At 44.3% G+C, this 72,089-nt stretch overlaps 1 protein-coding gene across 1 annotated transcript; it reads left to right on the top strand.

The window, feature by feature from the left end:
• Positions 1–19,925: 19,925 nt before the first annotated feature.
• Positions 19,926–70,054, top strand: LOC138246592 (phospholipase A2 inhibitor and Ly6/PLAUR domain-containing protein-like). Its single transcript, XM_069201289.1, has 5 exons — positions 19,926–20,051; positions 40,728–40,847; positions 42,222–42,374; positions 55,978–56,127; positions 61,509–70,054. Exons 1-5 carry the CDS (start codon positions 20,000–20,002, stop codon positions 61,661–61,663), a joined length of 630 nt encoding a protein of 209 aa, XP_069057390.1. The 5' UTR covers positions 19,926–19,999; the 3' UTR covers positions 61,664–70,054.
• The last annotated feature ends 2,035 nt before the right edge of the window (positions 70,055–72,089 follow it).

Genomic DNA, 72,089 nt, shown 5'->3' with positions numbered 1-72,089 from the left:
ACAATTAGACGGTTGGCAGCGTTTGTGTTACTGCTAGCTAAGCGGAGAGTGTCCATGCGATGGATGACGCGCCCATTATCAACAGTGCGGGAATGGTTACCAGACATAACATATCGTAACAAGCAAGATGAGGTATATAGTGAGCTCCTTCCCAGCGGCAGCCGTCCCCGAGACATATGGGGCGTACCAGGCATATTTGGAGAGGATACGGGTGCCAGGGGCGGAGGAGGCTGATGCGAGTGAGCAGGAGTGGGACAAGGGAACTCCACGGACTTACCTAGAGGAAGTCAGAAAAGAGATCTACGAGGCTCTACGGAGGACGAGATAGGGTTGCCTATTTGTATGATCGGTAAGCTCTGTGCTTATGGAAGTGTCGTCATTAAACTAGTTTGGACCCTGTGGGACGTAGCTGAGATGTGACAAACTGGGGTATGTAGACCCTCCCATGTCAAAATGTTTTGCTCTGGAAGTTATTATTTGAATGTATATTGGTGGTACAGCCGGGTGCAATGTATATGCTTTAGAACCGATTGATATATTGCCGCATTTATATTACTGACGAATACTATAAGATTGTAAGTTTATTTGAGAACTAAATAAAGCTTTAAAAAATATTATTACCATTATTGGCGTCTCATCACTCTTATGTCATGTCTCCATCAAACTATCCTCCATTCTCACTCGGACTCATCCCAAATCCCTTCGACCACTTTCATCTCCTAAATATCTCTGCCTAAGCTCTTCCCTCCACCTCCACATCTAACTCACCAAACCTCACTCTACCTCTGTGACCTCCCACACAAACCTACTAAATTCTCCTGCATTCATCTCACCCTGCTACTATGCTCTCCCTAACCCTTCCACATCCTCTTTCTCCTCCGCTCCCCTTTTATTCATCTCAAGCCTTTGGATTGAGTAAATGAAGGATAAACTCCCAATTAACACTTCTGGATTTCTTTCCTCCTCCACCCCTCCATTACTCCAGTCAATCTAACTAACAAACTCTCATATCCGCAACTCAAATGAACTCATAATAATACTAAAACTGTACTCCTTATTAAATTATACTAATCCATCACTAATTCTTGTTGGGTACCGGAGTAGCGTGCTACTCATTGAAAAGCGCTTCGACGCCTCGTCAGGGGTAGTAAGCGCTATATAAATACGATTACAATACAATACAATGTATATGCTTTAGAACCGAATAATATATTGCCGCATTTATATTATTGACGAATACTATAAGATTGTAAGTTGATTTGAGAACTAAATAAAGCTTCTAAAAATAATATTACCATTATTGGCGTTTAGGAGTAGAATTGATTTTGGTTTTAGGGTAAAGGTTGCATATTGAAAACAATATTTTAACATAAATTGAATTATATAAATAATTTAAACATACATCAGTGGGTTAGAGCATGTACGATAGGAATAACACAAGGTTTAGTGTTACTGTTATTTAAAGTAAATGTAATACAAGTAGGGTTAGGATAAGAGTACATTATTATCTAAAATACAGTCAGATGATTTTATGTAGGTTAAATAATGAAACATTTGACCAGTTGCTTAGAGTTTGAAAGATGTCAGACCAATGGAGCATTAACCAGCTTCTCATTGAAGATCTGCATTTACCAGGATCTAAATAAACACCTTCCTATCATTTAGGGTTAGTGTTATGGTATGGGTCCCATAATCATGTCACAACTCCATTCTCCTCAGTAGATGCTTTCAGATTTCCTACATATTCTGCTGTGTGTGAGAAAGGGCTCTTTTGTCATGGTTAGCGCCCAATTTTTTTCCTGGTATTTAATGAGGTCTTAAAGTTGTGAGTGCCCAGGGCCTCTGCCAACCAGGTTCCCTGGGCCAGATCTCTTTCTCACAAACGTTGTGATGCATTGGCACAATTGGCAACACCTTTAGCTGTCACTATAAGTCCCTAGTAAATGGTACTTAGGTACCCAGGGCATGTGGTACTAAGGGTAAGCCCTGGAGGGAAGCAGCACTGATTGTGCCACCCTCAAGGGCCATGCATCCAGATGCACTCAGCACTGCCATTGCAGGATGAGTGTCCTGGTGCAATCCTAAAATGCAAACTTGACATGCACACAGCCTGTGTGCCTTGTCCACTATACACTGCATGCAATATAGGTAAGTCACCCCTCTGGCAAGCCTTCCAGCCCGACGACTCGATGCACTATACTGTATGTGAGGGCATAGGTGCATGAGCAACATGCACCTAGTCAGCCCTTGCCAAACCTGGGACATAGTAAGTAAACAGAGCAGCCATTTTAAATGCTTGCGCTGAACACTGGTCAGTACGAGCTTCACAGCTACATGATTGCTACTCTGAACTCTGAGTTGTTTGGCATCATCCAACTCAGAATGATAAATCCAAACTGGTACCAGTATTGAATTTATAGCAAAACTTACCCAGGGATCACCTTAGAGGTGACCCCTGCAAAGCTAACTAACACTGGCATAGTTGCTGGCCAGTCACAACCACCCTGCCACCACCAGAAAAGATTCTGGAACCCTGGGATGAGAGCTCCTGCTCTCTGGGTCCCAGAACAAAGCCCTTCCTAGGTGGAGGGGTAACACCTTCTCCTCAGCAATGTGCACTGCCCTGTTAGCAAGCTTCAAAGGGCTTACTGCCTTTGAAACATGACCACCAGGCCTGCTGCTAGCAGCAGATGGGCGCCCCAATTGCCCCACTTTTGAAAAACAGTGGGAAAGCACACAAAGGACAGGAGGAGCGGTTGCCACCAGCTTGCCCCAGCCCTAAGGTGTTACATGCAAGGTGAGACCTCCATTTCAGATTCCTCCATCTTGCATGGTAGGAAAATAACCAATAAAGGATAAGGAAGTGACCTCTTCCTAAGAGAAGTGGTCACTTAGTGGGTGTAGCCACCCTAAGGTAGATGACCCTTTGTTCACTACTAGGTACTCCCTTAAATGCCCACTAAATACAGTATTTAGTGGGCACCCCTAGATCAGAGATGTGGATTCCAATGACACAGGAAGAACAGTAACAAAGGAGACCCAAGGCTCAAGAACTGAAGTTCTGCTGCACCAAGAGAAAGCCACCAAACCCTACCTGCCGCACCCGGGAATCGACAATTGCCACTGAGGTGTTGCTTGGACATTGGATGGACTCTACAAACCCCCAGAGGACATCTACACATCTGAATTGCTAAAGATCTCCCTCCAGATTGATGGCATTACTCTTTTGCAACAAAGACCCAAAAGCCAGTGAAATACAGTTCACAGACTTGCTGCTGACCAAGGAACTGGATGCCGCAGCCAAACTAAATTTCACCCCACAGACCCAGAGAGCCTAACCTGTAAGTTTGCCAAGTTTGGTGGCACTGCGACCTCCCGTGGCTGAACCGTGCATGCACCAGTGGTACTGAAGCCCCAAAATCAGACACCCAGAAGGACAGTCCACTCTGGACTCCAAAAGGACCAAGAGAAAGTCCCAGTGGAGGGACTTCAGAAACCACCAGGACCCCCCACCAGAGTGGCCCTGCTGACCTGCAAGCGATCCTCAATGTGAACTATCTCATGCTCCCAAGGGCACCTTTGTGCACAGCTCTTGACTCACCGATCCATTCAGTCTCCATCCGGCTGCCCTGTGCCCTGCACCAAAGATCCAGCTGTGTTCTGAGGGTCCCCCACCCCTTGTGACTTCGACACTCCAAGGTGACACCGGGTTCACCTTGAAAGCTACCTGTACAGTGCTTTTCCAAGCAGTCCCCCGCAGTGGTCCTGTGCCAGCTCCAAATACTTTAATGCAGCTGCTCCTGTGGAAACTGGGAGCTGTTGGAACTTCTCCAGCTGGTCCATAGCGCCTACTGACGACCTCAACCTACAACCAAGAGGAGACCTTGGTAAACACATTGCCTGATTTTATATGCCTTTTTAAAGCATTTCACCATTGATTTCTATGGTGTGTAATTATGCAAAGAACTGAGACATTTTTTAAAGTTTGAAAATTCATAACTCAAAAAGTACTTACCCAATTTTGATGATCGTTGCCTTAAAAAGTTTCAAACAAATAGAAGTATGTTTGTAAATTGGTCTTCAGTTATTCTTTTGAGTGTGTCTTAGGTTATTGATACTGTGAGCACAAGAAATCCTTAGCACTTTTCCACGATTAGCCTAACTGCTCGACCAAACTACCACAAAAAGTAGAGCATTTGGTGGTCTAGTTTTTACCTCCGTAAACTAGCATGTAGTTGTCCAGATCTTCACAGTGTACAACTGTTAGACCTGACATCATTGGCGTGGTTTTCCCTATCTTTTTGCCTTTACTCCCTGTATTTTGTACTGTGTGCTGGACTTCATTGTTTGCTGGTTTTGGTACACTGGGCACTTTACCACTGCTGACCACTGCTAAAGTGCAAGTGATCTATGCGTATACTATATTTGCAATTGGCACATTTAATTTACTAGTAAGATCCTAGTAAAGTGCACTAGAGGTGCCCAGGGCCTGTAAATCCAATGCTACTAGTGGGCCTGCAACACTGATTGTGCCACCCACATGACTAGCCCTATAAACATGGCTCAGACCTGTCACTGCAGTGTCTGTGTGTGCAGTTTTAAACTGCCAGTTCGACCTGGCAAGTGCATCCACTTGCCAGTCCCAAACCTTCCCTTTTTGTACATGTAAGGCACGCCCCATGGGCAGGGTGCAGTGTATTTAAAAGGTAGGACATGTACTGGTGTGTTTTACATGTCTTGATAGTGAAATACTGCCAAATTGGGTTTTCACTATTGCAAGGCCAATCTCTCCCATAGGTTAACATGGGGACTGCCTTTAAATATCTTTTAAGTGCAGTTTCCCATTGGAAGCAGATAGAGATCCGGAGTTTGGAGTCTCTGAACACACAATTTAAAAATACATATTTTGATAGAGTTGTTTTTTAGATTGTCGGTTTGAAAATGCCACTTTTAGAAAGTCAGCATTTTCTTGCTTAACCATTCTGTGCCTCTGCCTGCCTGTGGAATCCACGTATGGGTCAGACCCACAGTTGGGCTAATATGAATTCCCTCTAGACAGTGACACAAAGGGAACTGAGGAGTGCCTTACATATTCTGATGATTCTCCTGGGCTAGAGTGGGGAGGGAGGAGCTGAATCTTACACCTGAAAGGGCTGTGCCTGTCCTCACACAATGTAGTATCCAACCCCATGGTGTGTGTCTGGGGCCAGGCCAGGGCAAGGCAGGATCTTGTCATCAACAGAGACCTTCCTTTGAAATGTGCCTACCTCAAAGGCAGAAATGGGAATAAGTAATGCACCTAAAACCCCAGACTTTTAGATTACTTCTGGACCAAGAGGAACCTCTGCCAAGGGGAGGAGGAGAACTGCCCCTTTGCCTGTGAGTGTGCTTTGCTGGGTTGGCCGGCAGTTGCTGCTTCTGCCTTAGAGAGGGCAAAGACTGGACTTTGCTGTGTATCCTGCTTGAGAAGGATCTCCAAGAGCTTGAACTGAATTTGCCTCCTGTTTTGAAGTCTCAGGGCCATCAAAGACTCCATCTGCCAGCACCTGGACTCTCTTGCTGAGGCTCCTACCCTGCCAAGGGGTGCCCAATCCAATCCGTGGGCCCTTGAAAGATGAAGCTGGTGGAACCAAGGCTGATATCCACTCACCAGAGCAGAGAGAGAAACAACTCATCGCCTACCTTCCAGGAGAATAATCGACTGATGGCCTCACTTGCGAGACAGCAATCAATACATTGCTTACTTTTCCGATGCACGCTCGCCCGTGCGGCTTTATTTTTGACGTATACCAGATACTTTGTGTTAAAACAAAGGATCTATTGATTTCTATTTATTAAGACTCTTTTTGATTAAAAAATTCATAAATTTGCTTGTGTATGTTGAATTTTTGTCATTTTGGTTGTGTTTGATTTAGATACATAATGGCTATTTTTTTTAACTGGTGTTGTGTACCTTTTGTAGTGTTTTCACTGTATTAATGTGTGTTGTTGGTGCAAGTACTTTATACATTGCCTCTGAGATAAGCCTGACTGCTTAAACCAAGCTACTAAGGGGGTGAGCAGGGGTTATCTGAGCTGTGTATCTCCCTGACCCTGACTAAAGTGAGGGTCCTTGCTTGGACAGAGTGCAGACTGACTGCCAACCAGAGACCCCATTTCTAACAACAACATTTTGCACACTAGGAAGCCAGCCTCCTACAATATGCCATGCTCATGTTCTTAATCCTATTGAATTAGATCCTGAGTTTTTTTTTTAATTATTTCCAGATTCATAGCTCAGTTTGAATGCTAGTTTTATATAACCACTAACCTCCATGCTCCGTATCTTTATGGCTAAAAATACAAGACATCTGAATTAATTGAAATTACTTTATTTAACAAATCCGTAGTTATTTTGCATCGCCAAGAGATGTTTTAGTCAAGTGTATTATTTTTAATTTAATTTACCTAAAATATGATATTAGGAATTCCTTATAGACTAGCGTTGGAGGGAGGTTTAAGAAGATTGTTTGAAATTGCATTAGGTTTCTTGAGGGACACGAGTGTGTAAATAAGAATTTGAAATGTGACCGTGATGCTGTGAGGTGTCAGGTTTTATAGATCACCTGTAAGTCCTGGAGAGGAAAATTGCAGTATTTGAGTAGAAAGTCAAGTGGGGAAAACACCAGGTGGCAAACTCAAAGTTCCTAGATTGAAAAAGGGATGGAAGAATGGAGAGTTTTTCCACTGGGAGGATTCAAGACCCAAGCAGGGTGGTTAGATTTGTTCATTAGAGCAGGAAAAGCACAAAGTTAAAAATACATTAGTAATGTCAAAAACCAAGAGCAATTGCATGCAACACTATAACGCGCCTCCCACAGTGTGCCACAAAATTAGGTCTGGTGCACAAATTCCCTATTCTCGTCATCGAATGGTAGTACTGAAGGGCAGATAACTATAAGAAAAGAAGTGTGAGGGTGTACCCAAAACTTACCGGAGCTGTAATAATCATTGTCTGAATGGAAATATATGGAATTTTGGATGAAAAGGTATATGAACAACAGGTGTTTAAGTTTTGACTGCTAAGATGGAGTTTTTGATTCACATTATGTGTGTTTTATTTTTATTTTGTTTGCTGAAGGTGTATGATTTGTGGGGTAGGAGGTTGATGGTATTTTTTGTACTGTTTTAAAAAAAGGTATATGTGTTTGTATTGTACAAGAACTATATATTTTTTTATATACACTGCAGCCCGAAAGTGTTGGCTTTATGAACGAAACGCATTGGCTAAGGCTGTATACACTTGTTTTTGACTATGGAATAAAGAATGTCAGAAGGAAGAAATATGAATTTGGACATTTTGGTCCTTTTTTAGGTGCGTCAGCACACTTATTTTCATGCTCTAGTAGTGTTTTGTAGTAGTGAGTGAGGTGATACGTGACAGTGACTTGTCAGTGGCATGACCTTGGTTACTTTCCCAGAGGGCCCCACATTGATGTTGGGGGTAGTGTTTGCTTCCTGAGGACAGTTGGTCTGTGTGAGAGTGCTCACATCCTCCTTCCTGTCTCTCCACCTGTTGGCCTGCAGGTGATAATAATGTGGTGTGTGCACAAGAGGAGACATGTTCCTTTTACAATCAACTTGCACAATACGCACCCTCCCTCCGGCAGAGAAGCTTTTATTGACATATAACTGGCATGTTTACCTATGATCGCCATCAAAGTTTAGTTCTGTGTTTTGTGTTCCCACCTGCCAGTACCTCAGTAATAATGCCCACTCGATGGAACATGGCTGCCATATATCAAAAACCTATTTGTACTTCCGCAAGCCCCATCAAATTGAACACAAAACTAACCTTGGATGGTGATCATATGTAAACGTGCCAGCTATACGTCAATAAAAGCTTCTGCGAGGTGCGATATAGTGTTGCATGCCATTGCTTTTGGTTTTTGACATTACTAATGCATTTTTAACTTTATGCTTTTCCTGCTCTAATGAACAAATCTAACCACTCTGCTTGGGTTCTGAATTCTAGCACTGGAAAAACCCTCTATTCTCCCATCACTTTCTCATTCTAGGAACTCGGAGTGTGCAGCACACATGCACAGTTGGAAAAATATGGAGAACGTTGCTCCATTGTTATGCCTGTCTGAAGGAGGCATCTTTTTGTAGCTCAGATGCTTGTCTATAAATATTAGTAGATGGGTGTTTGCGTCAAAACCCATGGGTAGGTACATGGGAATCCAGAGTAGTGCAAAGTAGCACAGAAAGATAGTTTGTGTTACTTTAGGCAACATTCCAAGGCAAATTATGATTTGCTTAGTAATTACCACCACAGCACATCATGCTGGATTTGCGCCACTTTTGTGAGGCGGCTCTGACTGGACCAAGCACCCCTTGCCCCTGGGGACTGGCTGACAATGCATCCCACAGGAGATACAACTTTCTGCACACGTGCTTCACCATGGTCTAAAGCCCTGCTTCTCCTGTTGCCAAAAGGCCTGAAAGGCTCCTTTTAAGAATTAGGGGTCCGATTCACAAAGGAAAACTTAGACCAAAAGTCTAAGGTTACGACTTTTGGAATTCACAACAGTAAGTTATGAGTAATACCTTCATATCTGCACTTGGGACAGAATCTCTGCACTCAGGGTAGAATCAGAATGTCTACACTCGGGGCAGAACCTCTGCCCTTAATGTAGAGATTCCACTGAACACCTGGAGTCAAATCTCCACACTCGGGACAGATCTGACCCAAGTATGGAGATTCGACCCCTAAGTGCAGAGATTCCTCCTGTAGTGCGTACGTAAAGATGCTACCTTTGTGAATGCCAAAAAGTATTAAAGTTAGTCTTTTGGTCTATACTTAGATCAAAAGTTTAACTTTACCTTTGTGAATCAAGCACATTATGTTTCTCTAAATTGCAGTAGGTTGTCAGCTTATGTACTATCACCTGACAGTATGCTTTTCATAAAGAAATCAAGTCTCTCACAATAATTCTATAACTAAAACATTGAAATCCTACATCCCTAAATGCATTTTGTTCAAAATGAATAATTATGACTGTTTATTGGTATTCATAACGTAAAGACACATCTGAGGAGCAAGGGATTGCTATACATTAAGACTTTCCATATGTTTGAATTGAAAAAGAATGCTTTACAGGTTTATTGCATCATATTTCATATCTTTTCACTTTTTAGGCACAAAGGGATAAGGTAACATTCTGCTAAGTGCAAGAGCTTGGATTTGAATCCAGCTCCCCATGTAATAATGTCAGTAGCTTAGCCAATGGGCACATCTCCTACCCTCTCTCCTAGGACTCATAGCTCATCGCAATATTGCATGGAAACCACCCCCAAACTGGCTTCAGTGACCTTCTGCTTGCCCCTCTTTTTCCCCTTAGAATAGCTGCAAAGTGCAACAAAATTCTTACAAATTGAATACAACACTTAACATGTGTGTGGGGCTTCCTTGTAATAATACAGCCTTGGAAGAGATCTGTGTTTAGTCACAGGTTTGAAACCAATGATGTTGACTAATCTTTTATGCTTCTGAGGTAAATAAAATTAGAACATCGACTTGGCTAACATCTTATCTAACTCTAGCACTAAAAGTTTCTTTGGAATGAACTTGCACTCAGCAATTACACCTAGGCCTATAATCACAGATTGGGTGCACTGCAGCCTTGCAGATTGGGTCAATGCACACTATTGAAAACTCTGACATTCACCTGCTATGGGGGTAGCAAATAAGAAAAAGTTGAATCTGCTCTTCAAAGCCTCCAGTCTGCATTTTACTGTGAATGCAGCATCTCAGCCTGTCTTAGGGACAAAGGTCCCTTGTAGATGAGTTGTTGGAAAAGACCATCTTTTGTGTATTATTGCCCCAGATGGGTTGCCTTAGTTGGCTAAACACCTTTTGTTGGCATGGGACTCACCATTTCTCCTTTTAACCAGTGGTAAACTGCTTATGATCTTTCTATGAGCATTGTAACATCTGTAACATCTGCAGAAAACTAATTGGCTAATTCATTTAGTTATAAGTCTCTACTATATCATACTTCATGTACCTAAGGCCTGTCATTCAAATGCCACAACTGGCTCTCTCATTGAAAAACACTGGTTCAAATTATAACAAATTACAATGCCTAACTTCAGTTTGGGAGCAGCTAGAAACATGATGAAAAGCAATAATAATTTAAAATCTAACTTAATGGTAAAGTCAGATTTTTTAATTACTGTTTTGGAAATAACACTTCTAGAAAGTTGTAATATTTCTGCCTAAGCCAAATGCACTTTATTTTCTGTGTCCAGAATCACATGACCCCTGGTGGCTTCCCTGGAGAGCTATCTTATGTTTGTTGCTCCCACCTAGTGGACAAAGGCCTTAAATGTGGAAAGGGGTATTCCTCTTCTGAGCAGGATGGCCTAGTGGCTGTAATAATCCCCTGCCCGAGCTTCAAAGTGTAGCGGTTGACAGCTGACAGCTCCCACAACCAAAAGCAAACATAACTGCACTTTGAGCAAGCAGAAACTGTCAAACAGCTGAGTTTTCATCTGCAAATATGAATGCAGGGAAACAGATTAAAACATTGCTCCCACAAGCAGGAAGCTGCTATTTCAAGCAGCTCCCTACTTGTAGGAGCAATGCCGGTTCCCCAGGATGTGGGGAGTCAGTGAGGACTGCAAGGGCCTTCAGGTTCTCCCCGTGATAGTGTAACTCCCTCTCAGAAAGGGATGGAAGAGAGAGAGAGAGAGATTGTTTTTGAATCTTGTGGCCTACTAAGAGGGCCATTGCAATTATGCAGCAGGGGAGGGCCAAATTATGCAGCATCGTTAAGTAAAATATGCTGCAAGATAAGGCACAATATGCAGCATTATGCGCCATATTTTGTGAAAGTACTATGTCATAATTTTTTTAAGCTTGTTAACACTGTATAGGCATTAGTTGCACCTCATTAGTACCAGTTAAACACCTAACCAAAGCAATAAGCTACAGAAAGGTGACTAGTCAACCTTTTCAATGGGCCTTCCACTGCGCAACAACACATGTTGCAGCGATTTTAGCAATTTTTGAACCATTTCAGCTAAGAGCAATTTTTTGGGTTAAAATCTGTAGATCTCCTAATTCCTGTGGCCCTGCCAACTGGCAAAGCTACTGGACTCTCACTCAGTGGCAGAAGGATCAAGTCCTGGTATTTCATGCAATGTGCCTGTTTATTTACTAGTGTTTTGAATGTTAAACATTATTAGTAATGTACTAGTGAAGTTTTTTTCAGAAAATCATTGGTTTGAATGTCAAAGTTATGTCTGGATGCTACACATTACGGAGGCATCTATTGTTGGTTAAGGTCTCTGACCCCCACACTTAAGGCTGAGGGTTCCAGGCTTAAGAGCTGATTTAAGAGCCCCTAGTTCCTCCTTGCTCCACATTTATGTCATTTTTTTAATGATAATGTGGCCCAGCAAGGCCAAAATCACAGCACCAAATTTACAAAGTGGCGCAATGCATGCAGTGCACCACTTTGTAACCCTTTAAGCTACTATATTATGCCTGCACTAGGCATAACATATGCAAAGGAGCATTTCCCCGTTAGGGGGGGGGTGGAACAAATGGTGCAAAGAAATCAGAGATTTCTTTGCGTCATTTTTTCAGATTTGCGCCACAGTTGTGGGAGGAGGCGTTAAAAGGAGGCACACCATTGATAACAATCGGCCTCAATGGGCTTTGCATGATTAGCATCAACATTTTTTACGCTAATCCTGCAAAGCTCAGAGTTAGCGTCAAACATTCTGATGCTAGTTCCCTAAGTACCACCATGATGCGGTGTATATACGGCGCACACATGTTGGCATTAAGGGGGACACTAAGGGTCTCAAGAAAAGTGGCGATGCACTAAGCGCAGCGCCACTTTTCATAAATCTGCACCATAGTGTGTCTCTAGTCTTTTGCCTAATTTCATTTCTTTTCAACTTAAAATGTTTAAGGTATATACTGAAAGGTGATCTCACTCTTTTTATTTTTCAATTTGTACTAAAACATATAATTCTAACTATATAATTTATTAACATTTACAAAAACTCTCTGGGTGGTTACAGGAAGTTAGCCGCAAGGCCTGGCCACAGGCCAGTTCTTGTAGCTAACCCCTGCCACTTACAGCCAAAGGTTGTGGGCAGTGTGAGGTTGGTTGGTTACAGAGGTGGGATGTAGGACCTGGCTGCAGGCCAGGCCCTTTCGCCAATGCCTGCCACGTACGGCCAAAAGCTGTACACAGCACAGGTTTAGGTGGTTACTGTGGCTTGGCTGCAGGGCTTGGCCACTGGCCAGGCCCTGTGGTCAACCCCTGCCGCGCACAGTTACTTTGTTATAGGGTTTGGCTGCATAGCAAAGTAATGGGCCCGTTCAATCGCGAAACCTGGGGTGAGGCGGCCTGCCGGCATCCAAGAGCGGAACCAGTCCTCCAAGGACTTGGCTAACATTTTATCCATTTCTATTACCAAGTGTTTCTTTGGAATAAACAAGCACTCTGAAAATACACCTGTGTCATTATCACAGATTAGGTGCACTGCCACCATGCAAATTGGGTCCGTACACCCTATTGAAAACTCTAAATTTCACCTGTCCTGTGGGTAGCAAATTAGCAAAAGTTGGATCTGCTCTTTGATGCCGCCAGTCCCCTGCTGCTGGGTTGTTGGAAAAGACCATTTTGTTGGCTGCAGGACTCCACTTTACTCTAATTTACTCTTGTTAACCAGTGGTACAGTGCTTGTGTTCTTTTTCATAAGCAATATGACACTGGCATTCAACTAATTGGCTAAAGTAATTTATTTATCAGTGCATGGTATATGGTATTAAATGTACCTAGGGGCTGTAAATCAAATGCCACAACTGGGTGGCAGCGTCCAAAGTTAATTTTCACAGTGACAAGACTGACTCTCAAAGATAAACACTGAAATACATTGTAACAAATGATGATGCTTAACATCAGTTTGGGAGCAGTTAGAAACATGATTCAAGGATTCATAAAAATCAAATGTTATCACTTAGTTAGATTTTAAATTACTATTTTGGAAATGGCATTTCTGGAAAGTTCACAAAAATCAATAGTATAAGACAGAAGCATTACAAAGCTTTCACTCCACTCGCTCCCAATCAAAATGTCATAAACATCAACAAGAGTGAAACCTTTCCATGTATTCATCAAAGGTTGCTTATATAGGAACCTCCAAAAAGTTTCATTATACTCTATCCAGCTAGTTTCTAGCAGTTATTGCCTCTGGTGTACTAACAGGGGCGGTTCCTCCGCTAGGGTGGAGGGGCGTCACCCCACCCACCAGCAGTAGGAGCTGACAAGCCTTTATAGTAAAAACATAATAAACTCAGTTATTTGACTATAAAAACTGGTGGGCCACAAGCGTGATTGGGATGCATGATTGGGATGCGCATGTTTGTTTGCCCGGCCATCTCGGGCCAGCCAAACATAAATGCACAGTATGGTCTCTCCAACCAGGCACTGGGTTGCCGAGTTGGGGAGATCAGGCAGAGGCTCCTAGTCTGCCTGGGAACACCCTGGCTGGGCGCTCTCAGCCAATCCTGATGCTGGTTTGAGCATTGTCAGGGTTGGCTGAAGGGCAGGCCGGGAGCTTGTGCCTGCAACTAAGGAGGAGAGCAGAGCAGATGGAGCGGTGCTGAGCAGGAAGAAGGTACATTTTATTTTCTTCTTTTTGGTTCCCCCACCGCACTCCCCACCATGTGCTGCGCCGCCTTGCCACTTTTCCCTCCCTTGAGCTGTGCCTATTGTAATAGCTGATAGCATCACCATTGGGTCTTTTTTTATCTCCATGAGAAACCACCAGTTATGGAGACATGATGGGATCTGCGAACAAGTGCAGTGAAAGTGCATTAAAATTACCTCTACACCCAATTAAGTTCCTCATTTACTATGACTAGGATTAGGTAGCAAGAAAAACAGTGTAATGTGATGGAACACATTGCATGTCCTGGGCATGCAAAAGCCAAACCCCCAATGTACCACACCGACAGTCACGGCGGTAATGACCGTCACAGAGGTAATGAGACTTCACTCTCCAGCCTGGCGGCCATCACTTGCCTGCCTGTGGGATTATGACCCCGCCTACCACCGTGGTTTTCGTGGCAACCTTCCTGCCGTGAAAACCATGGCGGTAGGCACTATCAGTGACAGGAAATCCCTGCCCCCTCCCATCCCCAGGTTTCCCCCACCTCCCTTCCTCTCCAGAGCCCCACCCGTCATACACGCCCCTCCCTTCACACACACACACACACGCATACACAAACCCATTCCAACATTCATCCATGCATGCGTACATCCATTCACACACACATCCACACACAATTACATACAAACACGCAGACACGCATTCACACAACACAACATACACGCACTCACACATCCATACATGCACACACGTACAACATGCAACACACACCTGCATACAGTACATGCACACACAGAAATACACACACACCCACACACACACACAACACCCCCCTCCCCTGTTGGAGCACCCGACTTACCTGTAGTCAGGGGGTCCTCTGGCAGGAGACGGGACGGGGTGCCCAGGCCAACAGCAGCGTCCACCAGCAGAACACCACTAGGCCAAATCATGTAACATAATACGGCCAGGGGCGGTCTACTGGTGTGGGGCTGCTGCTGGCAGCAGCGCCACCCTACCGCCATCCGCCGGCATGCCCACAGCCGGATTTCCGCCATCCTCCTGGCGGAAATACAGCTGTGGTCATAATACGGCGGATGGCTGGTAGTCGCGGTGACGGTCTTTTGGCAGCCATCGCCGCGCCGGTAGTCTGATTTGACCACCGGGGTCATAATGACCCCCTTAGTTATTTTTTATTTATTATTATTTTAAAAATGTTTTTACAATACAATTTGTATGGGAACATGCAATGTCCATATTTTTCCTTTCATTTATTTTTCCTTTTGGAAAGTGTGTGTGGTTTGTATTAATAGTGTTGTTTATTGCCTCTATTGATTTCTAGGTGATTCACCTGCAGTACCTGTATATGTGGTCAAGTGTGGTCATGTGGTCAAATGTAGCATGTGACTTGATCCATGGGATGACTGGAATAGGCTTGGTCCTGTTCGAGCTTTGAGCTTTTGAACTACTGGTGTAGATGTGAGTGTAAATTTACTGATTTGAAACTGTTGCAGCCTTTTGTAGGTATGGTATTGAATTTACATGTCCCTTCATTGGTTCCTCCTTAATTTTCACATTCCTCTTTCGATTTTGTAGTAGATAGATTTTCAAGCCACTCCCTCTCGCCAGCCTCACTTTCATACCTAAATTTTGACCTCTATTTATTTGCTACTTTTGTGGTGAGAACTCCACACATTAGGCATGAGGGCAGCAGTAAGTGAAGCTACATGCCCATAACTATGTGAATTGCATTTATGTGTACATGAAGTATTGATAACGGTGTAATGCTTCCTGTAATCCTAAAAGTCTTTGAGACTGAAGCTCTCTGTTCTTCTCTTATTGGACAAGTAATTTGATTTCTGCAAGCTTTGGATGATGTTTTGGGTAGCCTCTTTCATTGATAGTGTGCCAGAAATCAGTGGTATGACACAGCATAGTGCCTCCACCCCAGCAGAATGTGGTGAGGAGCTTTGAGTCTGACACTGTTTGGGTGACTGCAAGTGTCTGGATTCCACCTGGGCTTCAAATGCTATTCACATTTTGGATCATCCTAAAGGACATTCATTTGGTGGCTTCACAGTCAGTCATCATGAGTGATGTCATTATTCATCTTTATGTTTGAGTCTGTACAGAGATGGGCAGTTAGAGGGAAAATACAGTAGTTTGCTTCTTTATGTTGGTGCCAGAGATGCAGTACAAGAAGGTCCAATGAAGTGATGATCATTGATATCTCCTATTGAAATGCTAAATTGGCTTCACCCCTTTTCACCCAAGAAACTCACACATGCAACTAGCAAGAAAGTAGGGGGCAGATTTACAAGTCCATTGTGTCACCTTAACACCAACATAGCATCATTTTTATGACCCTAAGGCAGCAATAAGATGGCCATTACCTGGCTCCATAATTACAAAGTGGTCCAATGCATGCATTGTGCCACAATGTAGCCCGTAACATTGCATTATGCATGCACCAGGCATAATGTATGAAATGGGGGTGTTCCAGCGCAGGGAGGTCCCAAAAATTTGGTGCAGTGAAATTGACAAAATTTCACTGCTACATTTTTTCAGTCATTTTGAACACCTGCTCAAAGCAGGGGTTAAATTGGCACACCCATAATAATCTATGGGCTTCCCTGTGCTTCACTGCGCTAGTGTCAAAATGTTTGACGCCAGTGCAGCAAAGCGCAACAACTGCATAACTTTGGTGCAACCATGGTGTCATTATGGGGGCAAGGGAATGATGTGCCACCTTCTCATAAATCTTCCTCTAAGTGCCCTTATTAACAGAAGCAGTGAAGGATTCTGCAGTTCAAGCTTTCCTCACAATCACATCACAGCTATCTGCAGTGCAAGCTTCGCTGAGCCGGTACATTACATGCATCTACAGTCAAAGCTTCCCTCAAACAGGTAAAGCAAAAGGTGTCACTGGCGAAGCGGTGTGAGCTTTCAGCACACACAGAGCAGTGGAATTACAAGCATTTCCAGCATGTAACATACAAGAGGTGCCATTAACCTGCTCCTCACACTCAGTGGGTGAAGTAGATGAATTCTCAGTGTCACATTCCCTCTCATGCCCTGAGAAAAACATGTGCAGTGGGAACTTCATTCACACAGAGTGCATACAGCACAATCATGTGCAGTGCAAGCTTCCCTCAGAAATAGAAAATGCATAGCAAGGGTCCAGTCGACACTTCAATTACACATACCTAATTCAGAAATGGTACAATGTGGGCATGATTCACTCACAGAGCAGATACACGTCTCTGCACGCATGTGTAGTTCAAGGTTTTCTCATACAGAACAGGCAAGGTCAGCTGTTAATTTCCATTACACAAAGAACAGGCACACCATAGGTATCCACAGTACAAGGGACCCTCCAAGGCAGATTGGGTAGAGTACGGGCATATGCTGTGCTAGCTTCCCTCCAACACACAAGTACAGTGCAAGTTTTGGCAGTGTAACTTCCCTCACTATTGCAGTTGACTGGTGTTTGCTTTCATCGGGCACAGCAGGTAAAGTACATGCTTCAGGATACAAGGAAAGAGTGAAGTATGGGCAGAGGTGTACGGTTCCATTACACATACTGGGTACAGGACTGACAACAGGCAAGCTTCACTCATAGAGAGCAGGAATAATGTAAGCATCTGTTGTGCAAGCTTACCTCACACAAGTGAAGATGCAGTAGAGGTATTTACAGTGCACGATTCCATAACACACAAAAGATAGAGGTGTTTCTCACACATGTCATGTTGAGTTCAACAAATCACACTTCCCTGCCATGGGATAGGTACCTCACAGAGCAGGTGTAGGAAATGGATGTTCATCTTGTGGAAAACATCCACAGTTCAAGCTTCCCTCACACACCATGAAAAGGTATTGCTGGAAAATGTTAATTCAGAAGTCGCACTGGTAACACAGCTGTGAGCTTTGCTCCCAGAAGGAGAATCTGCAGTGCAAGCTTCCTACATAACATTTAACACACATAGGGCCAGATGTACAAAGCATTTTTTCTAGTCACAGATGGGCTGAATCTAAATGTTATGTATGATTGTTTTTGACCGTGAATGCGGTTGTAAAACAATCGCCGTTAGCACCAATTTCAAATTGGTGCTAACCCATTCGCAAAGGGAAGGCCTTCCCCTTTGTGAATGCATGTGAAAATGTTTTTTAAGAGTAGGTAGTGGCCTCACGGACCACTGCCTACTCTTAAAAAATGAAACTGAAACGTTTCATTTGTTTTCTTTTTAATATTAATGAGGCAGGTCTATTTGCGACCCACCGGGAATCGCAAAAGAAACTCAATGGAGTTTCTTACATTTGAAATTGCGATTCGCCTGGAATCACAATTAGGGAATCACAATTCCAAATATAGGTACATTTGGCCCATAATGTAGACATCATTAACAGAAGTGCACTATTCCATTACACACATCAGGTACAGCTTTGGTAACTCAAGGTTCAAACTTTTTTTTTTTTTTAAATAAAGTTGTATTTGATTGTAAAAGTTACATCAACAAGTGTGACAACAAATGACACTGATTTGTAATATTAATCAAAATACAACTGACATGTATACATTGTGGCCCAGAGTAAGGAAATACAGTTTGTGAAAACAAAGGGTGTACCCCGATGACCAAAACACAATTTACAATGTTGCATTAGTTACAACTTTGGCAAAACTCTACATGGTGTCTTTACCCTTCCATGGGTGGCACAGGTGAACTCAGTTTAATGCAACAGTGATAAATGTGAATGATACATTATTGTAACCTATAAATATGAATGAAACATTAGCAGTCAAATTATTGAAGACAAAACCGTGCATGGTGGGGGCACGAGCTATAGTTACCTTTTGGGCTCAATTTAGAGTAACGTGAAATAACTCTAACCATAGCTGCTGAAATTCTTAGGTTTTATGCGAATACATTCAGAACTTAGTTATAATGTCCCTGTAATCTTTTTTTTTTTAAGTTAATATATATAATGGTTATTGATATGAAATGAACTTCAGGTTAGGTTCCGTTTTCCTGAGGATCAATTAATGAGGAGGTCAGGAGGTCATATAAAAGTAAAAGAGAAGAAAAATGAGTATCAAGTTTGTTTGCAGTTCAGTTAAGTTTCTTGAGAGATATGTCCATAATAAGGATTTGAGATGTGACCCTGATCCTGTGATTAGTCAGGTCTGCCAGCAGATGAGTAAAAGCTAGAGAGGACAATACCAGCAGGTCAGAATGGATTCAAGTGGGGGGGACACCAGCTGGCAAGCTAAGGGTTTATAGAATGAGAGACAGAGTGGAGCCGAGGATTTTGGTTCAGTGCGGGCCCAAGACAAAAGCAGGGTGGTTTGATTTGTTCATTAGGTTAAGAAACTTGTAAAGTTAACAATGTATCCGTTTGATAACATTTTGTACTAGTGAGTGAGATGATAAGTCTGGGGCTAAGAGTTTTATCCCTTGGCAATTCATTTTTTTTTCAACTGTAGCGGTGTGTCTTGGCTCCTTTCCCAGAGGGGGCTTGGATGAGATAGTGGGGGTCCCTTTGTTGTCTGTGGACAGGGGTCCTGGGTGAGGACACTCACAGCCTTATTTCTGTCTCAGCGCCTGTTGGTCTGCAGATGATATTAATATGGAATTTGCACAAGAGGAGACACATTTCTTTCCTGCTCGACTTGCATAATAGGCATGCTCCCTCCAGCTGAGAGTCACAGGAGATGTTTGCTAGGACAACATAGCACAGCAGCTTTTTATTGACACAGAACAAGTATGTTTACCAATGATCACCGTCTGAATTTTGCTTTGCATTAAATTTGTTCAGATTTGGGGAAGTACAAATGGGTTTTTGATATATGGCAGGTATGGGTCAGCAAGCACACATTCTTGCTGAGGTACTGGCGGTGGGTACTGGCAGGCGGGTACTGGCAGGAGAACTACAGGTAGACGATGAAATGAAAGTACCCGGCCTCGTAAGAACTGGGCTCTTGAATCAATGAGGGAGGGGTGGGCGGCTATGAAAGGTGACTCTTTGGGTTATTCGAAATGCAAGCTTTGGAAAAGCACATGAAAGGCACATGACGCATTCAGCCAGATTACAGAATGACTCTGTGTACCTACTGATGGGCGCTGCTGTGACAGCAGCAGTCACATGGCATTCCAGCCCCACAGCAGATTCTACATCCAGGTGGCTGCCAGGTAGGAGGATTGAAGGGAGGATGTTTGCTCCTCTCTGCGGGATAAATACAGCATCCCCAGAGGTGTGGTTGGCAGACGAGCGGGCGACAGGTTCAGGCCAAACCCCTGGTCATCACCTTGTGCCTTCCTACAGCATCATGATGTCACTCCTGGCAGTCTTCGGTTTCCTTGCTGCGGTCTTGTATGAGGGTGAGATATGGACACCAAACATTTATACTCTATTAATTCAGTATTTGTTATAACTGTCCCATTATAGTGAGTAGTTTGTTTTATGTTTATTTCGGGGTAGGTCCACTTTTATTTCAGGACTTTTCTGGAGCGTACCTTAACCCCCAAATGGTGCCCATCAGGTCCTGGACTATTGACAGATGCTAAAGTGTACTCCTCATGGCCACACTGCAGAAGCTGGGACCTAAATACTTCTTGCCAACTTTTCACTCACAGAAGCCTTAACCATCGGACAACTGGTCTGATTCAACTTGATGGTTTGCCCTGGTGAAGGAGACCTGCCTTCCAGAAAAATGTCTAAGTTTGAATGTAGAGGGCTTTATCGGGACTACCTCTATGCAGCAACCCTTCATTGTCAAGGCATTCCTCTGCACAGACTTTGGATTTTCTCTGCTCAGAGTTTTCCTGCCTTTGACGATGACCTCATCAGACCCATTGCTTTGCTTTGTTTCTGGTGTTGTGTTGTCACTTTATAACTGATTGAGTACTATAAATACATTGCCTCTAAGTTAGGCCTAAATGCTTGTGTTCCAAGCAACCAGAGGGTCAAGCACAGGTATATTTAGTGACTTTTGTGATTCACTGTGACAAGGTCTGTGATTATAATTTGAGGGTGGTCATTACCCCCTCAACTATTTTTCCAATTTCTTAAGTGGGTGTAGTGAGTGACTGCAAACTTCTCAAGGGGAATGAATGGATAGGGACCACAAGACTCTTTATCCCTTTTTCACACAGTCAGAGGTATGATTGGAGTTTCCATATGACCGTATATTTTAAGCATGAATACATTAAATGTTGTTCTGCACAGTTAAGTCAATGATGTCCATCGGTGCTTTGTAAAATTACAAATATTTAAAAGAATAAGGAAAAATGCATTGCACAAAGAAGGCAAACAACTAACAAGTATTACTACTGAGAGTACAAAAATAGGCAGCATGCCTTAGGCTCTGCCCTTTTCTACGTGTACTGCGAGATGTTGTTGGTTTCAATTATCAGCTACAATTGAGTAGTGTGATCCATTAGTTTTATTTTTTTATTTTATTTTTTATATGTTAAACTTGTGTGTGTGTATGTGTATGTGTGTATGTGTGTCAACAATGTCTGAATTTCTTAATCCGTTTTCAATCATTTCTGTCTAATTTTTCACATATTTTTATATTTTTACAATGTGATTTGTATGATTGTCAGCAATATATAGTTATTTTTTATTTAATATTATTTTTAAAATGTTTTTACAATATGATTTGTATAGGAACATGCAATGTCCAAGTTTTTCCTTCCATTTATTTTTCCTTTTTGAAAGCGTGGGTGTTTTGTATTAGTAGAGTTGTTTATTGCCTCTATCGATTTCTAGGTGATTCACCTGCAGTACCTGTATATGTGGTCAAGTGTGGTCATGTGGTCAAGTGTAGCATGTGACTCGATCCATAAGATGACTGGAATAGGTTTGGGCCTGTTCAAGCTTTTCAACTACTGGAGTAGATGTGAGTGTAACCTTACTGATTTGAAACTGCTGCAGCCTTTTTTAGGTGTGGTATTGAATTTACATGTCCCTTCATGGGTTCCTCCTTAATTTATACATTCCTCTTTTGATTTTGTAGTAGATAGTCCACATTTTCCAGCCACTCCCTCATGCCAGACTCACTTTCATACCTAAAATTTTACCTCTATTTATTTGCTTCTCTTGTGGTGAGAACTCCACAAATTAGGCATGAGGGCGGCAGTAAGTGAAGCTCCATGCCCATAACTATGTGAATTGCATTTATGTGTACATGAAGTATTAATACAGGTGTAATGCTTCCTGTAATCCTAAGTGTCTTTAAGACTGAAGCTCTCTCTTCTTCCCTTATTTGACAAGTAATTTCATTTCTTCAAGCTGTGGATGATGTTTTGGGTCAGCCTCTTTCATTGATAGTGTGCCAGAAATCAGTGGTATGACACAGCATGACCACTCCACCCCAGCAGAATGTGGTGAGTAGCTTTGAGTCTGACACTGTTTGGGTGACTGCAACTGGCTAGATTCCACCTGGGCTTCAAATGCCATTCACATTTTGGATCATCCTAAAGGACAGTCATTTGATGACTTCACAGTCAGTCATCATGAGTGACGCAATCCTTTATCTTTATTTTTGATGCTGTACAGACATGAGCAGTTAGAGGCAAAATAGTTTGCCTCTTTGTGTTGGTGCCAGAGATGCAGTACAAGAAGGACCAATGAAGTGATGATCATTGATATCTCCTATTGAAATGCTAAATTGGCTTCACCCCCTTTCACCCAAGAAACTCGCAAGTTCTGACACATGAAACTAGCAAGTCCATTGTGTCGCCTTAATGCCACCGTAGCATTATTTTTATGACCCTAAGGTGACATTAAGGTGGCCATTACCCTGCTCCATATTTACAAAGTGTTCCAATGCATGCATTGTGCCACCATGTAACCCCTTGCGCTGCATTATGCCTGCTCCAGACATAATGTATGCAAGGGGGCGTTCCGAGGCAGGGAGGTCTAAAACATTTGGCGCAGTGAAATTGACAAGATTTCACTGTGACATTTTTTCCATCATTTTGAACACCTGTTCAAAGTAGGCATTAAATTGACACACCCATAATGATCTATGGGCCTCCCTATGCTTCGCTGCCTAGCGTCAAATTGTTTGACGGCAGTGCCGCAAAGCTCTACAACAAGAAAATTTGCACATTGGGAATGATGCGCCACTTTCTCGTAAATCTGCCTCTAGGTGCCCTTTTTAACAGAAGCAGTAAAGGATTCTGCAGTTCAAGCTTTCCTCAGAACCACAGCACAGCTATCTGTAGTGCAAGCTTCGCTGAGCGGGTACATTACATGCATCTGCAGTCAAAGCTTTCCTCAAACAGGTATAGTAAAAGGTGTCACTGGTGAAGCGGTGTGAACTTTCATCACATACAGAGCAGTGGAATTACAAGCATTTCCAGCATGTAACATACAACAGGTGCCATTAATCTGCTCCTCACACTCAATGGGTGCAGTAGATGAATTCTCAGTGTCACATTCCCTCTCATGCCCTGAGAAAAACATGTGCAGTGGGAACTTCATTTACACAGAGTGCATACAGCACAATCATGTGCAGTGCAAGCTTCCCTCAGACACAGAAAATGCATAGCAAGGGTCCAGTACACACTTCCATTACACATACCTAAATCAGAAATGGTACAATTTGGACATGATTCACTCACAGAGCAGGTCCACGTCTGTACATGCATGTGTAGTTCAAGGTTTTCTCATACAGAACAGGCAAGGTCAGCAGTTAATTTCCACTACACAAAGAACAGGCACACCATAGGTATCCACAGTACAAAGGACCCTCCAAGACAGATTGGGTTGAGTACGGGCATATGCTGTGCTAGCTTCCCTCCTACACACAAGTACAGTGCAAGCTTTAGCAGAGTAACTTCGCTCACTATTGTAGTTGGCATAGTACAGGGTGTTCCTCTGTCCCAGGATGTAAAGAACATGCTTCGGTATACAAGGAAGGAGTGAAGTATGGGTAGAGGTGTATGGTTCCATTACACATACTGGGTACAGGACTGACAACAGACATGCTTCACTCATACAGAGCAGAAATAATGTAAGCATCTGTTGTGAAAGCTTACCTCACCAAAGTGAAGATGCAGTAGAGGTATTTACAGTGCAAGATTCCATAACAAACAAAAGGTAGAGGAGTTTCTCACGAATGTCAAGTTGAGTACAACAAATCACACTTCCCTACCATGGAATAGGTATAGGCTGTGTATACTGGCACTGAAGAAAAATATCTGCAGCTCAATCTACTCTCACACACTGACATGTACAGTAGGGTGTCTTTCAAGTTGCAAGGCTGCATATATTACTGGGAGCATCACTGCAAACTGTGTTCACACAAAGAACTGGTACAGTCCAAGTATTTTCAGTTAAAGGTTGCTTCTGCTCTCAAAGAAGGTGATACAGCCAACTCAGTAGTAGAGAAGTCTGGGTACAAAACAAGTATCAGAATATAACACTTCCATCACCCAAAGCACGTAATTACAGTAATCCATAGTGCAAGCTTCCCCAACAGAAAGCTGATACAAAAGCAAGATTCTCGCACAAAGATATCAAACCAGTACAAGATGTATTGCAGACACCTGTCCTGAAGAAAAGCATCTCTAGTTCAAGCTCCACTAACACTAAAACATGTACAATAAAGTAATCTGCAGTACAAGTGTCTCTCATAGACAGAAAAGGTAAAGCATCCACAGTTCAAGCTTCCCTCACACACCATGAAAAGGTATTGCTGGACAATGTTAATTCAGAAGTTGCACTGGTGACACAGCTGTGAGCTTTGCTCCCAGAAGGAGACTCTGCAGTACAAGCTTCCTACATAACACTTAACACACATAGGGCCAGATGTACAAAGCATAGGGGACGCCTTCCCCTTTGTGAATGCTTGCAAAAATGATTTTTAAGAGCAGGTAGTGGCCCCACGCACCCCTGCCTACTCTTAAAAAATGAAACTGAAACATTTCATTTGTTTTCTTTTTAATATTAGGAGTCAGGTCTATTTGCGACCCCCGGGAAACACAAAAGAAACTCAATGGAATTGCGATTCCCTAATTGCGATTCGCATTGAATTGCAATTAGGGAATCGCAATTCCAAATATACGTACATTTGGCCCATAATGTAGACATCATTAACAGAAGTGCACTATTCCATTACACATACCAGGTTCATCTTTGGCAACTCAAGATTCATATATATATATTTTTTTAATAATGTTGTCTTTGATTATAAAAGTTCCATCAACAAGTGTGACAACAAATGCCACTGATTTGTAATACTAATCAAAATACAATTGACATGTGTACGTTGTGCTCCAGAGTAAGGAAATAAAGTTTGTAAAAATGAAGGGTGTACCCGTTGACCAAAACACAATTTATAATGTTGCATAAGTTACAACTTTGGCGTAACTCTACATGGTGTGTTTTCCCTTCCCTGGGTGGCACAGGTGAACTCAGTTTAATGCACCAGTGATAAATGTGAAAGATAGATTATTGTAGCCTCGCAAAGCACTATTTAATGTGTAATTGACAGAGTGTATTATAAACACTACTACACAGCGTATTATAAAAACAGCAAGAAAGCACACTATAATTAACAAGGGTAAAATGAACATAGCCAGCATTGTAAATATGTCATTACAAATGTAATCTAGAACCTAACACACTAATGTCTACTTCTATGCACTATACTAAGAGACCAATGAAGGCAGAGTAACTTGCAGTGAGTTTCTTGGAGAGAAGAGACGTACTGCTTACCTTGTTGACAGCAAAGGCTATCTTTTTCAGCAGAGGTGCAAAGGCAGTGTTCCCTGTGAAGGGCAAACACAGGCTGCAGTAGAAGTCAGTTGGTCAGGTCTGTGGCTAGAAGCCCATCGTTGGGGGTAGCAGGGGATTACACATCACTGGTATCAGTGAGTAAGGCATATCACACTGGAAATAGCATGCTATTTGCCACTAAACCCTATGAGTTGTGTCCATCCCACTAACATTGTCTTGTCATGGGTCCATTTTAGTTCCCTGCTTGGGCACAGTTGATAGCATAACTTTCAGCTTGCAGGCCTGTTGCCCTTTTTACCTAGTCCCCTTTCACCTACTTATTAGGTTAGTTTTATTTTATTTCATTATTTATTTTCTTTTAGCACTGCTTGCTGGTTTTACATTATAGAGAAATGTTTCTATTCACCTAATCAGTGTCATTATCAGTGTTGAACATGGGTAATGTCCTCATGCCCCTTTGCTTTATGTTGACAAGAACAGAATGCAAACATGTCAGGTATTTGTTATGTAACTGCCGACATACGTTTGCACACACAATCTAATGTTTAGGTACAGACTTGTGTCAGGAATTCTGTACGAACAATAACATGTGCCTTATAAATACACCTCACAAGACCAAGGTTGTTAGAGGGAGTGCCACCAGGATACACCGTTTAGACTCTATATTGCTTTGCAGTGAAATTTCAGCCTTGTCTCTACGATTCCTGATCCGGAGACTTAGAGGTCAACCTCGTCCCAAGGTAACGGGGTTGGGGGGTGCTTCTCATGGACACTGTACTGGCAGAATAGGCTTACATGCCCAGCTCTTGCTCTAGGGTAGGATTTAGGCCTTTCATTTAGGAATTGCATATTCCATGGTTATTGCAATATTTTTGGGGTTTTCATATTTACCACTTTTATCCTCACCATTCTGCTTCTGTTATTTCTCATTGTCGTAATCATTGCAGCACATGCATTTTATCGCAGATTGCAGTCATTTCAATAAATGGATTGAAATGTACCCTCCATCTTCTTCTTTGCCAGCGTGTGTGTAAGAGACATATTTCTAATGAGAGAAAAGGGGTAAGATTTGTTACACTGCGACTTTCCTGAGAGGTCTCCAAAGTCCATGCAGCTAGGCTGCCAGAACTCACCTTTACTACTTAGGGTTTGGGAGAGGTGCTGCTAGAGAGCTGGAAGGTTTGGGTCAACAGCTTCTAACTGGTGTATGAGTGACTCAGTCACCTGTGAGCAGAAGGGTTATCGCCCCAAATCCAGCAGTCACACTGAGAGGGGAGAGTCATTCACAACATTACACCACCAGTGACGGTGTTAGGCACTACTTTATGAATCACCCTGAGTATCTCTGTCTCACACACAGCAGGTACCTTAAGTACCATTTTATGGAGATGTCCGTGGTCTTAGTGACAATCCTCCTCAGTTGAATAGAGAGTACCTATCCGACCTGTAGATTGTTCAAGCTTGAACTTTTAAAAAGATTACTCTCCATTTGGTGTTCTGTTCTCTGCTACCTATTTCTTAATATCGCTAATGCCATAAATATTCTTAGGAACTGCAGACAAGCACTAATGAAGAATCTTCAAGCCCATGGCTTAACAGATGATGGCAGGGAAGTAACCGTTGTGGAAGCCAACAGAGCTTACCAAACAGAAATATTTTATTCTTGGGTCACTTTTCCTGAAACAGATGCAAACACACATGCTTTACATGCATACACAGTAGCAAACATACCTCAGCAGTAGCAAGCTTAGCAATACCTAGAAATATCACTTTCTTATCAAGATCACTAAAACTGTTTTAAAGGCACCCTACCACATGTACTACAACCCATGAAATTAGGTCCTTTAAGTTACGATGGACCAATGTGGCCTACGTTTGCCACATACACACCATATCCTGGCGTACAGGCTATGCAAGTAGCCGAGATACGCACACTTTGCTATGAGCTAGTAGCAAGTTATAGACAATAAATACCGTTCGTTATGCAGACTTTGAATACCTCCCCAGCGAGGGCCGCACCAGCTGTCCACCAATTGGCTGTTGCAGGAGTTAATCCGCAAACAGTCCACTCAATAATGGGCAAAGCACCCACGAAGCAGGGAAGATTCCTTCCTGGATAGCACAAAAAACAAATCAGCTGGAAGCAGTGTTTCACCATACGGGACCCCAAGATAACCATAGAATTCTCACAATGTGCTTGCCTTTCGGAATGGGTCCCTCAGTAGAGGACTGCGCCACTTGGGGTACCGTCTTTGCTGCAATATAGACTACCACACATTGTGCTCTGACATTTGCTAATCTACCAGAAGTGTTGAAACAAATTCAAAATGAACATGGGGCTGCCCGAACCCTAGACTTGGGGATGAAACAGATGCGCAACTTTGACACAGTCTCCTCAATTATTCTCAGTAACATTAAAGGGGAAGCAGCTACATTGGCAATTCACTAGCAGCTCTGGGAGGTTCCACAACAGGAACAGGAGTGCAAGCTGCCAAAGATTATTTCTGAAACCTATACAAGTATAGGATGGGATAATCTAGGGGCCAAGCCAACAAAGCCACAAATTCAAAGTACCACCCCTAAGGAAGGTACTAAACAAACAAAGGAGGGTTCCAAAAAGGGTTGAGATGAACAAAAACAAAATAAGGACAAAAGAATTCAGAGAGCAGATTCTCCACATCCGGAGACCTCGGAAAGGCGATACAATCTCCATAATAAAGAAACTTTAAAAACACCTGATAGATACCAATATACCGATGTACATCCCTCTTGTTACTTTCAGGACACACCAGATAAATGGAGTGAGAGAGTGGACGGTCAGAGCAATGCACTGACTATGCGAAACAGAAGAAAGTCTCACAGCGATCCTCAGACAAGAAGGAGGACAAATCTCCTCAACAAAAGCCACAATTTAAAAAGAGAAAGGTGGCAGCAGTTTCAATGAAACATGTCAGCAACCTTCAGAACATTGCTGAAGAACAAGGCGTGGGAAGTGACTATGCTGGGCATTACAGTAGAGGTCATGACATGTCGCCAGAATCTGATAGATTATCTGGCAGCAACTAACTAGTAGCCAAGGCAGCGGACAGGCGCATCTCCCCACCTGACAGGGTTTATGAAGTAAATATCCAAATAGAGGGAGACATATATCACACCAAAGAATTATTATTCTGGTAAAAATGTAATTGTGATATCCTACTGGCAGAATAAGATTGGTCACCTGACATTGTCCTAAGCTCCCACATGGGGAAGATGTCATTCTGTCTTCTTTCTCAAGTCTTGTTCCAGACGCAGTAAAAGAAGCCTATGCTTCTTACTGGGCTTTAGCGCAGAAACCTGCACTATACCGCATTATACCGAATAAAGATTCCCCCACCATGTGATACGTATTAGGTACACACCCCTACCTGAGCCCCAATATCCTTTTAAACACAAGGCTAAAGTTCCAGTGAGAAAAACTTTCACGTAACTTGAGTACCAGGAAGTAACTGAGGCCCATATTTATACTTTTTTAGTGCAGCATTTGCGTCTTTTTCTGACGCAAAAGCGTAGCAAACGTACAAAATACAATTATATTATGCAAGTTTGCACCAATTTTGAGTCAAAAAGCGGCGCAAATGTGGCACTAAAAAAGTATAAATATGGGACTTGGTCTTGAGTCTCTGTCATGAATAACCCGTTATTTCCATTTGCAGAACCAGTCCATTCATATAGAATAGTCTTAGATTGCAGACACTTAAACAACAACACATGCACATGTGCAATACAAAATGCACACAGCACACCACTTCTCAACAACATAGTGTGCAAGAAGTACAAAACAACCATCGATATTGCCAATGTTTTTTTTCTGCTAAAACGTAGCGCCTGAAAGTTGGGACGTAAGTGCATTCTTGTTTGGCTCCCAAAAACGCTTTTGCTGTTTACCAAAGGGCGGGTTTGTTTTCTGCTCGCATAACATCAATATTACATGATATTGATCCCAAGGAGTTGTCCTATGTGGATGACGTTTATCTCACAGATGATGACCTTGACACTTATTTTGCCAGGGTCAATAAGATCGTTTTAGTATTCTTAGCCCTTGGCTACAAATTTAATTTCAAGACAACAAAAATAGCCTTTCTTAGTTGTCTACTTTAGGGATATAAGCTATCAGATGAAGACAAGAGCCTGGCCCGCACTCTCTGGAAAAATGTGCTCAGCTGCAACCACCTAATACAACTAAAAAACTGCAGGCATTGCTTGATTTCTTTAACTTTGGCAGAACATACATTCCAGATTATGTTAAGGCATAAAACCACTCTATGACTTAATTTGTCCAGATTTTTCAAATAAACATTGGACAGTTGAACATAATCACAGCCTTAGAGGATTGCAGCAAGACATGCTAACGCAAAAAATCCTACATACCGGTGTTTATGCGTCCCTTTATGATAATTTATTACACATTAGGCCTCGTTTTAGGCCAATGAATCTTTTGACCCAGTTGAGAGACACCGTAGGACGATATAGCTAATCAATATGTCAATTAATACATCAATAATATCATCAATATTTATTACCACAATACATTTCACTTTAGTCAAAGACATTAATCAACTCAAGACACCACCATGACCTTGCAGTCATGAATAACCATGCCAGTTAAGTAGAATTTTATGAGTTTTATTCCCTATTAATTACAATTCTAAAAGCAGATGTGTTAATCTCAAAACGAAGAAACAAAACAGCATGGTCACAATATGGCAACTCTGATAGGATTTCATTAAGGCAAGAATCACAAACATCAGAACATAACACGGCGTGAACATAGATCAACTTTAGCAGAGTGTCATTAACGCGTCAGTTTAACAAAGCATGGATTCAGTCGTTTGTCTATTTGCGTCAGTTTAGTGAACACCTGTCCTAACCGCTGATTAGCATTGGCATGTTGGGCTTCATGCAAAACAATTTAGAACACTAATTTGGAAAACATCTAGCTATGGTCTCTGTCAAAGTAAGCAGTTGGTACCTAGAAAGGAAAAACAAACAGACAAATCACAATTTAATTGTCATAGTTACCCTCCAAGGTTTGAGTCAGCACTCAGGATCAGTCTTCATCTTCAGGACATCAGTCAATTCGCCATCAGTCAAAGTTCAGCTTTCAGGAGAAAAGGGGCACTTCCCTCATAAGGAGGTAACGTGTACAAAATGGGCAATCTAAGGAAGAGGATGGTTTAACCAAAATAAGTCACCGAACAGGGTGACAAAGTTTCTGGATAAAATCAATAGCATTTCCCTAACCAATTCTAATGGCTCCCCGTGTCGTGGGTTTTTATCCCTTTTTCGTTGTACATTCCCCTAAAACTTAATTGGTCAAATGTTATACCCCACTATCTTTAGCCAATTAGAAAACAGGTTATGTCATTAATCATTCACCCCACATTAATTCACAAGCATTTTATTGGTCCATATGATTGACGTCTTCAGAGGTAACACGTCCGGTATGATTTCATCCTTCTGTAATTCTTTGCACATCTTTTGGTCAGTAGCTCCATTGTCTGTACCAGTTTGAACGACCTTGTACATTATACTAATCTACACTGTTGCATTTTAGTTATTACATTTCTACAAGCAATATGAATTTCATGAGAACGGATCTACTATAGTTACATTCAGCTTCTAGTCTGAAGAAAACAAGAGGTCATGTCCTTTTGCGAGTCAGTACACTGCACTTTTAGAAAAATAATATGAGAGCCAGGCAGCTAAGCTTTGGCTCATGATAACTTAAGGCCTACAAGATTTATTAGCAAAACTTTAATAACATAATCATTAATAATTAGTATAAAACCACTCTTTAAAATAACATTAGTCATTACTATTAGTCTACGTATACATTCGCGGCCACTCCCAGTGGTCACATTTCAAGTGCACGTTTAAGCAAAATACATTACTACAGTTTCTATGCGGCATAATCACAGATTAGTTCATAAACATTTCATGTTAAAATAGATGATATTAACCACACTCTCTCACCTGTGCCAACAAGACAAACTTGGTCATCAGAATAATTGCTGGTGCCATCAGGTTTACCTATGTCACTTTCAAGGAGGTGGCACGGTACCCACAGCATACAAATCTCATTTATACTCCAATGCAGAACAATGTTTTGCACTTCACTGAGAAAATTCTGACTGCTGTACAGATTGCTGTCATTAAGGAGAGGCCACTTTCCCAAGGGAAGCGCATTATTGTTGTTAGCCCGGTGCTTGCCCTACAGGCGGGCACCAAAGCTAGCGTCCCCAATGCTAAAGCACTACATCCATGATGGACTCAATGGGCAACCTCCCTGACTGCCACTGATGTTGACTACATTTTTGACCCAAAACTACAAACACAAGAATTTCTCCAATTTGAACAGGAGTACCCCACACCTACCAACACCTTGCCACTTGATCAATACCAAACTGTCATTTACACTGATGGTTCAGCACAGCCACCTGTAGGCACCCAACACCAATACTCAGCTGCCTGCGCAGCTGTGAGCAGTTTGATAAGGGATGGTGTTTTTCACCCTAGGGGGACTGCATAGCACAACTGGTGGAGTTTAAGGCTCTTATCTTGGCACTGGAACATACTGATCAGCCCACACTAATAGTGTGTGATTCGTATTATTGCTTCCAGTCCTCAATGAGTACCTAAATCACTGGCCTGTAAACAGGTTCAGAGACTCCATAGGGAATGCCATAAAACACAGAACTCTGTGGGGGAGTGTTGGAAGGTGGATCATTAGTTGTGTGGTATGCACAAGTAATAGGTCCGCACAAGACCACCACTAGGAACCAAACACCCCATTGTAGTGCTTGACTCTCAAAGGGTAGCGCTGCAGAGCAGCCCAAGGCTTACTCGAGGGAGGTGGTGTGGGCTAGTAATCACCATTCACAAGCACACAAGAATAGCACTCAATAAATGATTATCCAGTCTGCACTTTTGCTTTTGATAAAGTGAAAGTTCATTTATTACATGCACAGTACTCAATACTGTGCAACAATTTACAAATATACACAAGTTGAAGGAATTACTTTTGGATGACATTGCATAATCATTCTGGTCCCCCCTGAGGGGACATATAATTTAACAACCCACATGGAAAAACATTTACTTGTATCCCAGTGCAATATTTGATGGGAACTTTGAGCGAGAGCACCTATATCTTGTAATAAAGTACATCTACTTTGATAAGAGGTAGCTGTCAGTCTCATTACTCAAATCAGCATGAACAAGAACCTGTATAGGCATGTTGGAATACTTTGTGCTGCCAGGATTACTTTTAGATTACTTTCAGATTACTCTGGATAACACTCTGTAACACCATCCTGCACCCCTAGAGGGTGGTTTGTCACATGACCCTTCTCAAGCCATACTAGGTGTCTCCCTATTGGGACCGCACATTCCCAGATTTAGCACAGCATGCCATTGTTTCCATTAAGGCTGTAAAACTACTTGCAATTACAGCCTTTCGTCCCCAGAGGGCACAGTTCCACAAGCATAGAACAATAGTTCCAACCAGGTTGTGTAGCACAATGCTTTGGAACCATTGCAGGGGTATGATTTTTCTGTCCCACCCAGCCTAGGGTTGGGACACAAACGCTGTGTTAGGGGGACACTGTGCTGCTCCTGCAGCTCCCCCTGTCCATGGGCACTTTGTTGGTGGTGGCACCAACTTTCTGGGGCAACAACAGGCTGGCGAGGAGCCAAAATAAATCCTGGTGCCCCACAAGGCATTGTGAGGTGGGATGCATATGAAATGAGCGGCTGTCCTGCTACGCCGGGGAGAGCAGCAATACCATCGGAGTAGGAGTGCTGCATTGGGGGTGCCCGGTCCCAGATGGATACCCCCACAACAGGTATGATATTTCCTCATTGGGGAGTGGTGCAGGGATCCCACCCCTGACAGCTCCCGGCGACTCCCCGCACAGCCAGCACCTCCAGGTGCTGCCGCAGGAGCGGGCTTGCCATTTAGTATCTACACGTTCCTGCTGGGCAGATGCATGCAGCTGTCGCGGCGGGCCACCTGGGAAGGTGCAGCAGCACTACCCCCTCCTCCCCTGCATCCTCGGGCCCCAGGATGGGGTCAAGGGCCCCTCTTAGCCTTCACGGAGAGCGCAATGGCGCTCCCCACCTTCCACCTCTTCATGGGCCCTGGGATGGGGTGTGGGGCCCCCTGGGCCTCTTCACAGGGGGGCAGGACGGCGCCACCTGACTTTATTTTCCACAAGGGGCCCTGAGATGGGGTCTGGGATCCCTTTTGGCATTTTCACAGGGAGTATGACGGTGCTCCCTGGCTTTGTCTTCAGCCACCGGCCCCTTCCTCAGCTGGCGGCCATCTTCACAGGCGATGTGATGGCTTCCCCTGGCCTTACTTCCTGTCGGGGCCCTGGGATGCGGTGCAGGCCCTCTTTCAGTTTCCTGGGAGCACAAAGGTACTACCCCACTCTGCCTTCTCTGTGGGGCCACAGGGGTGCAATAGTGCCCCTCCGGCTTCACTTTGGGCCCACAGCCCTTCACATATTCGTGTGGAGTGCAACAGCACTTCTCAGGTTTGCTTCTCTTTGGGGCCCCGGGATGGTGTCCGGGGTCCCTCTGCTAATCTTAAATAGTCTTCACTAGTCTTCTTCATGCCCCCCGGCTTCACTTATTTTGGGGGCAACCTCTGGGCCCTGGCCCACTGCAGGGGCATCGACCGGAACAGCGGAGGAGCTCCATGCGATTTGGGGCTTGCTCAGAAATAGGTCAAAGGTTACAGACCTTCTTCTTGGGATATCTTAGGCCCTCAAGGGCTGATTTTGACAATCTTGGTGTTGTTTTGCTCCTGGTGGTGAGCTCTTGCAACCAGGAGCACTTTCATTAGGCCTCCTGTCCTAGAAGGTTCACAAATTGTATGGAGCCAGTTCCACTGTCTCCATGCCTTCCTTTTCATCAGGGCTGCACTCTCTCCTTGTGCCAGCCCAGTCTCTCCCCCAACTAGTCCTCAGGATGGGGCCAGCATACCTGGCCCTGGCATGCGCCTCACTGGATCCGAAGTCATTCAGGGGCAGAGTCCCTGCTTCAGTCGGCAGTCATGGTGTTTTCCTTCAGTTGTCTATGATGCCAGCCCTCAGTCCCAGTGTCCTGCAGTGAAGCACAGCCAAGAAAGAGAGCCCTCCCCTTTGCAAGACCTTTTAATTGCCTTGAGACCCTAGAGGGTGAGTAGCGCGCTTTACAAATGATTGATTGATTGATTGATTGAATTGGGGTTGGAAATGTCCTGCAGGCCTGCACCTCTGGCCATTCCAGATGTGCCACATTACTTCCTTGCCCCTGTCCCCTCCTTCCTGTACAGTATTCTGGGATAGCTCAAAATGGCATCGTCCAGGAGTTAGTGCCACATGTGCTCTGAAAGTCTCAGTCCTTTCTTCCTGACATCCTTTCCAGGGCCTCTCCACCCATTTCCTGACACGGAATGACAGCTTACTGATTGATGCAAGGCCCTGCTTAGGCAGCTGGTCAGAGCAGTAATTGACCCTAATCCTGAGCTGAGTTGGAGAAAGATGACATTCCTGGAAGACCAATAAGTTGTGCAGCTATGCCTTTGTAACCTACTGCATTATTCTTTTCATACAGGTTACAGTGTACATTGGTGTGACTCTGGTCTCTGTGGACCCTAGGGGACTGGATTTGCGCCCTAGGCCATCCTCTACTATTAACATTTAATGGAGTGTCCCTACAGTGAAATGACAGTAAGCACACTGACGTTTACATTTAATGTGGTGTCCTTACAGTGAAAAGACAGTAAGCACGCTGACTATCCCTCACATGTGTACACCCATCTCATGAGGCCTACTCTAGGTCACTACGTACTCTGCATAGTCTCTTCTGCGCTCAGCTACCTAAGCGCAGTTCTTGGGCTGCACACGCCAGAAATCTTCCCCGCACAGCCCTCACACAGGTGCACAATTGTGTGATCACGTGTAACCCATCCAGGGCCTCCTACGCTTGTTGCACCACGTCCGCCTTTCCTTAGCAGGACGGCACCGAAGGTAAACGTGCAGTCAATTTTACCATGCATTTACTGTGGGTGAGTCCCCCACTATGAGGTTCCCCTTACACTAAAAGGTAAAAAAAACGGTGATCAAAAAGCAAAAAATCAGGGTGGACCAGATAGTCAGAATTGCCCTCTCACAGGGAGGGTAGGTGATCTTAAGGACAGACTACCAGATGCTCATGTAGTACATACATTGAGCCATCAAAGTGTAGGAGTACATGTTGTAGTACCATATACTGGGGACTTATAATGGGGCACCAGTGTGCCAATTGTAGAACGAAAATAGTTCCGGCATCCAAGTTTAAAGGAAAGAGCAGAATGACTGGGGTCCTGGTTAGCCGGATCCCAGTGAACACAGTCAAACACACTGACAAACAGGCCAAAGGTGGGGGTAAAAAAGCTAGAAAGAGGCTACTTTCCTATAACCAGGAACAAAGAAGACCCAAGGCACGAGAACTGAAGTCCTGCTGCACAGAGAAAGAGGTGCCAAACCCTGCCTAATGCTCCAAGGACTTGACCATTGCTGCTGAGGTATTGCATGGAAACCTGAAAGTTATTCTTATGAGTGTGTGTCTTCATTTATTGATATTGTGAGTACAACAAATGCTTAGCATGACTCCTGGATTAACCTAACTGCTCGCCCACACTACCAAAAATAGAGAGAATTAGGTGATCTATTTTTACCTCTGGATAACAAGGTGGGGTTGGTTGGACTCTCTGAACAGTGTACGTCATTTTTCTACGATATAGAAAGGGTCATCTTCCTACCCCCAGAATAACCTAGGCCATCAAAGACACAGCTAAATTACCAGAGTACAGCCATGTGGGATTTTCTATCCATGAGTGTACGGCCTTGATGCAACAACTGGTAAAAGAATACAGGAAAGAGAAACTGAAAACAACAGCAATGAGCTGTGCAGCATGGGCAATGAAACAATACAGATGACAGAAGCAGTCTAGTCACCGACTTTGGAGTCACCACATACTTGGCCCCTCATGGATGCCGCAAGGCTGACAGAGACTGATATTGATGTGCTTTTGCATCACAGATGCAAGTTGATGAAATCCAGAGTGGCATCTGGCTGTAAAAAGTGTGCTTTGCCATTCAGTTCCATTCTCAGCTGAGCCAGGTACTGTACTGAAGTGTGGGCATGAAGTCAGGATAGAAGGCAACTGGAGAGACAATATAATGTAGAATGGGAGTGGCTCTATTAAGTCTAAGCACTTTGTCTAGGAGTATGACCCAGCCGAGGGTTTAGGACCAAGGACCAGTGGACACGCTGTACAATGAAGACCAAAAAGAAGGTGTCTCGGCCAATAGCAATTCCATGAGTTGTTCTACCAGATGTTCCTTGTTCACAATGTTTGTGGATTCCGCTATTCCCAAGATGCAAAGAATGTTACACCGGTAGCTCCCCTCAAGGTCCCCATTCTTGGCCTGTAGCGCATGTAAGATCTGGGGACAGACAGGTGACTGTGCTTGACAGAGTCTGCTGTTAATCATCCACAACCGATATCCTAGACTCTGCCTGAGCTAACCACTTGTCACGCTTGTCCATACACTGTCCATCTAGTTTGTCAGTTAGTCAATATTTACGACAATTGATTGAAGAGTGTTCTTCATGTAGTGCAACAATGCGGCAACTTCAGTGGAGATGGTGTCCTCAAGGGGGTCTTGAGCATTTGCCACCGTTGGGAGCCCCACGCTTTTTATTGAACTTCAGCTTCGATTGTCTAAGGTCCACCTTCCCCATGGGAGGCCCGGCCTGATCCCATTTAAAGATAGCAATATGTGTCCTCTTTGTTGTCTGCAACTAGAGGGTTAGAGCAGGGTCGGGAGAGTCTTCTAAGGAACCCACCCAAGAGCGCTCAGTGTGGGGTAACCAGAGAAGTTGACATGGCCATTCACGATGCTAATGGGGTGTCCATGATGGGGAAGGGTTGAGCTCCTAATAGCTCTTAAGACCAGAGTGTGAGTTTTGAGCGGCGGCCCCTGGATTAGGAGATGCAAGAGAGGGCAGGTGCAGTGGCGCACAGCAATTCCCAGGGGAAGATGGCCCCAAAATCTCACTGCCTGTCCGATGGTGGTAATAGGCTGTGATCTGCCATGGCCCCAGACTCAGTCACCAGCCAGGGACCAATGACTCCAATGTCCCCCACCTGGAGGGTAAAGGGCTGCCACCTTGAAGGCTGTAGACTTTTCCAAATCTACCCATGACAGGGACCCAGCAAGGCTGTCAAGGCAGATGCATCCAGGGCTTTTGTCACCAGATGACCAGTAGCCAGATCCTGGCTCCTGAAGCATATGCCACACTTATGGCTGGTTACCCAATGTCAGAGGAAGAAAGGCCCAACAGGCCCTGGCTGGGAGCAGCATCCCCATGCAGGACCAGCCTCCACCTCCAGACAGCCTCCAGTCACCTCAACTAACGTCTTCAAGTCTCTCATGCAAGGGTGTTGAGGATTGCATGAGATGAAGCTCCACAGGGCCCCAGTCTGGCAAGAAGGCCATTGGACAAGGATCGGCCCCCCTCAAAGTCCAATAGTAGGTCGATAGGCCCAGTCAGGCCACAGCCAGGAGTAGGGGTCCAAAACAGTCACAAGCTCTGTCAGCAAGAAAGGCTCCCAATTGTCGCTGACGGACAGCTTCTTGTTTCACTTCCTGGTGCGGCACTTACAATAGGTGCTGACATGACAAATCATGAACCACTGGTGGCCCACAACAGCTAGGAAGAAGCTTTCTTGAGAAGCAAGCTTGTGGAGCTCTGCAGGTAAGCCACTATCTTTGTGCTTGGAGCCCTGGCAGCGCCCAACTCAAGATTCAAACTTCACTCACACAGAGAACATGAGCCACACATAGAACAGTAGCATAAAGTATGGCATTTCTATAGCACAAACCTTGCCAAAAGGCAAGTGAGTGCGATACATGGTCAAAGACATGCTTTTAGCCAATGAGTAATAGGAGAAGCTTGGTAGTGGACAGTTAATGCATTATGAAGTAGCATTCTCTAAATAGGTGCATCTTCAACTCTTACTGAAATCTGAGCAGAGTTAGGTTGGTCCTGATGGCTATGGATGCAGGGGTGCAAGCTCCCTCACGCTAAGAACATGCACAGCACACACACACACATGCACATGCAAACATACACAAACACATACACACACACACTGTGAAAAATTGCAGTACAGACATCCACATGGCAAGCACACACAGAAGAGTAAAATACGAGAATTTGCAGAGTAAGACTTCCTCACACACAATACATGCAATTCATGCTCAGGCAAAAACAAAACATATAAAATTACACAGAGTGAACGCAACACAGGCATTTTCAGTGTAAACATGCAGCATGCAGCTTCCTTCACATAAATATATGGCTTCCACGTCCAGCAATGTCACAGGCTTATTAATGATTGTTATAATGCAGAGCTTTGTGATGATGTCATATGTGCTTAGGTTTAGGGGGTTAGATGCTGAGGTTTATATGCAGCTTAGTATAGGGAATCAGATGTGTGAGATCAGATAAGGCTGGTGGTGTTAATCTTCCTTGTGGAGATGTGTGGGCAGGTTCTCAATTTAATAATCAAATGAACACCCATACCATTGAGATGGTTTAGGCAACAATTGATTTAGTGATGGTGGTCAGAAACCAGACACCTCACCTATGCAAAGTTTGTTCTTAGAATGAGCTGAGATCTTGGTCTGTAGGATAACATGCCGATCCTGTTATCTTCAAGGTGGCAAGACGGCATTTCACATTACCCCGGGCCGTGCCATTTCTACATTGGCTCTTGGTGACCAGTTAAATTGAACTCCTAAGGGAGCAGTGTATAGTTCACGTCTCTCACTTTACTACAAGCCCACCTTTCTTTCACTATGAACCACTCAGATCACAGTAATCTGTTTATATCAAACTTTTTGTGATCATCCTTGGCTTTCGATAAAATGAGAGGAGTCAATGATTAGTTCCATCATGGAATGGCAACAGTTCCTGTAATAATCACAAAAAGGGTGAACCATCTTCTATAGGACCGGTTTGAGGAGTTCCACAGAAATGAGGGGTTACATCACTCAAACTGTAGAATTCAGAGACTGATACTATTGGTGCCCTCAGGATTCACCTGCCTATGAAACCCAAACTCGGAATCAGGTGGTCCCCTTTCACACTGACCCTCAGCTTATCAGTACAATGCTTTCTCAGGGAGCTGGTGTGGAGTAGATAGTCAGCACTAAGCAAAGTAAATGTATGTCAACTAATAATTCACCAACTAGTGCTCTTCTGTAAATTAAAAGTACTTTACTTCTACACACACAACTCAATACTGTTCATAAAACATCAGAAGACCATCAGAATAGGCACATATATATCTGGAAAAGTATCATTGCGTTGGCGAATCTGCCAGTGTGTGCTCAGTGGCATTGTTACGCACTAGGCAGCTCATTCAAGCCAAGTTGTCTATAGGGCACTATGAGAGCAAGGATGCACTCTTTGCTTTCAGGTGGCCCAACCCCCTCCATTCCTAGTTTTGTGTAGAGACAGTGTTCCAGGTGCAGGGTGTCCTGGTAGTCAGATAGTTGCCATTTACCTCATTCAGTGTTCATGTTGGCTTAGGCAAGGTCTGTGTTGCTTCTTCCCACCTGCATCAGGTTTCAGAGAGTGGTGCATTGACTTTTCCCCAACCTGTTTGACATATGTGACATAATTCAACTCCAGTGTAACGATGCACAGGTGTGCATACTCCTGATGGGGTAGGTGAGGTGACATCGCACAGACAAGATGCCTACTGCTTTCATCTCTCAGTGATCGTGAAAGACTTCATCACTCAACAACCAATTAACCTGTTGGGAGTATTGTAATAGGTGCTCAGCATGAATAGCGTGTGTGCTGAGACCTAAAATTCAAAAAAACAATCCAGAACTTATTTTGGGGTACTCAGGGGAGGGATGAATGCTCTTTGAGCCAAGTAGGGAACTTCACCTTTTCTGTCTCAATCATTCTATTCTGTCAAAGCCACTTACCTCAGTAGGCTGCATTCAATGATATGCTCTTGGATAAACTAGCACGCTAACACAAGTACTACAAAGAGAACCAACAAGTGAACTTCAACTGACACACACAAGGTGGGACATTTAATGTAAATAATATATCACCCTCACTCCCTATTTTCACAAGCTATCATGATGGAGTTGAGCGTGGCTGGCGTCAGAACCTTACAACTAACATCTTGAATTACTTTTTAGGACACTCTTTGAGTTGTGAGCAGTGCAGTGGTTATGGATCGACCAGCTGTAAAGGATCCATGAGGAAGTGCAAAGCTCTTACTGACATGTGCATCCAGGGATTCGAGAACAAAACACTTGGTGAGCATCCTAAATCATAGGTTCTATGGCAATCTTGCAACAAGGGAGCACATTCATATATGAGCACATTCACAACTCATCTCCTGGTGTCTAGGAGCAGCCTCAAAACCTGATAGGAAGGAATCTGGGAGAGTGGATGCCACAGGGATTAAGGAATTTTCCTAAAACAACACCAGCTGTCAAACTGAATGCACACGCTGTCATTTTGCTGCTTAGTTCTTTACCTACTGTGTGACATCTGGCACATTACCCTCCTGTACTCTTAAACACTCATACTGTTATGTTAAATGTTACTGCTTCGGGCTGGGAGGTTGGGAGGGTTGTGGATAACATATGGTGCTGCTAGTAACTTCTCTCAGTGGTTTACATTAGGATTTAAATTGGAGACTGGAACTTGGACTCATATCCCAGCAGCTGGCAGCTAACCCAAGACACATGACTCCTGGTTCCCACATCTCAGCACAGTCCATGCTCCTGCACCCATGGCTTCCTTTGAAACCACTGTGCGTCGCTCTTGCACTATGCAACCTGGTGGAAGAGCGATGCAACTCAGACATGAGATATATGAAGGTGGCCCTGCGTGGCCCTGCATGACTTCATAAATCTCAAGCAATGTGGCACTAGTTGCTGTGTCGCCTTACTCTGTGACAAGGATGATTTTCCATGGGTGTTGCAGGGATGTCCCCACGCAACATTCATGGATTTTGACACATTCCCAGATTTACTAGAAGTGGTAAATTTAGGAATGTGCCAAAACTGTATGTCTCCCGGCGAGGCATTCTGCAACACACACAGAGTTCCTGTATGCAATGGAGACACCTTACACCATGGTGCAAGAGTGCCTGCGTTGGATCTAGGCTGTCAAAGGGTGCCAGCAGAGGGGGAAAGCAGGAATGTGCAGTAATGACTTAAATATGGTGCATTCCTGCCCTTTCCCAGTCACACCAAGGTGACTTGCTCTACAGCACTGCATGACAAATAACATAAGGCTGCCCCTAAGCCTCTGGTGCTCATCACAGGGTTCCTCCAAGGTCGCTAAAGGGCGCTTAGAGAAAATAGCGCATATCTCTTTTTGGGACGGACGGTTGCCTTTGAATCTCTTAGCTATGACATGGCCTTTTTTTTGTAAAAAATCATGTTGTAAGTAGAAGGCGCATGGAATTGAAAACGTGCCCCTGGCTGCCTCAGCCTACCATCCTTTCGAGGTGGATAACTTGACTACCATTAAATTGGGTATAAGTAGCATCGCTTATTTACTGGGCTTGTAGGCGGCAGACGTGCTGTGTACCAAGACGATAATGTTATATAAATACAAGTCAGCTGGAACCGGGGAAGCCGCATCCAGAGTCACTGCTGTGTTTTTTTTCCCAACAGATGGTGACGTGCGTGTAGCGTCTTACAAGCGTTGTCATAATCCGAAGACAATGCCTCCAGCTCTCTGTGATGCTTCAGAACACTCCTTCAGGAATTCCCACCTTCATCTGCGTTTTGTGGCACAATGTGGCAAAAAACTGGAAGAATTGGAAGGTAGGTCCTGTCCTCTCCGAGGTGTAGGGGGACTTTTGGTACCCTTGTGATGGGCCGAGGCCATATGCCAGCCGGGAATCCGTAACTCACGGTGACAAACAGAGCACATTTCGTCTTCACGGCTAGAATTTGGAGGGATTGCTGAGATGTTTTTTTTTCTGGAAGTGATTGCAGGAAGCTGGTGTGTGCCTGTCTCCGGGTCTGAGGAGTCTCCAAATGGTGCCTATGGAGCACTTTGAAGGCCTGTGAGTGCATATTGATAAGAAAATGTTGGGTTTGCCTTTTGAAAACTGCATATCTCCCCAGCCACCTGGTGCTTTAGAGATACCCTCTACCCCCATTAAGGTGAGCAATCAGTGTCCTTCCCACTAAGAAGCAGAGCCAAAGCTGATAATTAGGACTGCACGTTAGCGAACTTCCCATCTAACCTGCTGCCTTTAAAGTGTTCCTCTGCCCAGAATCTGAAGAAAATGAAATCCACTCACCAGCAAAAAAGAGGCGATCAGCTGTATGGAAGAGGTCACTCTAGAAGTCAACCTTGTCTTGGCTGATTTGTGTGGGAAGGTCTATGGCTATTAAGATAGAATCACACACTCCTAAGGCACGAAGCGGTGCAATTTTTATTGCAACTATATATTACAATGTTTAGAAAAGAAAAAAAGAAAAAAAGAAAATACCTGATCCAAAAACAGCTATCAGTTCTAAGATGATGGCACGGATTGGGGTGCGGGTGCCCTCCATAAGAAAGAAGCCGAAAGGCGTGGCACTGCTCTCATTACTCAATTTGCAACTTGCCTGCAGTTACAGGGGGCTGCTGGCAACACTAACAAGCATTTGCAAAGCAATGGGTCTCGTATCTGCTCGAGTTAGAGCTATTAGCGTTGTATGTTCCTAACTGGACTTTTCTTGCCACATAAATTGAAAATGAAAAGTGTAAGGAAATGCCTCCTTGGCATGGTTACCCCCTGACTTTTTGCCTTTGCTGATGCCAAAATATGATTTGAAAGTGTGCTGAGGCCTGCTAACCAGGCCCCAGCACCAGTGTTCTTTCCCTAACCTGTACCTTTGTTTCCACAATTGGCACACCCTGGCATCCAGGTAAGTCCCTTGTAACTGGTACACCTGGTACGAAGGGCCCTGATGCCAGGGAAGGTCTCTAAGGGCTGCAGAATATCTTATGCCACCCTGGGGACCCCTCACTCAGGGGTGACACACTGCTTGCCAGCTTGTGTGTGCTGGTGGGGATAAAATGACTAAGTCGACATGGCACTCCCCTCAGGGTGCCATGCCAACCTCACACTGCCTATGGCATAGATAAGTCACCCATCTAGTAGGCCTTACAGCCCTAAGGCAGGGTGCACTATACCATAGGTGAGGGATTAAGTGCACAAGCACTATGCCCCTACAGTGTCTAAGCAAAACCTTAGACATTGTAAGTGCAGGGTAGCCATAAGAGTATATGGTCTGGGAGTCTGTCATGCACGAACTCCACAGCACCATAATGGCTACACTGAAAACTGGGAAGTTTGGTATCAAACTTCTCAGCACAATAAATGCACACTGATGCCAGTGTACATTTTATTGTAACATACACCCCAGAGGGCATCTTAGAGATGCCCCCTGAAACCATACCCGACTTCCAGTGTGGGCTGACTAGTTTTAGCAGCCTGCCACACACCAGACATGTTGCTGGCCACATGGATAGAGTGCCTTTGTCACTCTGTGGCTAGTAAAAAAGCCTGTACTGGGTGGAGGTGCCTCTCACCTCCCCCTGCAGGCACTGTAACACCTGGCGGTGAGCCTCAAAGGCTCACCCCTTTTGTTACAGCACCCCAGGGCACTCCAGCTAGTGGAGTTGCCCGCCCCCTCCAGCCACGGCCCCACTTTTGGCGGCAAGGCCGGAGGAGATAATGAGAAAAACAAGGAGGAGTCACTGGCCAGTCAGGACATCCCCTAAGGTGTCCTGAGCTGAGGTGACTCTGACTTTTAGAAATCCTCCATCTTGCAGATGGAGGATTCCCCCAATAGGATTAGGGATGTGCCCCCCTCCCCTCAGGGAGGAGGCACAAAGAGGGTGTAGCCACATTCAGGGCTAGTAGCCATTGGCTACTAACTCCTCAGACCTAAACACACCCCTAAATCGAGTATTTAGGGGCTCCCAGAACCTAGGTAACTAGATTCCTGCAACCTAAGATGAAGAAGGACTGCTGACCTGAAAGCCCTGCAGAGAAGACGGAGACACAAACTGCTTTGGCCCCAGCCCTACCGGCCTGTCTTCCCACTTCAAGAAAAAACTGCAACAGCGACGCGTTCCACAGGGTCCAGCAACCTCTGAAGCCTCAGAGGACTACCCTGCATCTAAAAGGACCAAGAACTCCCGAGGACAGCAGCTCTGCTCCAAAGAAGAAACATCTTTGCAACAAAGAAGCAACTTTGAAAGAACACACGTTTGCCGCCGGAAGCGTGAGACTTTGCACTTTGCACCTGACGCCCCCGGCTCGACTTGTGGAGAACCAACACTACAGGGAGGACTCCCCGGTGACTGCGAGCCCGTGAGTAGCCAGAGTTGACCCCCCTGAGCCCCCACAGCGACGTCTGCAGAGGGAATCCAGAGGCTCCCCCTGACCGCGACTGCCTGCTTCTAAGAACCCGACGCCTGGTAAGGACACTGCACCCGCAGCCCCCAGGACCTGAAGGATCCGACCTCCAGTGCAGGAGCGACCCCCAGGTGGCCCTCTCCCTTGCCCAGGTGGTGGCTACCCCGAGGAGCCCCCCCCTTGCCTGCCTGTGTCGCTGAAGAGACCCCTGGGTCTCCCATTGAACTACATTGCAAACCCAACGCCAGTTTGCACACTGCACCCGGCCGCCCCGTGCCACTAAGGGTGTACTTTTTCTGCTGACTTGTGTCCCCCCCGGTGCCCTACAAAACCCCACTGGTCTGCCCTCCGGAGACGCGGGTACTTACCTGCTGGCAGACTGGAACCGGGGCACCCCCTTCTCTCCCTTGAAGCCTATGTGTTTTGGGCACCACTTTGACCTCTGCACCTGACCGGCCCTGAGCTGCTGGTGTGGTACCTTTGGGGTTCCCCTGAACCCCCAACGGTGGGCTACCTTGGACTCAACTTTGAACCCTGTAGGTGGTTTACTTACCTGCAAAACTAACAAACACTTACCTCCCCCAGGAACTGTTGAAAATTGCAGTGTGCAGTTTTAAAATAGCTTATTGCCATTTGTGTGAAAACTGTATATGCTATTTTTCTAAAGTTCCTAAGTGAAATACCTTTCATTTAAAGTATTGTTTGTAAATCTTGAACCTGTGGTTCTTAAAATAAACTAAGAAAATATATTTTTCTATATAAAAACCAATTGGCCTGAAATTGTCTTTGAGTGTGTGTTCCTCATTTATTGCCTGTGTGTACAACAAATGCTTAACACTACCCTCTGATAAGCCTACTGCTCGACCACACTACCACAAAATAGAGCATTAAGATTATCTCTTTTTGCCACTATCTTACCTCTAAGGGGAACTCTTGGACTCTGTGCATGCTATTTCTTTCTTTGAAATAGTAGATACAGAGCCAACTTCCTACAAAAAGTAAAACAGTTTCACATAAAAACGACTGTGTGGACGTCACAGGCCGTGCAAAATAAACATTTCTATTTACATTTACTGTGGGGTGGTTGGGGGACTAACGCGCTATTGTACCGATACTCGCAGGTCTCTAAACAGTAAACATCAGGAAACAGAAGTTCGCTCGGAGTATACCTTTCTGGTCCAGAAAGGGGTCGGATGTGGTATCAAGCGAGAAGAATGCAAGAACTCTAAGGACATCAGTAAAATGAACCCCCGATCACAAAGGCAAATTCAGAGCCCTCGAGTTTTCTTAATTCATTAGAATTAGCACTGATTTGCACATTTAATAAAATTAGAAGAAGTGACATCACCATAGCATTTCAGGGAGTGACAACTCCAATACCCACAAAGAACACACATTTCACAAAATAAATTTCTTCATAATGCCATGTTGCCTAATTTTCACTGAGTATATGACTGCACCAGGATTAAATTCGCAAAATATAACATCCCTCCGGTCCCAGACAATGATAATGTGCAGTATGCACAGTATGGCCACAGACTTCAATGATAACATCGTGTCAGGCATTAACCACCATTAAAAGTCCTGAACAACAATGAGCACGATTGATACCATGCAGCATGCATAGTACCAGTTTTAGGATGCTTCTTCGATTCGATTACATTTCTTTATTCGAATGTCGAAGACAATCATAATAGAAAATATACACAATTTATAAAAGACACATAGGAAATACTTTAAGGGTGAACAATAATAAATACAGAAAAATGATCTAAAAATAAAAACTTTTGACAATACACAACTGCTTTAAGAAAACTACCCATTTTAATGCAGACATCGGTGCTAAGTAACAATTTTTAAAATCGAAAAACAGCTCTACATTGTTTAAAACTTTGAGTTTTAAAAAGAGGCAATAAATATTCAACTCTAAAAGATTTGTACAGCTTACAAAATACCACAAAGTACAGAAGGATTGGGAAGACACATTATCACAGCACCCTTCACCCTTCAAGGATCCCATAACCCAAAATAGCACAACACAGCTAGTGCCATCTCCGAATTTTAACAATAAGGCTTTTTCCCGGTTGTTAGACACATTTGACAGGTTAAAAATTTAAATCGCTATTATGCTATTTAGAAAAAGTTGCCAATCATAAAAACATATAAATACACAACACTTCACAATCTCTAAAACCTTGCAACCCCCAAATATGACAACATTTTAAAACTCAAAATTGATGGTACCCTGCTTACAACAAAAATTTGTGTAGACACTACACCATGATTAAAAATTTACACTATTCTGCCAAGTTATTGCTCCCTTTAGAAAAGAACAAATCCCTCGCCACACCATTGCCTCTGAAGTCATACATAACCACAAAAAAGCTGGATGGTATTGCACAAAACGCCTGTCCCTCAAAAGGGGGACTAGATATTGTTTCCTAAAAGGTGCATATGGCTCACAAAACATAGTAAAGTGCATTACAGTCTGCGGGGAAACACCATCACACGGACACAGTGTTATGGTGTTCTGATCAAACTGCCCTAACGGGAAACACAGATTAGTTCTGATCACCCCCAAACGGAAACGCGTGATGAGAGTCCTTTCCCATACATTTTTGACCTCCAAGAGATAGGTGTCTGGGCCCACCCCATCTTAATTATAATAAAGTCCCTCACTGATTTCTTCTTTAGCTCTGTCTCCTCCCTCTTGGCCATTGCCATTTTTAGAAAATTCTCCTTTTCCCACTTTTTGTCCACTCTGAATAAACACTCTGGAGCACCAAAGATATCTGGACGCCCCAAAGCATTAACAACATTTTTTACATAAGCCAGCCAGGGAATTTCCTTAGAGTGATCGCATCGCAAACAATCACGCAGGTTTTCCCTGTTTAGGGGCGCAGATTCATTCGTCCATATTGAAATCCACAATAAAACAGGAGCTAATTTAATGGTGTCTTCTATAAAGTCCAAATCCAACTCAAGGTGCAAACAAAACCCAGAAGTGTTTTGACCCACCCCTAATAGCCTTCTACAAAAACGGTTTTCCTCAGTCACAGGGGTCCTATTTTCTATATAACCCCAGAGGGGGGCCCCATACAACAGAACTGGAAGGCATTTATGCCTGTATACCTTGAGCAGGGGCTTTATAGGTTTGTTACCAACCCTGGCAGCAAATTCAAACGTGGCACCTACAGTAGAGTTAAAAAGCCTCCCTCTCTTGGCAATACAGGGTTTCCATGTACCCTTATCATCAAAAATCACTCCAAGATAGGGAAAATCCTGCACCTTTCCAATCTAATTTTAAAATGCCCACCTTACTTAGAGGTTTATCATAGACCATAAAATGAGATTTGCTGCAATTTATCTCCAAGTCTAACGATGTCATGAAACTTTCGAATGCTTTAACTGCCTCACGGTAGACCGTTCAAGATACGGGCCATAAGAACAGCATCTTCCGCGTATATCAATACAGGAATACTCTTGTCATTGATTTTAGGAGCGTCCTTACATCTCTAAGCTAAAAAATGAAACAACCCATTTGTGTACAGCAGAAAAAGGGTAGGGGCCAGAACACACCTCTGTCGCCCTCCCCTATTTAGTTCAAACAACTCTGTACTTTCACCATGCTGCCCAACCCTCATATTAGCATTGGTACCTGAGTGGAGATAGCGAAGCAGCTCCACAATGAGAGGATCCATGCCAATCTGGGTAAGCCTATCCCAGAGCTTACTACGATTTACCTTATCAAAGGCGCAGCTTAGGTCCATGAAAGCAAGGTACAGGGGCCCCTTGTGGCCTGTGTATACTTGCCAATCAACATAAGCAGATTTAAACACTGCTCTAGGGTACCTAACCCTTCCCTGAAGCCATACTGAGCCCTACACAAGATTGAGTTGTCAGTAATCCAATCCTCAATGCGACCTAGAATAATCCGACCCAAAAAAATTCTGAGGAGTCAAGCAGTGAAATCGGGCGATGCGACTTCGGATCATTGCGATTGCCCTTTTTGTACAGGGGGACATAACATGTAGCAGGGATTCCCACACTCACCGCTGCATTGAGAACAGTGAGCAAAATTGGTGCCCACATCTGTGGACAATGTTTGTATAAGTCCATTGGCATAGTATTGGGACCCGGGGCTTTGTGACTCGCACTGCGGTGCAGCGCCTCCTTGACCTCTTCTAGGTTAAACCTACTATCTAGATCTGGGGAGTGTCCCTGCTGATCACCCCTTGGGTCTCCTATAGGGCACCCAGAAAAAAATACACAAAAGTGGCCCACCCACATCTCAGGGGTAATATTGCAACCCAAGCCGTCAGAAGTTTCTGTTTCAATAGAGCCCTTATTGACCACCTTCCAGAACAGGCCGGGGTTCTTAGATAGAGTGGCCCTTTCCAGCTCCTCCCAAGCCTGCTTCTTAAGCTGTTGCTTTCTGTCCCTCAGGACAGATTTATAATGGGCCGTCGCATCTCTTACTAAGGTTATATCTCTCGGTTTACCCTTCAAAGCCTTCCTTAGAGATTGTTTGGCCTTATAACAGGGCTTAGTAAACCAAACCCCCTGAAGCTTGCACAGGCGCTGGACAGCTGTAGTCATGCCTTCTTTAAAGGCTCTATTCAATATGGATATAGCAACCATGACTTCCCCTGGGCTCAGAGAATCAGCCAGGAGTGTTCCTAAAAATATATTAAAGTTTTTAGCCACTACCCTCTCTGTTAATTGCTGAATATTAACTTGTTTCCAGCCGAGACGTCTACCCCGGTCTTTAGGTCTCACCAAGACTGGCCCACCCCACACCAAGTTCCACATTTTCTCAGGGAAATTAAAAGAAATTCTGAGGGAGTTACGATCACTAAAATGCTACACTACTACTTCACCTTCCACGACCATATTCTTTAAGGGAGGGGACACAAAAATGTAGTTGATTGTGGTTTCAGCCCCACTACCAACAAAAGTGGGAACCTCATGTGAGCTCACCATTCCCAGGTCGCAGAAGTTTAGGAGGCCAAGACCCCTTAAGCCTTTAATCAACGCCCATACCCTCACATCATGAGTCCCCTCTACTGACCTTGTCTTGTGATCCTGTTCAAATGGGTTCCTCTTAGTTCTGTAGCTCCCTAATTTGGCATTAAAGTCCCCTGCCACCACAGCATAAAAAGCCAACCCAAAACCCTCCAGTCTACACTTCAATTTCAGCATCACAGAGAAAAGCACCTCAATTTGACACCCAGAATCCCAAAGAGCATTATAGAAATTGACCAGCACATCATTAAATTTATTTGAGAAGACTACTCAAGTGATTAAAAAGCCCTGATGTTTACACATAATTTGATAAGCTCTAGCTATTTCAGAGAATTGAATTATGTTTGCACCAGGATTAAATGTGTAAAATATAACATCCCTCTGGTCCCAGACAATGATAGTGTGCAGTATGCACAGTATGGCCACAGACTTCAATGATAACATTGTGTCAGGCATTAACCACCATTAAAATCATGAACAACAATGAGCACAATTGATACCACGCAGCATGCATAGTACCAGTTTTAGGATGCATTGCACAGATCTGGGCTCCAGTAGTGATGAGCATTATTTGCCCCGAATAGTAAAAAATTGTATTGATCCTAAACAAAAGGAGGAATATTTGATACGGAACAATGCTTAATATGTAAGGAAAGCATGCTGGTGCAAAAAACTCTGCTCTGAAAAACACGGCCTGTGCAATTAAACGTGCATGTACAGAATACCAAGGATGCATACTCCAAAATCCACCTCAAACCTCTTTAATCCACTAACAGACATTCCTTGCCTCTTTAGCTCACTCTTCCAGTTTCCTGCTTTGTCCCTTTACGACAGCCTTTCTGTCTTTGTTGCCTTTCCTGTTTGTGTGTTTTTCACTGTCTTCAAGCAGATAAATAAGTGCCGGTGCTCTCCACCTGCAAACTCTTGCTCAAATTAAGCACTGATCCAGAATATGTCGATGATTCTGATTTAAGGCAGTAAACAACGGTAGGAGCCCAACAATAATACGTTTATTATTTAGTCCAGGCAGTATGAGCAGTACGGGTCATAGAACGTATCGAGCAGCCGTGGCCGAAGGTAATAATGAGGATTAATGGCCCTAATATTAATGAATGCTATTGATCCCCAGGGCAGATGAGCAATACTGGGCAGAGAGTACTTTGATGCTCTACTGGTGCTTTCAAGAGGAGCTCAGTAGTTTATTTAATGAAAGCTCATCATGGATGGTGCTATCATGCACCAAACAAAGTACAGTAACCTTTCTACTCTGTTCTACCAAACACAGAGCTGCTACATTCGCTCTTAATCAAATATTTAATCTAGGGAATGATGCAAGAAATTCCCAGGTGCTCTTATACTAATTTTATTCATGAATCATTAGTGAGCTGCAAAGAACAGTTATTACAACAGACTTATTGCATCGTTCCACCACTGTTTCTTAATGACTGTTCACTTTGCAGCATATATTCTTTGATATCAGCAAAGCGTTTGGCAGTAGTTACCTTGAACATGTTTTCATTTCTGTAATTTTAGAAAGCACGATATTGTTAAAAACTAAAGACTAGAGATTTCATGCAGTAAACGAGTTAGAGCTATTAGCGTTGTAAACTCCTAACTGGAGTCTATAAACCGAAAATAAAAAGTAAATCAGTTTCACATAGGCGAGCCGACAGCCGTCATGAGCACAAAGCAGACACACAAAAGGAAACTGAAGTTCGCTCGCAGTGAAACATAGCGACAAAAGTGCAATTATCCATGTAACAGGGGCGATGTCATTCAAAGCCACTTGACTATTGCCCAGCGAGATCACGCTGCCTACGAACTAAAAAGACAAAGTAGTCCAGAAACCATATGGAAAATATGGAGCCTAGCAAATTTTCAGTACTTTACCGGTGTGCTGGAGGAGGGCTAAACACCAGAAAAGGCATGACGTTTGCATGCCTTCCACTAACGAAATCAAGCTAATTTTAAAAAGCAAGCCCACAAACCAACCAAACTCATGGGCGTGACGTGGGCATGGTTAAAAGCCCACAAAGAGATTACAACAGGGGCTAGCGCACTTGCGCGCGCTCGGCCCCTAAACATTTTTTTTTGAGGCCATACTAATTTGAATATGAAGTAAGAGATTAATCAGGCAAAATGCCATTACTCATAGTACATGACATCCATAACGCAAATGGCTGTCCACAGGGCTGAACCAAGGATTGGCAGCAAAGTCATTAAGTAGTACTATTTCCTCCTTCTATGTGTATTGATGTGTGGACTGGCCCAACATGTGCCTGACACTCAGTCTGAACAATGACTGAAGAGGGCTGGTCCAAAACCCATTTTCCGGCAGTAAAACTTTCTATTATTATGTTTTATGTTTGGGAAAACAGGAGCTGGCAAGGCAGCCAAAGCTGTCTCTAGGCCGCACCTAAAAATGAGACAGGGGTCCGAAATAAAAGAATGTTTGAGAAGTGCAAATCTGTAAGTCACTCCACAATGTATAGAGAGTCTCATTCCCATACTGTTTTACAGGGTCAAGTCATTAGTCTTTTATTTAATAATCAACTGTTACAATAATAGTTAAAAATGTTTTGTTAAGTCCAAGTGGATGTAACTAGGCAATGCTTCAAAGAAAGAGTATGTGCATCTGAATTCATTTGAGTGCATACAAATTATGATTCCAAATACTGCATCCTATTTCCCAGAATCAGGATAAGTGGAATTTTAGAATTGTGCAAAGCACCTGTGAAGATCTTGTTTTATGCTATATTTAACATCAACATAAATAAGCGTTATGGACAGCAAATGGCTGTGTTATAGAGATGGACGCGCAGTATTCAAGAAATACTCACAGTACATGTGTGTATATAGTCATAACCCTTTTTTGCATACCCATTCCCACCCTGGAAACCCCCTCTAAAGTTAATCCTACTCTTGTTTACCCTTACTGGGGACTAGATTTAATAAGGTTTATGAAGGCACTCAGATGAAACTGTGCAATTTGTGTTTTACCTTAGTGCCTGTTTATTGGTAAGTAAATCAATGCAGTGCTTTGTATCACAATGTGCCATGTCAACTTCCAGGCAAAATGTTAGCAAAAAACCCTTTTTGTATTTAGAGTGGAAATAGAGTTCCCCACTTTTCTTGGGAACCATAGTGCAAGGGAGCCTACATCACAGACAGGATTGTTCTTGTGGTGGAAGGGACAAATTGTGCCATTTTGAGAGGCCCCACACCAGCCTCATATAGACTGCCATTGCGAGTGGATGACAAGGTGTATTTAAAAGTTGCATACTGAACATGGAACTCACCCAAGAGTGCCATGTCCAGTAACACTGCATGCACTACATGTAAGTCACCCTCTAGCAGGCCTTGCAGCCCTAAGGAAGGGTGTACAATAATGCATGGGAGGGCATATGTGTGCATGAGCAAATATGCCCCTAATGTGTCTTTGCCAATTCTTACACATAGTACATGTACGGGGAAGCCATAGCAAATGCATGTGCTGGACACTGGTCATTACGAGTTCCCCAGCTACATGATGGCCTTGCTGAACCCTGGGTTGTTTGGCATCAAACAACTCAGAATAATAAATTCACATTCATGCCAGTGTGGGTTTTATTATAAAATGTGCCCAGAGAGCACATTCGAGGTGCCCCCTGCAAATCCTAATAGCCCTGGCATAGTTTCTGACTGGTCCTAACCAGCCTGCCATGACTGGACACCATTCTGGACCCCTGGGGGGAGAGCCTTTGCTCTCAGGTGCCAGAAGACAAAGCCTTTCCTGGGCGGAGAAGTCATACTTCCTTCCCCAGGCAGGCACCCTTTACAGTAGTTAGCTTAAGGCTTTGCCACCTTTGAAATCTGACCCCGCCTCTGCTGCCAGCAGCAGAAGGCAGCCCGATGGTTCTACCCCCACATTAGGCTGGAAAACCAGTGGGAAACTTAGCAAGAATGGGAGGAGTGGACACCCTCAGCCTCACTACCCCTCAGGTGTGGCAGGTGAGGTGACCACTCGATTTAATTTTCCTCCATCTTGGATGGTAGGAGAAAAAGCCAAATTAGGGTCAGGGATGTGGTCGGTTAGTGGGTGTAGCCACCCTAAGGTAGGTGGCCCATTGGCCACTACCAAGTACTCCTCCTAATGCCCCTAGATAGAGTATGTAGAAAGCATCCCTAGACCAAGAACTTTAGATTTGATGAACACAAAAACTGAAGTCCTGCTTCACAAAGAAAAAAGTGCCAAACCCTGCCTGCCGCTCCAAGGACTTGATCATCAGCACTGTGGTGTCACCTGGAAACCTGAAAGATTCTACAGAACCCCAGAGCAACTCCAGCCTTTAAAAAAATCACCAAAGATCCTCCCTCTGAGTGAAGGTATCACTCTCCTGCACCCTGCAGGCAAGGAACCCTTGCAGTCTGGCTTACTGACCTGCTGCTGACCAACGATTAGGACCCAGTAGCCCAGCTAAAATTTATACAACAGATCTGGAGGAGAAGACCTGCCACCATGCCAGGTTTGGTGGCACTAGGACTTTCTAGGGCTGTGGTGTACCACTATCTGGTGTACCAAACACTCCACGTCAGACACCCAGAAGAAGAGTCCATTCCAGACTTCCAAAAACACTGGAGCAAGCACCAGTTGAGGGACTTCAAGACACCTGAGATCCACCCCCTGAGTGGCCCTGCTGACTTGCAATCCACCCTCAAAGCTGCCTGCCCTTGACCACGAGGTCACCAAGATGCATGACGCCTGGCTGACCTCTCTGCACTAAACCGGGCTTCTCTGTCCCCTGCACTGACCAACCAGCTGTGCTCTAGAAGTCCCAAGCCCTTGTGACCTCCACCCTTAAGGAGGGCCTGGCGGACTTACGTTTAAGTCCCCCTGTGCACTGTGTTTTCAAGTAGCCCCCTTCTCCTTTGTGTGCTAGCTCCAAGACCTTCAGCTGCTGTTCCCGCTCGAACAGGGAACTGCCTGAACTTCTCCTGCTGGACCACTGAACCTGTTCACGACTCGACCTAAAAACAGAAGGCGACACTTGTGAGAACATTGACTGATTTTATATGTATTTTTAAAGTTGTTACCATTGATTCCTATGGTGCATAATTGCACAGAAAAACAGAACATTTTCTAGACTTTAAAAATCATAACTAAATAAGTACTTTCTGTATATTGATGATCTTGGTCTTAAAACTTCTTTAAAAGTCTGAAGTATTTTTGTAAATTGGTCCAGAGTTATTCTTCCGAGAGTGTGTCCACATTTATTGATACTGTGAGTACAACAAATGCTTAGAATGACACCTGGAATAGCCTAAATGCTCACACACACTACCATAACAACAGAGCATTGGGTGGCTTGATGTTTACCTCTGGATACCAAAGTGGGGTTACTTGAGCTCTCTGCACAGTGCACGTCATTTTCATACAATCTATAGAGAGCCAGCCTCCAACAGCCTACCAGCGGAAATAGTGTGGTGGCACTGGCTTTGGCTCTCAGGGAGAGCCGAGGCCAATGCCACCTCACTGTCAATGCTGCCGTCACACTCAGAATGTGCACTTTCGCCATGGCAGGCAGTGCACATTCTGAGTGTGCTGACAGGGGGTCCTCTACACTGCCTCTGACATGTGCACAGGCACTGCAGGAGCCCCCCTCTAGCCTGCCCCCCTGTGGCCCCATCTCCACCGTTCTGCTGGCCTTTTCATGGCTGGATCCCTGCCATGGAAAGGTCGGCAGAAAGGCAAGTTGTGATCAGCACAGCGCTGCCGACATTGGCACCTCTGTGCTTGACCACGGCTTGCACCGCTGCCAACACATCAGGTTCGACAATGCTGTCGGTGGCTGAAGTCTTGTGGCGGTCTAACTCCAAGGATGCAGCAGTAGGACCACCACCCATGTACGGCGGTCCTACAGACCTCTGTACTCATAATCAGGCCCTTTGTTAGTTATCTGTGAAAGTGCAGGTGTTTAGTTCTTTCCTTCTGTGTGTTTTAGTTCCTCCTATAAACTTGACCTACAATGGATATGAGTGCCCTGACTGCTTCATCGAAGGCTCCGTCAAGGAATGTACAACTGATAAAGTAATCAAATGTGTAGGACGGCAGACCGAGTGCATGAATGTACGTGGGAAAGCCGATTGGTCAGGTAAGTGCATAGGTCATATATTTTTTTTTTTCTTGTTTTGATTGTGGCTCCTGTGATGTTTCGGTGCCCAGCTAGGGGAATGGCCATTAAAATGCTTTAGGATAGACAACATTATGTTATTAGCAGTGTCCATTTTATGTCTTGTCTGGTGCCAAAATTCTATTTCTTTGAAAAAAAATTGAAGAATTGAGGTGTATTAAGCAAGTAGACTGCAGAGACTCTGATACATTTTAAACAATTGCCTAGGTTTAGAGTTGGGTGGCAACAAAATGTCGTCTATGGAGAAAGTGTTAAACTTGAGAGATATCTGGAGGTGGAATATTCTCCATCATCCTGTAATGATAGTGTGGTGGGGGAAGTTCCATGAGAAGATCTCCTTCCAGAATTAGAACTTACTCCACTTGGTCTGTTTATGCATTGGGATTTTTATAGGACACACCTAGCCAAGAAGCATCAGAGTACTGTAGATTAGTGGGGAACATGGGGCAAATCAAGATTGTGTAGAGCAAGTGTGGCTTTACATTGCTGCACTACACATGTCTTACTGTAAACAATTACACTTCACGGAGTCTCAGTAAACATAATTGATATATTTCACATTGCCCATCTATTGTTTCTATTATTAATGTTGGCTACCTTGTCGATTGTGAGAGCTATCACTGGCGAGATTGAAAATAAAACCTCACTTGCCTACAATGTAAATATTTGTTACTAATGGTATGTGTCACATCCTCATTGGAACAGGTGTGGATGTACGTATACCACTGTAATCATCAGTACTTTCTCTCACTCTTCTATAGGTTTTATTTATTTAAATATTTTTGTAAAGTCTTGGCTTGTGACATTAAGCCATTTGGGGCCAGATGTATTAAGGTCCCGGTTTGTATTTCTTAAATAGTGAATTTTAAGAAATCGCTATTTAAGAAATGCAAAATGATATGTATCAAAATTGCAAGTCGGTAATAGTGATTTCTTAAAATTCGCAAACACTATTATCGAATTGCAATTAGAGAATGCAACTCCATTCATCCGTATGGGCAGGTGCAAATGGTTTTGCTTATCTCAATTTTTGCGAATTCCAGTTAGTAATTCGCAAATTAGATAATGCAAACCCTAGGGAGCTGGGGGCCTATGGGCCCCTCTGATGCACCCCAAAAAAATATTTGCAGACATGTGAAGCACACACATGCCCTATGGGCATGTGTGCGCTACATGTCATTTTTAAAAATGCTTTTGTAATGCATTTTTAAAAATTGCACATGCTTACCGCTAAACTTGAGTTTGTGGTATTTGCATTTCCAAAATGCCCAATTCACATTTAGGAAATGCTTGATACATGTGCTTTGGAAATCGCAAATAGGAATTTCCTAGTTGCGATTTCCTATTTAGACAGTCGCAATTTGCGATTCTCTAAATGGGGTCGCAAATTTAAGGAATCGCTATTTTTGCGATTCCTTAAAATGGCACAGCGAATGCCTTTCATACATCGTGAAAGGCATTTTTGCATTTGCAAACGGCCGAATTTTGCGATTCGCACCGTTTGCGAATCCAAAAAAGTTTAATACATCTGGCCCTTGGAGTGGTAGATATTGATTTTTTATTAATTCCACATTCCTTTGGAGGGACCTATTTGCTGTGGAATCAAAATGAGATGGTAATGCTTTGTACAAAAGGTTTGTCTTCAGATTTTGTTTGGAAGATTTCAGATTATAGTGATTGCTCCTGTCTGAATTTAATAAGTTTGAGGTGTGTACCTATCACATAGATCATCCTTCCTCCAAGTGGCTTCTGATTGGATTTGTCTTTTATGATCAGGTTTGCATTGGATAGATGGCAGCATATAGTAGTACTTGTAAAGTGAAAACATAGCTGGGAAACAGTAAAGATGAACTATATACTGAATCCACCTTATCTGCACCAGATTGTTTTCCTTTTTTTCTGGACCCTATTTTTGCAGGTTTTTGAACTCCACTGAACAGGAATAAAGTGTCTATGCTTCCTCTTTGAGCTTGGTTAAATTGGCTTACTCCTGATTGACATATTTGCCTTGCCTATATGTACCTAGTATCTATTGTGCAATCCACAGAGAGAATATGTAAATCCACTGTACACCACTTCATTCTACCTCTACTCCACACCACTCCACTGTATGCCATTCTACTCTACTCCACTCCCCTGTAAGCCAGTCCAGTCTATGGCATTACACTGTAGCCACTACACTGTACCTCACTCCAGTGTATACTATTCAAGCGTATATCACTCACTCTAGCCTATCCACTATACGTTATTCCACTTTACACCACATTACTCTACCTCACCTCAGTGTACCCTATGCAACTGCATGCCACTCAGCTGTACACAACTTCACTCAAATTCACTCCACACCATTTCGCCATACACCACTACAATGTACCTCACTCCACTCCATGCCAGTCAACTCTAAGCCACTCCATTCTACTCCATTTCACTGTACGCCATTACTCTGTACCTCACTCCACTCTATGCCAGTCCACTCTATGCCACTCCACTGTACGCTATTCCACTGTACACCAGCATACTCTACCACCCTCACCACATGCCAATAAACTGTACAGACTCTACTGTACACTATTCCACTGTACTCGGCTTCACTCTACACTGCTCAAGCCTATGTCATTCCCTGTAAAACACTACATTGTACGCCAATTTACTTTCTGATCTTCCACTGAACGCAACTCCACTGTACAGCACTCCACTCTACACTATTCCAACCTACGCCATTCCACTCTATGCCACTCCACTCTATGCTACTCTACTACTTGCTGTTCCACTGTACACCAGTCAATTTTATACCACTCTACTCTACACCACTCTACTTTCCCCATGCCACTCTATGTCACCTCTCTATGAGTAACTCTACAGCACTCCTGTCTACACCACACTATTGTACATTGCCCCACATTACGCTACCCCAGCCTATGCTTTTCTACTGTACACAAGTCCACTCTACGCCACTCCAGTCTATGCTTTTCCACTCTATTTCACTTTACTCTATGCCACTCCACTGTAGGTCACTCCACTATATACTATTCCACTCTATGCTATTTCAGTCTATGCCTTTTACTGTATGTCACTCCACTCTACACCACTCCATTGTATGCTATTCCACTCTATGCCATTCCACCGTACATCACTCCACTCTACACTACTCGACTGTACCCAGACCACTCTATGCCACTCCACTACATACTATTCCAGCTACAGCTTCCAGCTTCCAGCTATTCCAACTACACTCTACCCCACTCAACTCTGTGCTATTCGGCTCTAGGCCAGTCCACCACACTGTACACCACTCCACTGTATGCTATTACTTTGTATGCTATTCCACTGTATGCTACTTGTAGGAATCTGGCCTGGTGTATGGTGGGTACCTAAGGTACTTACACCTTATACCAGGTCCAGGTATCACCTATCAGTGAAATGTAGGCAGTGTCTAGAAGCCAGGCTCTCTAGAGGTAGCTGTGGAGGAGCAGGTAAGAGTTATCTAAGAGACAGGCAAAGCTTATGCAATACCACTACAGTAACACAGTACTTACACACATGAAATAATACACTCAGTGTTACAAAAATAAAGGAACTTTATTATGGTAACACAACACAAAAATTACTATAGAGGCAATACTCCCTTAGGAGGTAAGTAATACACAAGTTATATACACTAGTTGTCAGAAGTACGCATAAGAATAGTTAGAAAACCGTGCCAATAGTGTAAAACACAATATAGAATAGTGGGCCTAGGGGGAGGCACAAACCATATACTAAAAGAATGGAATGCAAGAGTGTCACCCCCACCCAGTAAGTGGAGTGTGTAGAGGGTCGCTGGGGGTACCAGGAAAGCACAAAGGTAAATACCACAACACCCCCCTATAACCAGGAAAACAGGAGTGAATTACTAGAATTTCCCCAGAACACCCACTTAGAAGAAAAGAAGAGAAAAGCAAAACTCAAAGATGACTGCAAGAAACCAATGGTGGGTTCCTGAAGAGGAAGACCTGTGGAAAGAGGGGACCAAGTCCAGAAGACACAGGTGAGTCCAATGGGGGCAGGAGCCCCTACCCACCAACCTGAGGATTGCAGAAGAGAAGTCAGCACTGCAGCCCTGGGGTCAGAGTCAAGTTCCTGGAGGATGCAGGTGATGCCCCACAATGGAAGGAAGATTCCAGTCTGGATTCCACCAACACGCCTTGGCACAGGCAAAACATGCGTTTGGTGGAAAGTGGTGCTGCTGGGGACCAGCAAGGCCCAGGAGGGGAGTCAGAGGGAGCCCTTAGCGTTGCAGAGAGCCCACAGAAGCATAGGCAGCATGCACAGGAGTCCCCCACCGGAAGGGGACACAGAAGGTACAAAAGGAGCCCATGCAGCACTACGAAGAAGGATCCCACACTGCAGGAGAGTCACTCAGGGAGCTGTGCGTCGCAGGAAGGAGTGCTGGTGGCTGGAGCTACACGAAGACTGAGGACCCCTTGGAAGAAGTGCCAACAGTCCTTAGCACCTGCAAATGACATGGTACATGGGGGTACTGTCCTGCATAGGAAGGCAAGGGCTTACCTCCGCCAAAGTTGGACAGCTGGTAGAAAGGACCGTGTGACCACCACCCGTGTTGCAGGATCCACGCAGCTCAGCAGGAAAGGGGATCCATGCAGCCAGTCGTAGTTTCTGTTGGTGCCTGCAGATGCAGGGGAGTGACTCCTTCACTGCAAGGGAGATTCATTCTTCTTTCCTGTGCAGACTGAAGAAGGGCTGTCCTCAGAGGATGCATGACCGGCAAAATGTTGCAGAAGCTGGAAGGAGCCGGAGAAACAATGTTGCAGGCAAAGTCTTTGTCTTTGTTGCAGATTGTTGGGTCCTGGACTTTCCAGGGAAAGTCTCTTGCTTATGTTTGTTTTTGTACTGATAGAAGAATGGAGTATGCCAATTCACACTTATCCTTCATTCTTATAAAGTTATCTTCTAGCTTTTCCATGTGTCTCTGGCTCTGACTGGCATGTACACCAGAGATGGGGTAAATTGTCCTCGAGCAGCATGCCCTGTGTACAAAATGTGCTTTAACTGAAGTCAGTATTTCTTCTACACAACCTCTAAATCAGACCCAGGTTTTGAAACCTGAATAGGTGCTAGTTTTAATTCCAGCTGTGGCCTTTTGCATGTAAATGTAACATTTGAAATCTCCAGTCGTAAATCCTTCTGGCCTTAAGTGACATATATTAATACAGCTATTCTAATGAGATGACCCATTGTAGAGTTAGATCACAAGAACTATAGGTTCCACATTGATTAAAGTCATAACAGGAAATTGTGTTGCACTGAGGTGCGAGTAAATGCTCTTCTGTTCTTTTTTGCAGGGTTGGATGTCAGGTCCTATTCCGTCAAAGGATGCTCCACACCTGGTGCTTGTTCTCTCATGTATCTCTTACCAGGAACACACTTCTTATACTCTACGGTTAAGGCTCAGTGCACACCGGCATGTAATGTGCAAACCCGCCATGGCGCTGAGTGATTAACCAGGCACCTGCAGTAGTGCTATTGCTGATAGGAAACAAGCTGAACCTGCTTCTTCGATTGAAGATATTGGGTTTTAGGAAATGGACTGGGGGTTATAAGTTTCGCTTGGGATGTCTGCATAGCTTTCATTCTGCTTCATGTACAATGAGCTACATTACTGGTCAAGCAATGCTTTTATGCCTTTGTCCACAGCAGGCGGCAGGCACACCCACCACTTGAAGGCTGCAGTCCTTCTTTATGCAGGAAACTATACAAAGTGTCAAGAATACCGCTGCCTTCTGACTTCAGGCCCCATATATGAGATGGATGGAATTCTGCTCTGTTCAATTTTAACGGTACTGGTGTTCCCTCACCTAGGTTTTCTTGGTTCAGAATACACAAGGAGGAATATGCTCTTAATAGGTAAAAATATGTGCACTGAGATACCATCCAGAAACTTTGAGGCTGGCCACCTGGTGTTTCTGCTCATATAAACGCCTGACTTTCATTTAGACGCCATGTTGCACAGCCACACACTCTGAACTTTTAAAGGGAGATCGCAAGAAAATTATTGACCACATAGATTTCATTTATCCACCCTCGAAATAGTATTTTGAAGATAATCTACTTAGAGCGCACACTACATATAGCCTTCTGTAAGAGAAGGCATATTATTTAAGCTCTACTATTCCTGCATTTCCACCCTGTTTGCCAAAGTAATCGTTGTACCACATATCAAACAGTGACTATGAACTGTGGCGGTCATTCGCATCCCCCAGCAGCAAGGACTTAGCCTTTGTTTTGCAAACAACTTCTTTTGAGCTGGTAACTGAACAGGAAAAACGGCTCAGCGTGATCAACATAACTTATCAGGCAAGTCCTTAGTGTGGTTGGCATCTGAATAGAGCATTAATTGTGTACTCTTTTCCCAGGGGGAGGTGTGTGCTGTATTTATAGCATTTTCTCTCTCTTATGTTATATCACCTATCAAACACACCGGAAACATGGCAGGTAGATGTTGTTCTAGAAGCATTTAACTCACCTTGTCAGTGTTCATTGTTCCTCTGCTACACAGCTCCACCTGGTAGCTGTGTGCCCCCCTCTAGTTGGAGGGTTCGAGGCACACCTCGGCGCACAGGCTCCTGCATGCGCCTTATCCCTGGTGACCCAGTGGTGAGTATTGTTTGTCACTGTTTCTGTCTTTCTGTTATTTTTCCTGTTTATATTTTTCCTGTATTTCCATTTCTGTGCTTTTTTCTCCTGTATTTCCCGTATCTGTATTTCTCTGTGCCCCTTTGCTTCCCTGTTGCACTTTCCACCCTGGCCACTGCCTGCCCCAGCAGCCCGCCCCCTCCCAGCACTGCTTCCCACCTCCCGCCTCCCAGCTGACCAGCACCTCCAAACTCCCCACCACTACTTAATGGTGCCCGCTGCACGGTGAAGGAGTGACCTCACTGAACTTTGCCAGTGTAAATTGCTCCCCCACCATGCAGCTCTACCTGGTAACTGTGTGCCCCCTGCGCTCTTGTTGTAAAATTGAGGCCCGCATCCACCTGCAGGCTCCTGCCTGCGCCTCATGCCTGGCGATCCAATGGTGAGTATTGTCTGTATCTGTCTCCATTTTTCCTGTCTTTCTGGTACTTTTCATGTATTTATATTTTTACTGTATTTCTCTTTCCGTGCTTTTTTCTCCTATATTTTTCTTATCTGTATTTGTCCCTTCACTTCCCCATTGTGCTTCTCACCGTTGTGGCTGGCTGCCCCTGTAGCCCAGGTACCTCCCAGCACTGCTTCCCACCTCCCAGCTGACCAGCACCTTCCACATCCCCACATTTACTTAATAGCAATCGCTGCGCGGTGAACAGCAACCTCACTGGCCTTGTCAGTGTGCTTTGCTCCCCCGCCACGCAGCTCCACCTGGTAGGTGTATGCCCATCTGTGCTCTAGTTGTAGGGTTGAAGGCCCTGCACCTTATCCCTAGTGGTCCAGTGGTGAGTATTGTCTGTCTCTGTCCACATTTTTCCAGTCTTTCTGTTATATATCCTGTGTTTATATTTTTACTGTATTTCTCCTTGTGTGCTTTCTCCTGTATTTATCTGTATTTCTCTGTGCCCCTTCGCTTCCCTTTTGCGCTTCCCAACCTTGCCACTACCTGCCCCATCAGCCCCCTCCCAGCACTGCTTCCCACCTCCCAGCTGACCAGCACCTCCCACCTCCCCACCACTACTTAATGGCAGCCGCTGTGCGGTGAACGAGCAGACCTCACTGACCTTGTCAGCATGCATTGCTCCCCCGCCACACAGCTCCACCTTGCAGCTGTGTGCTCCCCTGCACTCTACTTGTAGGGTTCGCGGCCCACGGCCACCCACAGGCTTCCTCCTGCGCCTAATCCCTGGTGGTCCAGTGGTGAGTATTGGCTGTCTCTGTCTCCATTTTTACTGTCTTTCTGTTATTTTTCCTGTGTTTATATTTTTACTCTATTTCTCCTTGTGTTCTTTTTTCTCCTGTATTTCCCTTATTTGTATTTATCTGTGCCCCCTTCGCTTTACCATTGCGCTTCATGACCTTGCCACTGCCTGCCCCTGAGGCCCTCCCCGCCCAATTCTGCTTCTCGCCTCCCATTTTCCAAATGACTAGCACCTCCTACCTCCTCACCACTACTTAATGATGGCAGCTGTGTGGCCGTGCCAAAGCACGCCAAAGGCAAGCCCATCTACGCCCATCCACGCCTGGACAGCGCACAGCGCCAGGGACCCTGGCTCCTGCACCCCTCACCGCTACAACACCCGCTTCCTCCATTCATGACTAAACACCACCTGCCAATAGGCATCAGCGAGTGTCACCTAAGAACCCTTTGCCTACTACAACTACACCTTCCCCTGCCACCGCACACCAGCCTCACCAAACACAATGCCCCCAAGGACCGGACACAACCACCTCAGATGCAGCCTGATCAACACACACTCCCCCAAGAAACATGCAATGGAGATCTGGGATCTGCTTGACTCCACCACTCCAGATGTCACATTCCTCACGGAGACCTGGCTAAACCCCACCTCTGCACCGGACTTCAAAACTGCCACCCCAACGGCTACAAGATCATCCACAAGGACCACACCAACCGACCAAGAGGAGGCATAACCATCACACACAAGTACACCCTCCGCCTCACAACCAGCACCGATGACCATGCACCTGGCATGGAGCACCTCCACTTCCAGATTCAGACCAACCCAAACACCACCCTATGTAGCACCCTCATTTACAGACTCCCCCAAACCCCACTCCCCCTTCAGCAAATCCATTGTCAACTACATTGCACATCTTGCCCTGGCCTCAACAGATTACATCCTTCTCGGCGACCTTAATTTTCACCTGGACAACCTCAGCAACCCCAACATTTCATCCCTACTGGAGAATCTCACCAGCATCAGACTCAAACAACTGGTCACTGCCCCATTGGACTTATGCGACAGATGCTCGACCCTATCTTCGCCGCCATCAGCAACATCTCCGTCAGACACTCCTTTGAACTCCTATGGACCAACCACCACAATGTCTACTTCTTCACCAACCCACCCGCCGCCACCACACCCTCTGCCACCTGCACAAAAGCTGGAACAAGGTCACCGTATACCAACTCTGCATCACCCTCTGCAGCACAGCACCATCATCCTCCTCCGACGCCACCACATCTGCACGCCTCCTCCATCGATTGATCCAAGACTGTGCCAACACCCCGGTCCCCCTCAAGAAACACTCCAGCAAACAGTCCACCAAGAAGCCAGCTGGTTCTCTTCCACCCTCCAAGAGTCCAGATGCACCTGTAGATGACTCTAAAGAAGATGGAGGTGCAGCATGACCCTGGCAGACCACGCAGCCTTCAAAACTGCCATCACATCAAAACACTGCTTCATCAGAGCCGCGAAGAACACTGCCAAACAAGACCAAATCAAAGCCAAAGCACACAACAGCAAAGAACTATTCACCATGATCAAAGAATAAACAAAACCCAGCACTGACACCACAGACATTCCCCCATCACAAGCCCTCTGCGACAACCTCGCCACCTTTTTCCTTTGCAAGATCTCTATCAGCCCCGCCACAGCCACTGCACCAAAAGTTTCTGGATCACAGCTGACCGTGGCCAACTGGGTCACCCTCACCACTGATGACACTCTACGGATCACGAAGACTGTCCTTTGACCCCTGCCCCGGCACATCTCCTGCCAAACCAGCGACACCTTCACACCCAAGCTCTGCCACACTATCAACTGCTCCATTGAGACCATCACCTTCCCTGAAAACTGGAAACACGTAGAGATCAACCTGCTACTGAAAAAAACCTCTGCAGAGCTGATGGACCTCAAGAATTGCAGACCCAAGTCTCTCCTCCCATTTCCAGCCAAATATATTGATAAAGCCATCAACGCCCAACTCACTGAATTTGAGACCAACCACATCCTGGACTCCTCCCAGTCCGCCTTCAGAAGCAACCACAGCACTGAAACTGCTCTCCTCGCAGCAACAGATGACATCCTCAATCTCCTGGATTGAAGTGAAACTGCAGCATTCATCCTCCTGAAACTTTCGGCCGCCTTCAACAGTGTCTTCCACCACACCCTCTGTGCAAGACTTTATGATGCCGGCATCTGTGGAAAAGCCCTGGAGTGGATCCTCACCTTCCTTCATTACCGGCCAAACCCAGAGAGTCAGACTCCCACCGTTAACATCCAAACCTACAGAGATCGGCTGTGGCGCCCCCCAAGGCTCCTCCCTCCCTCCACCCTCTTCAGCATCTACATGGCCCCTCTAGAAGGCATCGTCAGAAACCATGGACTCAACATTGTCTCCTATGCTGACAACACTCAGCAGATCCTCTCCCTCACCAATGAACCTACTGTTGTGAAGGCCAACTTCCACAACGGGATGAAGGCAGTTGCCACCTGTATGAAAGACAGCTGCCTCAAGCTCAACTCTGACAAGACAGAAGTCCTCATTCTGGGCATGACCCCCTTCACCTGGGACTACTCCTGGCGGCCTGCAGCACTCGGACCACCCCCACACTGACTGACCATGCATGTAACCTCACCATCACCCTCGACTCCTCGTTTTCTATGAAACACCAAGTCAACACTGTCTCGTCCTCCTGCTTCTACATGCTCCGCTGATTCCAAAGGTTCTTCAAGTGGATCTCCGTCAAACCCAGAAGAACAGTCACCCAGGAGCTCATCACCAGTAAGCTCAACTATGGCAATGCACTCTATGCAGACACCATCCAGAGGCTCCAAAAGAAGATGCAAACAGTCCAGGAACACCACTGCCAGACTCATCTTGGACATCCCTCACTTCACCCAAATTTCTGAGCACCTGAGATACCTGCACTGGCTCCTGAACAACAAAATAATCACTGTCAAGCTCCTCATGTATGCCTTCAAGGCCCTCTAGAACATCGGACCTGCCTACCTCAATTACTGCCTTGCCTTCTACACACCCACTAGACAACTCCGTTCCACTCAGCTGACCACCAACCCATGGATCTGCAAGACCACAACTGGAGGAAGATCCTTCTCCTACCTCACCGCTAAGACCTGGAAGTCTCTTCATTTTCATCTCAGGCAATCTCCCTCTCTGCCTTCATTCAGGGAGGACCTCAAGACCTGGCTATTTGACTGAACCAGCCAACCAGCACAATGAGCTGCAGTACCCGCCCCCCCAAGCGCCTTGAGACCCGATCGGGTGATTAGACCCTGATTGATTGATTGATTGATTGATTGACTCCGTTTTATGGCAGACTATGAGGTATTTCCTGATGCCACTGGCTACAATACTACAGCCACTGACATTTCAGGTGGGCCATCCTACTTCATGTCATGGCCATCGGACTTCTCAGTGTACATACATGTAAACATGACCAGACCATCTTAAATCTCTAGTCCATCACACTTCTCTGATTTTACATATATTCATTAAGCTGATATCTTCTGTACATCATCTGATACCTCTATTAGGCCATCCTATTTTTCTTGTCAGTAGCTGATATAACCAGAATGCTATATGACAAACTCCCTTGGGGATTAGACATCTTTGTTGAGAAATTTCATCTAATATCTCCAGTAAACTGCCTAATATCTGAAATATATCTGGATATTGTTTCTAGACCACCTGGAATTTCCAGTGACTCATCTAACATTATCAATATGCTATATACGATTTTCATTGGCCACATGACATCTTTACTGTTCAATTTGTGTTTACTATCATACCATCTGACATTTTGCGCAGGCCTTCTACTCTGGCATCTTCAGTGGGACCGTTCACTACTAATGGGAGTATAACCACTTTCATCCACTGGGTACATCAAAATATGCATGAATTTAACATTTGGTTGACCAGTTTAATATTGACTCATTTCATTTGCCTAAATGTTAACAGAATGATTAAAGCGGTGGAATCTATGAGCCGGAAACTAAAGGCTGATTTGGTAAAGTAGCCTGAAGGAGGATGCTGCTGTGTACACAATGCCTTCCAACGTGGTCATTGAAGAAGGATTTTGTTGAGTCTACAAGAGTCACTTCATGGGTGGTGGTGGGTAGTGAAAGATGGTTATGCTTGAGACAGACAGTTCTTGCTCTAACTTTAAACACTGCCATGATGAGGGGTGGGATCTGCAAGTATGCGCTGATTTCACCGGCTCTCTCTATCACAGACCCATTGCATCCTGCCTACCTAACCATAGGAAGACTACAACTCATGGGATCAGTGACTTTGGTTCCTCTGAATATCCATCAGGGTTGAGGTGTAATTAGTCTCACATGTGCATTAAGCTTTTGAATGTCACCTAATTCACAATTGACAGACCATTGTTCCATCTTGCAGTCATTGGCAATCTCTGAGATGTTGCTATGAAAGAATGCTGTGAAGCGTCTATGTGACTGACCTGAGATCCCCTGTTCTTTTCTTCTGTGTCATCCATATCTCAGGCAGCCAAGTGTAGACCATGACTTGGAATTTTCCACTGCGCCCATTTTCATGTCGAATTATGTAATCATGTTCAACCTTTAATTGGGAGGAATGTGATGGGTGCCCCAAACCCAACCAGTCTGATTGCAGCGCTTGTGCTTGAGCTGTGTAGATGAATAAAGCTCATTATAAATGGATGCATAGGAGTCTATGTCTTATATGTGGGATAGTGGGGGCAGAAGACAAATGTTGATGTGTTAGCCTTGGCTCCATGCTAATTATTAAGAGAAAGCAATTACAAAAGGCCTGAATGAGTGAGGTTTGAGCTCTTTGCACCATCATAAATCCAGGGCCCTAAACCTAGCAATAAAATACTTCAAACAAAATAACATTGAATGTTTGCCATGAAAACACCCATACATCAGGCCATTACAAGTGACTCATTAATTGATGACTAAAGTCTAAATATTAAACCACTTGGGGCAAAACATGTATAACACTGGGTAGTTATAGCTAAGACCACGTTTCCAATGTTTCAAAAGAAACCCATACTGGGTAAAACATGTTTTGGGACCTCCCCGTCACGTAGTACTTCACTCATGACAACTTCTATGACATAATTTATAACATCACTGAACTTTGAAAACAACACTGTGCACAGTGGGGGCTGGAGTTATAGTTACTTTAGAGTATGAGATACAGTTACATGAGATAGCTATAACATGTGAATCAGTTAAATTTGACCTAATTATAAGGTCAGTTTAACTTTTCATTTTCTCACTGAATGTGTGTATATGTATATACATATTCACTTATAAAAAAGAATGATTACAAGGACGTTATACTTAGGCTCACATTTTATATTTACGAAATCATAGAAATTCACTTTTATTGTTAAAGTTATCTCAAGTAACTATCACTCGTGCCCTAAGGTAACTATAACTCGTGCCCCCGCCATGCACAGTTTTTTCCTCAAAAATTTTACAGCCAACATTACAGTGATATTATCAGTGACATTATCAAAGATGTCATAAATGCCGTAATTTGTGGGATAATTAGCAGTGCCTGGTGGGGGCATGAGTTATAGTTACCTCAGGGCATGAGTTATAGTTACTTGAGATAACTCTAACTATAACTGGTGAATTTCTATGGGTTTGTACATTTAAAATGTGAGCCTCACTATAGCGTCCCTGTCCCCCTTGTCTTTAAGCGAATTTCTATGCTTTTTTTAAAATTCTATTTCCTAACTATAATGTCCATTTAACCTTTGCTTTTTCAGTTAATTTCTATGGTTTTTCTAACATAAATTAATTTTCATTACTATACGTTAATGCAATGACTGGTCACTAATGGACTTAATTCCAAGATGATTAAAATACAGTTTGAGTAAACCTTATTACATTAGAATTGTAACTAATAGGGAAATAAAATGTGTTAAAACGTATATTGAGTTGTGGTTATTCATGAATGTTGACTATAATTAATGTTTTCCTCAGTGGTTATTGATTGTGTATTAGTTATTGATATATATTGGTCACTACATGGCAAGGATACTCCATGCGATCCAAAAGGTTCATCGGCCTGTATGCGTCCCCTTGTAAGTTTACTTACTAAGGATCAGGCGCGCTAGCAGTTTTTGGTAGCAGCTATATGGTTAGTTTCCTTGGAGAACTAGTTATGTGGTGACTGATGATTATGGTGGTAGTTTGAGTTAGAGTTAAGTTGTTCAATATTATTGTGATTTGGATTTTTAAGCAAATCGCAGGTAAATTGTGACGTATGTGAAGTAAAGTAGGGAGTCTGCCTACTCCAGTTGAGGTTTAGTAGGAGTGTGCGTACTCTGCAGTATGAGAGTAGGGAAGTCATTGAACTTCGTATGTGTGTGGAGCTTTGTGCTCAAAAATTTTCCATGTAGTTGTTGGTGATGTACGGACTCTGAGTGGTCTAAGATTCCGGAGGATATTGACAAGTGTAGGAGAAACTTGGTTATGTGTTGTAAACTGTCTGGTTTAGTAGGTCTGGTCAACAAGTCGGAGTGTGAGTTAAAGCGTGTAAGAGAAATTTTCAACTGAGATTTGGTGAGTCCTATGTGTACCAGGACAGACCCATTGATCAGTTGAGAGTGAAATTTTGCGTGCGAATCTGGGAGACTTAGAAAGAGGAATAGCTGCATGAGTGAAAGGGCCATCAGTGAAAATCCATAAGGGCTCTAAAGCGATTGTGTACCTTTCTGTAATAAAACCAGCTGATTTGATTTTGGTTTTTGAGTTTGGGTTAAGTGCTCGCAATAATTTTGCATTAGTTTTGTGAGAATTGGAATTCAGGAGGACAAGCTGCAAGACTTTGTCAGCAGCAGCGTGAGTGTGACATCAGAGTGAGTCGCGCTGGGATAGGTCGGTTAGTGAGAAGAGTCGCAAGTGGATTGGCAGCCGTCTGCAAGAGGCAATTGGTTGAGGAAGCGGGTGAAAAGAATCTTGGGAGTAAAAGTCATTTCCTTATTGAATCGAATATACAAAAGATAGAAAGATTAAGTTTTTCAAAAGCGTTTAGGAGTGCCATGAAGGGTGATACTTACATTAAGGTGACAGTAGGGAAGCCTACCCCACCAGAAAAGTCTCTGGCATTTATTGTAATGGAGGAGGGAGGTGTCGCGCCATGTCTTTGGTTAAAGCTGTGGTGCAAATTGACAGAGAAACAGGGAGCTCTAGCGTTTCCAGAGCATGGAACGTTTAATTTGAGAATTTTGGATCAATTGCAAATGACACTATATGAGATGAAGTCACTCCCGAGCCCAGCACAGTTTGAGGCATTAGCGGTTTGGGAGCTCATCGCGAGGCAGCATCAAGAAATGAAATTCCAGGGGAGAATAAGGAAGATAGAGAAGTCTTTAGCGGAAGTGAGATGGGATTGGGAACAGAAGAAGTGGAGAATGGCAACGTTGTAAGGTGTGAAGTTGTTTCCAGTTATCACAGAGGAAGATGAGACAGAAGGGAAAGAGGATACTAGCGGGAGTGATAAGAGTTCATCAGAGGGTAAGATGATGAAAAAGACTTATGTGGAAGAAGAAGTTTCAGATGTTGAGGATCTTATTACTCAGGTGTTGAGGGACCGACCTCCACCATATGCGGCGCATGAAGGGGGTCCAAGTACTAGTTCTGCTCCAACTACCCCAGCCCATGTGTCGGGACAGTGGGACTAGTGCAAACAGATAATAGACAGGTACAAGGGGTAGTGCAGAGTACTGTGTATGCAGTAACTACTTCGGTAGTCCAAGCACAAATGCATCCACCACCCGTACAGAGAATTTATCCAGAGGTATCGATTCTTGAGACAACCTCGAACTTAGTGGTTCGTACGGAGCAAGTGCTTCCGAGGCCAATGCAGGTTCCAACTGAGCCGACTCCAATGTTGCCTCAGGCACAGACACAGGGTTTGCTGAAGTTCACACCATTGACAGGGACACAGTCAGATGTGACACC

Source organism: Pleurodeles waltl, chromosome 7 (genome assembly GCF_031143425.1).
Source record: "Pleurodeles waltl isolate 20211129_DDA chromosome 7, aPleWal1.hap1.20221129, whole genome shotgun sequence".
Classification (NCBI taxonomy): domain Eukaryota; kingdom Metazoa; phylum Chordata; class Amphibia; order Caudata; family Salamandridae; genus Pleurodeles; species Pleurodeles waltl.
This window is presented reverse-complemented; position numbering and strand designations above follow the sequence as displayed.

Bases quoted from the DNA above. Each gene is read 5' to 3' on its own strand.
- LOC138246592 (XM_069201289.1), top strand. From the start codon at position 20,000: ATGATGTCACTCCTGGCAGTCTTCGGTTTCCTTGCTGCGGTCTTGTAT. The intron at 40,848-42,221 runs GTGAGCATCCTA...TTTTCCCAACAG, and splicing joins ATTCGAGAACAAAACACTTG to ATGGTGACGTGCGTGTAGCG. The intron at 56,128-61,508 runs GTAAGTGCATAG...TCTTTTTTGCAG, and splicing joins TGGGAAAGCCGATTGGTCAG to GGTTGGATGTCAGGTCCTAT.